Source organism: Amblyomma mixtum, chromosome 8 (assembly GCF_055824585.1).
Source record: "Amblyomma mixtum isolate Tamu chromosome 8, ASM5582458v1, whole genome shotgun sequence".
NCBI classification, from domain to species: Eukaryota; Metazoa; Arthropoda; class Arachnida; order Ixodida; family Ixodidae; genus Amblyomma; species Amblyomma mixtum.
In genome coordinates, this window is record NC_143019.1 from 131,396,015 (window position 1) to 131,468,103 (window position 72,089).

At 46.4% G+C, this 72,089-nt stretch overlaps 1 protein-coding gene and 1 pseudogene across 1 annotated transcript; one reads left to right on the forward strand and one right to left on the reverse strand.

Annotated features, from left to right (window-relative positions):
- Nucleotides 1–19,377: 19,377 nt before the first annotated feature.
- Nucleotides 19,378–47,997, reverse strand: LOC149334462 (neprilysin-1-like). The gene is made up of 6 exons (XM_089557934.1): nt 47,784–47,997; nt 45,587–45,672; nt 37,340–38,467; nt 34,827–35,075; nt 27,467–27,859; nt 19,378–19,710 (listed from the first exon to the last, which is right to left on the reverse strand). Exons 1-6 carry the CDS (start codon nt 47,995–47,997, stop codon nt 19,378–19,380), a joined length of 2,403 nt encoding a protein of 800 aa, XP_089414060.1.
- A 22,797-nt stretch (nt 47,998–70,794) lies between these two features.
- LOC149334463 (BEN domain-containing protein 5-like) overlaps nt 70,795–72,089 on the forward strand; it is a 4,685-nt pseudogene continuing 3,390 nt past the window's right edge.

The window sequence follows — 72,089 nt, forward strand, 5'->3', positions numbered from 1 at the left end:
AGAGGCAAAGTTGTACACTTGAGCATGACGCGCCAAGATTTCTTGCAGCGTATGACGTTCACCAGACGGGAGTGATTTGTTGACCATGCGCTCAAGCTCAGCAGAAAATTCATACTTCCCGGGCGCTGCTCCGCTGACATCAGAAATAGTTCCAATGGCTTGGGTCACATGGTTCTCAAAGCTTGCGAGTGCTAAACCAGAAGGAAGACGAACAGGCTCCTCTGACACTTTCACAGTCCAGATGAGTGCGCCGCCATCCACTGCCTCGACGACGGAGCGTGGCACCAAAATATTTTTTTTCGCCCCGTTCGAGACATTTGGCTCGGCGACTAATGAGTTCGCGCCCACGAAATGTTGGGATGATTTCACTGGCACAAATTTGGCTGTCATCGCCGGCAGCAGCACATCTTCCTGCAGAGAGAGAACTCCTTCATGAGGCTGGGACATGTCATCTACTAATACGGGGACAATGTTTGGCTTTAAAGAAATTTCGCCGGCACTGAAGTCTAGTGTTGCGCCACTCTCGCGCAAAGAGTCAACACCCAAGATCACGTCATGCGTGGCACGTCTCAACACAACGAATTCTGTTCGGTAGCACTCGTCACCAAGGACAACTGAAGCGTAGCACCGGCATGTATGTAGCACCGGCCAACCGGAACTTAAGTTTCACCCTTAACTCCAGCAAACCTACCGATTCTGTCCCACACAAACATAACTTTCTGTCGAAGGCGGTTCTTAAATGAAAGGCTCATAACAGACACAGCGGCACCAGTGTCAACTAAAGCATCCAGTTGAACATTGTCTACAGTCACTGACACTTTGTTCTTGAGCATGATGATAGGCAGAGGTATTCGCGATATTGACTGTCCGGCGACGTTACCTCCATCGGTCGCACCGCCTAGTTTCCCAGCGGTGGAGAAACGAAGCGGCGACGTGGGGATGGTGAACGGCCTTGCCGCTGCGGCGGCGGAGTGATGCTGCGGTCGCAGACAGGGGAGTCATTGCGTGCACCGCGTTGGGGAGGAGGAGGCCGATAGAAGGCAGCGGGTGGGTGCTCCCACTGGGCGTCATTCCTGAAGCGTGGTGCGCGTTGCACAGGGCCTCGCGGAAATTGGCGACGCGGGCAAAAGCGGGAGATGTGTCCACTGAACCCGCAGCCGTAGCATATCGGTGGCTGGCGACTTTGGTAGCTCACAGCAGGATCCCTTAAAGGCCGTGAAGAGGCGACGGACGCGCGACGAGACGCACCACGGGGTACTTCATCCGGACGGGATGGAAGCTGCTGGAAGTACGGGTGCGACGTCGGTTGTTGGCTCTGCTCAATACCGGAATTGTTAAACGGGTCGTTGTTATTTGATGCAGTCCATGGCGTACGCCGCTCCAATGTTGGCATGGGCCTCGAAGCCTGTTGGTAAAGTTCATCAAAACTTGTACGTCGCCGCTGAGCAGCCAACTCCTCACGTACAATCCTCCTGACTATAGAAGCGATGTCTTCTGGCTCGGGGATGTCGATGCTGGCGACGGTTGTCACATTGGAAAGGCGGCCGAATTTGGGTACTATCCGGCGTGCTTTAAGCGCCTCATATGCAAGGCGTTGCTTTATGACATCCGCAACCGTAGCAAGGGTGTTTCGGGTAATCAGGAAGTTGTACACGTCCTCAGCAATCCCTTTGAGAAGGTGTCCTACCTTGTCTTCTCCTAGGATTTGACGGTTGACCATGCGACACAGTTTCAATACTTCCTCGATGTATTTCATGCATGTTTCACCGTGTAGTTGAGCTCTTTGGGAAAGTTGATGCTCAGCGCGTTCCTTCCTCGCAAGAGTATCCCCGAAGGTCTTCGTGATTTCTTCGACAAACCGGCTCCGGGTCGTAAGATTTTCTTCGTGGTTGTCGAACCAAGTCAGAGCCGTGCCAGCAAGGAAGAAAAGAACGTTGTACAGGCGGGTGGTAGCGTTCCAACGGTTGTATTTGTTGCACCTTTCGTAATGTCGGAGCCATTCCTCAACGTCCTCTTCGGTCTCACTGTGGAATGTGCGCGGATCTCGCTGATGGGTCAAAGTCGCCTCCTCCTCAGCTCGCAGTTCCTGGGTCTGCGTCGCTTGCGTATTAGCCATTGCAATGAAATCCTCAGGCGATAAAGGTGGCAAACCTGCTACACGGCGGCTGCGACGGGGTACTGCTGAATCCAGGACGTGTGCATCGAGCACCTCCACCAAATGTAGCGGATAAAATGGCTTTTATACAGGTGAAGGCTGGACAGAACACAGCTGGTCGGAAACGGCTCAGGGCCCAGATCAGTCTGCGCGCGCCTCCCTCCTGTTCCTCCAAGTCCTCAGTCAGCCACTACGCGGCGTAACAATATTTACAACACGATTCATTCTATTCACAAAGTTAGTACTTTTGCTCACTACATGATGAATGTATGCCTAAAGAAAGGGAACGAGTAACCCGTGAGGAGTAACAAATTCACCGTATTCAAGCTAGCATTCGTGATCTCCCCCAAACACGATTTTTTATGTGTATTATTAGTTCAAGGATGGGTACAGAAATTAAACATCAGTTTGGAGCCCCTTGTGGTCGTTTTGCAGATCCAGACATAATCTCTTAGAATGTGTAGCAGTATTTTAGTGACCTCGTGCAAATTTTGCTTCATGGCTTTGAGTTTAGCGGCTGCAGACATGGGGTATAATAATGAATGCATACTTTTTGTTTCGTCGTAGTGGCACCATTGTCATGGAAGGCGTTGCGTCGGTCACACTGACATAGGTACTATTTTTTTCTACTGTCACAGTGAATGGTACTCCTGACATGCCGTTGGTGTGACTTTGATGCATTGTGTAAGTGCGCTATTATTTTGGTCTTTGTTTCAATGGTGTTTTGTACCATTTGTATTGAATTTACTTTCAAGCCAGACCAGTGCTTTGCACTGGCTTGTAGCAGTTAGTGTAGAATTAAATAATAGGCCTGAAACTTCCATTCCATTTCCTAACAGGAAGCTTTTTAGCTGAAAGATTTTTTATATTGTTATTTAGAGCTATATTCTTTGACACAACAATGGCCGCTTTGGATGCGTTCAGGGCATTAAAAAAAACCTGGCGCTGGCTTGCTATATGGCCAGATTTTATTGTTTCTGTTAGCGTAATTAGCATGCGCAATTTTACATATCGTTAATGAGCAGTATGTTGGCATTTTATAAGGATCATTGAGCTATGAAAACGTGTAATGTTTTACTGTTTTTGATTAAAATGCAGTCTCGCACCATGCATGCCGTTCTTCAAAAGAAAATCCTGTGCTAGCTGTGAACTAGTTCGTCCACGGATGATGACTACTCACCAAGCTCACCACTGTGGTTTACTCCACAACTGGCGTATGTTTTACGGGGCTTAAGCGTCCTAAAGCGACTCAGGCTCCACAGCTGCCATAATGCCAGGATTACCTACATGTTTCTTTACCTACAAGCTATTATGCATATTTTTGAACACTTATTCCTCCGAGTTCGTGTCACAGTCCAATCCTTCCTCAAGCAGGTTTGTAGTGTTGCGCACGCATAATTTTTTTTATGCTGTTTGTTCTGAAGATTAGTTATTTATTTTATTTATACAGAATATCCCTAAAGGCCCTCGAGAGGGTATTACATGGAGGGGGGGGGGGCACAGGCAATTGAACAGAATAAAACAAAACCACAAATATAAAACAAACAACAAAAGCCCAAATAAGACACTTTGCATGGCATAAGTAAGCAAAAGAATCGAAACAAAAGCACAAATAAGACACTTTGCATGACATAAGTAAGCAAAAGAATCAAAAGAATGGCAGCGCGGCAACGAACGAAGATTACTGCAGTATTAAAATTATACAAACAGAACACTAATGCAGTGAATCATTTTAGTAACATACCCTGCAAAAAAGCAAGCCATGAACAAATAAAATAACAATGTATGCGAAGAGTTAAGCAGTAGTTATTGAAGATATAAGTTTAAAATATTTATCAGGATCAGTGGTGGTTGTGATATGTGAAGGCAGAGTGTTCCAGTCAGATATTGTGCTTGGTAAGAATGAATGCGCATAGTTAAATGTTCTGCACGTGAAACGCCTAACTTTAAAGGGATGATCGCGGCGGTCAAAAATCGAACGAGGCAAATAAAAAAAGTCGTTATAAAGTGATGGGTGATAATAAAGTTTATGAAAAAGTGATAGTCGTGCAATTTTGCGGCGGAGACATAAATCCTGGAGACCTGCGTGTTTATTTAAGGCTGTGATGCTGGTGTTACGTGAATAATCGGAGTAAATAAAACGAACGGCGCGGTTCTGCAATGATGCAATGTTATTTATTAGGTAAGATTGGTAAGGGTCCCAAGTAGCCGAGGCATATTCAATTTTAGGTCGAATTAGAGTGGTATAGGCATGGGCACGGAGGTGAGGAGGAGCATGCTTTAGGTTATGTTTTAAGAGACCTAATGACCGATTAGCAGATGCAAGCATAAGGTTAATATGGTGGTTCCATGCTAAGTCTGAATAAAGGTGAAGTCCTAAGTACTTATACGTGGTGACTAGCTCGAGTGAGCTATTATTTAAGGAGTATGCTGTTTGAATTCGAGGCATTCGGTTAGTAAAAGACATCAATTTAGTTTTTGAATGATTAAGTTGCATAAGCCAGGTTGAGCACCATGCTGTTACTGAATCCAGGTCAGATTGAAGGGATTGGCAATCGGTGTTAGAATAAATTTTGCGATAAATTACACAATCATCAGCAAAAAGTCTGATATGGGAAGAAATGGAATCCGGTAAATCTTTGATAAATATTAGGAAAAGTAAGGGGCCAAGCACACTTCCTTGTGGGACGCCAGAGTGTACTCGGCTGAAAGACGAATTGTGGTTATTGACAGTTGTAAATTGAGACCTGGAAAAGAGAAAATCTTTAACCCATGCAATGACAAGAGGGTGAATATTAAGCAGTGCTAGTTTCATTAATAACCGGTTGTGAGGCACTCTGCCCAAAGCTTTAGAAAAGTCAAGAAATATGGAGTCTACTTGAATGCCAGCATCAATCGATGAAGGTATGTCTTGAATGAATCCGGCAAGTTGCTTTTTGCATGAGTAGCCTTTACGGAATCCTTGCTGATATTTAAAGATAATGTTATATTCTTCAAGATAGTTAATTACCTGCGAGTGAATTACGTGTTCAAGAAGTTTGCAAACAGTGCTAGTTAATGAAATGGGTCGGTAATTTAGTGGTGAGGAACGATCGCCAGACTTGAAAATTGGCACAACTTTAGCTAGGCGCCAGTCCAGCGGAATCACGCCTGATGATAGAGATTGTGAAAAACTAGCGGACAAGATGCGATGAATACCATCAGATGAATTTTTGAGTATTTTGTTATTAAAGCCAAGGTGATCTGATGCTGATGTTGTTTTAAGCTTCCCTAGTAAGGATAAGATACCGGTCTCACTGATATATATATATTGGACATTGACAATTAGAAGTGCTGACAGAAATAGGAGGTAGAGGGAGATCTTCACGGGTAAAAACGGATGTGAATGCGTTATTGAAAAGTTCGGCGCATTCGGCCACTGGAACACTGCTGCCTTCCGCGTTGGTAAGAGTAATGTCAGGATGATTAGCGGGGTTTATTATCTGCCAGAACTTCCGTGGACTGTTTGTTAGCATTGCCGGTAGATCGTGTGTGAAGAAGTGCCTACGTGCAGATATCAACTCAGACTGATATTCCTTATCACATAGTTTGTACCGCTGCCAAGATTCAGAGTGTCTGTTCTCGTCGGCTTGTCTGTAAAGGCGCTTTTTCTTGTTATTAAGGCGACGTAGATGCCTATTAAACCAAGGCGCTGTGTTAGTGCATGGGATACTTATGACGGGTATGTATATGTCAATGAGAGTAGCAAGTTTCACGCTGAACAGGTTCCAGTTCGTTTCCACGGAGCTTGACGAAAAATCTTGAAGAAAATGATCAGCAGACTGACAACTGAGCGTTTATTTCACCGAAGTTTGCTCGGTTGTAGCACCTTATTTGTTTTGTACGAGTTATCTTTTTATGGGGCACAAAATTCAGGTTACCCGTGATTATGGAATGGTCGGGAAGGCCTTCTAAGAGCGCAATGTTGGAGCAAAGGTAAGGATCACTTGTCTAGATAATATCGAGAATATTGGCTGTAGTGGCGGAACGACGCGTAGGTTCAGAAATAAGTTGTTGCAAAGAGAAATCGAGACAGGACTGGAGGAAAGCCTGAGCTTCAGGATCATTGGTAGGAGCTGTTAATGACGACCAGTTAATAGCCGAAAAGTTAAAGTCACCAAGTAAAAGTAAGCTTGAATTCGGGAAACCACAAGTAAGATCGCTTAGTAAATTAGAAAACTCACTTGCGAAGGAAGAATTCATGTCCGGAGGGCGGTAAATGACGCCAATGATGGCGACCGTGGGACCACAACTCAACCGAACTCATACCGGTAGATGTCAGTGGAGGTAGATGTCAGCGGAATGAATTATTATTCTGGCAGTACCATAACACCAATAAAAGAATAGATAGAAGGCCACACCGCAAACGTATTTAGAGAAAATTGGCACCAAATTTGCAAAGAGCTAAACGGCAACTTGGGTAGCAATAAAACGTGGGCGCTGCTCAGGCACCTCATAGACACGACAAAATCGAAGAGAGAAAACAGCAAAACGATAGAACGTATCACGCACAACTTTCAGGGAACGGACGCCCAGTTTTACAGATTTTCTTTGGTCCAGGTACGTCGGAAGCACGCAGGTGCCACCCTGCACCATGGTATATTCAGGGACAAGGAACTCGAAGCTAAATGAACCGATAAAAGAGTACGAGGTATACGCGGCTGCAAGGTCATTCACGAGGAACACAACACTGGGAAAAGATCAAGTAAAAAATTCAGTGATCAGAAACCTCAGTCATTACCACATAGACAGCCTGACTGGACTAATCAACGAGCACTGGGAAAGGGGCACGGTCCCGGCGGAGTGGAAACACGCTGAGATTATCGTGATTCCTAAACCAGGGAAAACACCCAATTTAGAGAACCTTAGGCCGATATCACTAACTTCATGCCCTGGTAAACTATACGAGAAAGCGGTCGAGAGTCGACTGAGCAACTACATGGAGGACAACGGTCTGTTTCTGGATACCATGTTCGGGTTCAGAACGGGGCTGTCGACGCAAGACGTGATGCTCCAGTTAAGAGACACGGTACTAAAACAAACATCGGGAGCTCGAGAAGGCGTAATCTTGACTGTAGACCTCAAGGGGGCCTTCGACAGCATCGGCCACAACGCCATTTTCACAGAACTCTCGGCAACAAACTGTGGAGAGAGGATCTTCGCTTCCGTAAACGCCTTCCTGTCTAACAGAACAGCAACGATCGGAATCAACAACATTAGGTCAGTAAAGAAGACGACGCCAAACAGAGAGGCACCACTAGGACCCATCATCTCCCCTTTGCTCGTGAACATAGCAATGACTGGATTAATTAGGCGACTGAAGAAGATAAAAGATGTAGAACATTCAATTTATGCGGACGACATTCCAGTGTGGACGACAAAAGGATCGACGGGAAACAAACAAGAAATAATGCAAAGAGCGGCGGATGCGATCGGTCAATTTGCTTTATTTAGCGGGATGCAGTGCTTCCCTGAACCATCAGAATTTATTAGACTTCACAAAAACAAAGAGGACAGGGGAACGATAGAATTAGAGATAGATGGACAAACCCGTAAGAAGGGCAAAATCTTGGGAATGTGGCTGCAGGAGAAAGGCAAAAGGGACCATACCATCCAGCTCTTGGAACACTCAAAGAAACGGATATGCAGGATGCTTAGCCGGATTACGAATAAGAGAAAAGGGGTGAAGGAGCGAGATGGGTTAAGGACCACTTCTGCGCTCATCATACCGAGGATTAGGTACGCTGTTCCGTACCTACAACCTAACAAAAGGGAAAAGAACAAAATGGAAACATGCATCAGAAAGGCGTATAAACAAGCCTTAGGCGTCATGTCCTGCACCTCGACAGAGAAGTTGATGAACATGGTGGTGTACGACACCTATGAGGAGCACAGTGAAACTATGCTCAGATTTCAAGCTAGGATACCCGGCAGAAGACGAGGGCGAAATCAAGGCAGACATTGAAGGCCAAAATAGGAGCACTTTCTTGGTTAAACCAGTGCCCAGAAACATGGACTCGAAGTACTACGAAGGACGATGGGCGGCGAGATCATCCGAGTTGAACAGGTTCCTAAAGAAGAAACAGATGGTTTTGTATGTTGACGCGTCCAAGTACACAACGGAGGACAACGCTAGGGCGGTAGCAGAAGTGAACGCCAAAGGAAAGATAATTACTGGTGCATCAGTGCGCATAAGGACAACACAAGAAGCGGAAGAAATCGCCATAGCTCTAGCCCTGACTCTAGCCAAACGGCAGGGACTGAGTTACTGGATAGCGACGGATTCTCAGGCTGCAGCGATGGCATACAGAGATAGAAGGATAGGTCGAAAAGCCGCCAGGATTCTGTTGGAACAAAAACAACGCAGACATGGATCAAACAACACAAACATTCAACACACCATCATTTGGGTCCCTGACACTGGGGTTGAGGGAAATTTCATGGCAGACACCGTTGTCCGAGGGTTCACGAACCGGAGGGCGGGTTTGCCGGTCGAACCGTTCAGCACGCCAGAATCTTACGGGTGAGGCAACGAAGGCGTTGTTGGGAGCGCGAAAGAAGTACTCGGCTCCGACGGATATCCTCAACAAAGAGCAGGCCACCACGCTCAGACGACTACAAACAGACACCTACCCAAGCAGAGCCATGTATCATAAAATGTGGCCGAACAGATACCCGAAAGAGTGCGTGTGGGATGGGGGCTACGCCACAACGTACCACGCCACCTGAGGCTGTGAAAAAAGCCCTGTATTACCAAAGATAAATAGCCCTGGTCTAGAGCAGTGGGAGGCCCTCCTGACTGACTCCGACCCGAGCGCACAGCTTATGCTGCTGACGAAGGCCAAGGCAGCGGCGGAGGACAACGGGATCCTGGAATAGGGAAGACCGACCACTAAAGCTCCACATCTGTCTATCCACCACCCCCTATCCCGTGCTCTTCCTTGTGCAACGATAAATGTTTTTACCACTACTACAAGGATAAAAGCAGGTATGGTGCATTGTTACTCAAAATTATTGCAGTACTCTTCTTTTGATGAGAGTAAAGAATTTTTTTCATAGTGATGGCTCAACAACGCAAACACGCACAGACAAAGAAAGTCTGTGTGTGTTTGCGTTGTTGAACCATCACTATTAATCTACACCAACTAGCCCAATCTGCAGTTCTTCTACAATTTTTTTCGTGGTGCTTATTGTGGTTTGTGTATGGATTTCTTTTGTATACTAAACATTTTCCACATTACTGCACTATTGTAGTCTGCACCCCAATATATATTTTCGAATGTGCAGAAAACCTGTGTGCTGCTATGAAGAGCTTCGGTAGTGCAGCTAAATTGCATTGCGTAGCATCATAATCGGTAAATACAAAAATACTAAAGATACTAAAAGCGGAACAAATTATTTCCCTTTGCATGCATTTTTCCTGAAGGGTGTAGGGGTGTAAGAAATGCTGAAAAGCGAATGCCGCAGCGGTAAAGGCATGTGACAGCCTAAGAACTCAAGATCACGTGTTTTCGTTTGTTTTCTCGAATCGTCCCACCTGAAAGATTTACGAAAGCACAAAATACTCTTCTGGGGTTGGCGCAAAGTTGCGAGTTATAGACACTGGAAAACTACAGCACAAGAGCTTTCTTTTCGTACAGTGTACAGAGCTGAACTCAAGCGACGGCGGGCACACTGCTGATAAAGAACTTGGCCACCATGCCATAAGCGAGCGTTATGGCGGACCATGGGCCATGTTTTTGGCACGGGTCTGGAAACAGCTTGGCGAAGGGGGGCCGTTGAACAGCCTCCGTGGCTAGAGACAAAGTAGTTCGACATGAACGTTGTATTACGAAATGTAATTGAGGAAAGCGCTGAAAAAACTTCCGCGTTAAGAATGCTGAGGAATTCTGTAGCGTTCTTGGTGTCTTTCGTGGTTACGGGATGATTGGAGGATAGGAGAATACTTACAAGCTTCTAGGCAGTCGCAGCATCACTTAAGGTGCGTTCTTTATGACGTGCTGCAGTATCTGCTATTAGTTGTGATGTATTGGTGTCTACTGTCGGCCTACTGCTATTGGAAGCTCCTGTTTGAAATGCTCCGTCCTCCCCGACGTCATCGTTGAAGGTCAATCAACGCACAGGTTTTCAGAGATTAGATCATTCGGGTATAATGTTAGCGTCGAGGCGTGACCGCACTGTGCGCTGCCGGGTGCTAAAGAAGCAGGCGCACCGCATGTGCCACAGGCTTCAATTCAGCGGCATCGAGACCAGTTTTCAAATTCGCCGAGAGCACGCAGTCGCATCGATGCACTCTTCTTTCTTAGCGGCATTGCAAACACGGCTAACCACCAACTAAGCCGAAATCTCTGCCAACATGCGCTCTGTGTGGTACGGCTAGGTCGCGCGCGCCCTAAGCCGAAGTGCCTGAATTGCGGGAAGCTCAAATAATAGGAGGAATTGCCGCCTTATAATGCTTCCTTACAATCTTTCGTCTTCTTATAAACAATAGTAGGCTTCGGTGTAGTCAGAGCATGGGAGACGTACAGCTTGGAAAATACAGGAAACAGTGAGAGACAGGGAGAAAACCCAAAAAGTGCTAGAAAAAACATGGGGCAGTGGGCTCGGCCTGAAGTGCCAAAGAGTGGAAGATCAATGCAGGTAACCCTATAATTGTTGTACCTTCATGGTAGAAAGCTTTTCTAATACACCGCTAGGCTTGGAAGCTTTGCCATGTATTTGGTTTCAAGCCAGTTAGTCCAACATGCCACTTGACAGAATGTTGCAGATTACTTGTGGCGCAAAGTGTGATAGTTGCAGTTTTTTAAAGAAACACTGACACCTAATTTTCCTTGCATGTCTTCTTCCGTGCAATGATTCATAAGACATTTCTAAAAACGGGTCAAAAAGTGGTGTTCCCTACAACTCCTAAATAATTTATAAGGGAATTTTCATATCACGCTGTTTGTGCTTGAAACCAGGAAAGAGGTACGCATCCATATAGCTTACGTCAATTGAGAAAAAAGTTAATGAGTGGTCTTTCTGCCTCTTGAAGAAGGCTGTTTTTATCATTTTACTGAAGAGAGAGACAAAACGGTAATTATATCAACGTTTTTTATGCCGCACGTGATCTATACGCACCTTCGACATTGCAGGCATTGAAACGGAAGGAGTCTAAGAGAGAAACTTGTTTAGAAATTACATATCGACCGTAGGCGAATGCAACGGGTTGATCCATATATAGCAATGCCTCAGCAATAATTAGGAAGGCAACACGGCGCCGAAAATTAGGAGTCTGTACTCCTTTAAAAATGCTGTCGTATCAACCGACTCGTTGCAGGTCCATGGGCTTTATGCTATAACTGCCTGGGATGAAAAGTATCGAGAAGCTAAACAGCATGAGCTCATATGCTGTAGTCCTGGCTCAATTGAGCGCTTTATTTACCCTCTGCTACATTTTTTTTTCTGACGCAGCGTCTGCGCCTTAATCACTTGATTATACAAGAGTATTGGGCTTTTTCAGTGAGCTTTACTTTCGGCAGCGCAATTTTGGTATAATTTTGCTTCAGAATTTATAGAAATGGCAAATCCAAGACCACCTTATATATTTGTTGCGTTGCTGATTGATGCATGGATTGCTGTTTGGATTGCAGATTGCTGTATAAATTTTCCTGTGCCCCTGTACAGTGCTTTAGCCCTGTGACCAACTGTTTTCAGCTATTTTATATGTAAACCCTACATTAGTACTGCCACGTGAGTGTTAAGCGGCCGAGGGTCAACAGCGGCGTAGCCCAAGACGTGCACTTCCAGAACACTTGCACAACACCCACTTCTTCTTTATTGGCGCTTTCGTCTTCACGAGCTCAGGTGTCATTAGCCCAATATTTAAAAAGCAAGCAACAAATAAATCGCCAGTCACTTGAGCATGACATGATAGGCCCCACCATAATAGACTCCTATGACAGGCGTATTATTCCGCATATTTTTTCACTACGCCAGCCCTGGTATAACAGAAGTCATTCTGTGGTGCGACAATATAATGAACCCCTAATAACTCGCTAAACTGCCGCCCTTTTTGCAAAGTGAAACCAATTTCCTCGTCCATTTTTAGGTATTCGAATTTGAATCTTAGAATTTCCGGTTATTTCGTGTGCATGCGTTTTGCTACACGTTGCTTTTCAATCTCTTAATTGAAGTGCAACAAGAAGGTTGCTCGAAACGCCTGGAATAGGAGAATTGCTATCGCCAGAAACTGGAACATGTTGGTGAAAACAGGCTTCGTACTTTAGTCCCGACTGATTTGATATTTCTGGCGTCACTTTCCTTTTCGCTGGATGGAGTGAATATTTTCTTGCAAGAGTAATTTTTTTCTGTTCACACTAATTGTGCCATTGCTGCCACCGGAGCAGAAATTGGCACACGGTCTATAATATTATTTGTAAGCTAACGTACGCCAGGAACTGCCTAAACTGCCAGCTGAAAAAAGTGCTAGAAGAAACCTTAGACTCTACATTTGCTGCAGATGGTTAGTACAAACCTTGGACATATTTTTTGCACGTTTAAAAAGTGCTAGAAGGAACCTTGGACTCTGCATTTGCTGCAGATGGTTAGTACAAACCTTGGACGTATTGTTTGCACGTTGAAAAAGTGCTAGAAGAAACCTTGGACTCTGCATTTGCTGCAGATGGTTAGTACAAACCTTGGACATATTGTTTGCACGTTGGAAAAGTGCTAGAAGAAACCTTGGACTCTGCATTTGCTGCAGATGGTTAGTACAAACCTTGGACATATTGTTTGCACGTTGAAAAAGTGCTAGAAGAAACCTTGGACTCTGCATTTGCTGCAGATGGTTAGTACAAACCTTGGACATATTGTTTGCACGTTGAAAAAGTGCTAGAAGAAACCTTGGACTCTGCATTTGCTGCAGATGGTTGGTACAAACCTTGGACATATTGTTTGCACGTTGAAAAAGTGCTACAAGGAACCCTGGACAAACTACCTTGCATGCTGCGGAAGTGCTAAAACATACTTTGGACAAAATGCTTCTCCAAACACAAAAAGTGCTAATTGAGTGAAAGTCATTGCCACCTTCATTGTCCAAGGTGTGTCTATTGTTGGCAGTATGTTTCGACAATTGTAGGCTAATCACAATTTTCAAGCGAAAACTCAAATTGGTCACCAATAATGTGTAAATGGACAACTTGGCCACTGACCAGTTGCCAAGCTCTGTTCTAGCGATCTCTTCTGCTTGCGTTTGTACTCGTATTGTGTACAGAAAATCCCAACTATGGTTAGTAAATCGGGGCGATATGAAAGGTCCTATGACGCTCACAGCAAGCCCAGCACCGCTACTTCAGACAATCCTGTACATGTTCGGCTGTATATAATCTATACTGGTGGACCTCTATGCAGCGTCAGTTTTCCCGACATTCCTATCAAAATTGTGACGCAACCGTTTGTCGTGCATCGTTCAGGTTGGTGTTATGCACATTAAATTTGATGCGTTCCCAGGCATTCGCATCGCAGTTGTGATGCGACCACAGTTTGTCCCACAGCGTTCCGGGTGGTGTCTCACAAGGGTGTGTTTGTGAGTGTCTGTGGCCATCTCAAAGAAACGTCTACGACAGCATGAAATCTCGACCAATTTCAACGCCTTGCACTGAGATGGGTCGAAAATTTTCGGTCTGGAGCGCAACCACTGCGCAAACGCATGTGCTCGTAGAAAAGAACTGTAATGCATGTATAAACATTACGCGTAAAAAATGCACCCAAGGAGAGTGATGCTTTCGCACTCCCTCAGTTGAGCAGTGTTAAATGTCCCTGCCGAATTTTTTTTTTGGCATACGTATCTATGCTTCGTTAATTTTCATGAATTAACAGTCTGACACTTTCGGTTGGTGTCGGACTCTAGCGGCCTGAGATGACCTGTTCTATTTTGTATGCTATTTTTCGTGATTAAAAGATTTGGCCATCACTGCTGGCAAGCCATTACAGTAAAGCATTCAGTTACTAACGGCCGTACACAGGAAACAAGTTCACATGCAATTCAACTATACGTTATTAAAGACAACTGTGTGCAATTTCGAAACAGCGTCAAAAGAGGAAAAAAATTGACAGACAATCACGATAGTCGGTAATAATAAATCTGAATCTAAATCTGACTTGGCAGCAGTGGCAGCAAGCCGTGAACACCATTTGAAAAACTGCTCTTTTGCAGTGCCGTCTACGTCGAGGCCCCACCGAACGTGCATACGAAGCGCTGCGTCGACTTCTGGCTCTACATTTCACGGATCCGCCCCAGTGACGAGGGATTTCCTCGCAAGAAGTCATCTGCACATGCGCACCCAGCCAGCTCGACCCAACAAAAAGCGGAGCATCTTCGGCCACCCGTCACTTCGCAGCAGCGGCAGCAAGCCGTGAACACCATTTGAAAAACTGCTCTTTTGCAGGTGTGTAGCCCTATGTTTCCACAATATCCATTTTAATAGTATTTCTGCTGCTGCTGCTGCTGCTGCTGCTGCTGCCATTTGCTGACATTTGTTGACATTTGCTCTCATCATCATCATCATCATCTCTGAGGATGAGCCATTTGTGGAATGTTCCAAATGCGAGAGCAACTATCACTTTGGAAAATGTGCTGGTCTTACTGAAAATACCTTCAAATCAAAGTATGAGGCCACCAAGAAAGCGTGGCATGCCCATCATGCAGAAGTGCAGGAAGTAGCAACACATGTAGTAAAGAGAGTAGTGGCTCTGAAACAGATATCAAATTTGCGCTCTTCTCAATTAACCAAAAGTTAGAGCGGCTGATGCCCCTGGCGAAAGCATGGAGGAGTCTCTTAGCTTCATATCTTCGAAGTTTGATGAATTTGAGCAAAAGGTCGGCCATCAAGAGGCTGATATCATGGACCTAAAAAAGAGAATATCGGAGCTTGAGAAAAAGGATGACTTAAATGAGGCAGCACAAGCTCAGTTTGAAAAGGAGATACACGATCTTGAATTCCGAAGCAGGCAGCTGAACTTGGAACTGCATGGCATACAAGAAGTGCAGGATGAGGATCTAACAGTCATATTAAATAACGTGGCTGATAAACTTCGAGTGCATCGCTTGATGGAATCGGGGATAGCAACTGTTCATCGACTTCCCGCTAAACGTGACAAGATGCCAGGCATCATTTTGCGTTTTGCGAAGCAAGCTACAAGAGAAAACTGGTTGAAGAAGAAGAAGAACCTAAAAGATAGCGACCCGCCCATTTTCATGCAAGAAAATTTAACACGCCGAAATAGAGAACTGCTTCAGGCAACTAAAGTCTGTGCCAAAGAAAAAGGCTATAAGTTCACTTGGTATGTCAATGGAAAGGTTTTCGTTAGGCGAAGTGAGGGAATGAGTGCCATTCATGTGAAGGGAAAGAGCGATTTGGATCGGTTATAGCACTCAGCATGGTATCTTTCGAGTTTCTTCTTGAAACATAATCAACATGCAGCAGATGTATTATCTGCCGAGTGACTTGAACCGCACTGCTTCGTGTGTTGCGCTGACAACGCTTAACACTATTCACCTGAACGCACGCTCTGTAAAAAACAAGATATTGTGTTTAGAGGAGTTCTTTGGCGAATTTTCATTTGCTTTTTCTTTGATCATGCTCAGTGAGACTTGGAGCACAGATGATTCCGAGGTTTTCAGGATGACCAATTACAAAACTTATTACTTGAACCGCTCCGGCCTCCGGGGGGGGGGGGGGGGGGTGGAGTGGCTTTACTGGTGTAAAATGACATTGAACGCGACAAGTTGGACTCGAACAGTCTTATTACAGAAGATTTTGAAGTGCTATCAGCCTGTACTGGATGGTTCCTGTTTTCGGTTTGCTATCGTCCACCGAAGGGAAATATGGTTAGGTTTTTGGAATTTTACGACTGTTTTCTTTCATTTATAACAGATAACAAATACACTCTAATAGCTGGAGGTGATTTTAATATCGATATGTTGAAGGATAACTCCTCTACTAGAGACTTTAACGCAGTCTTGACCTGGAACGGATTTATTAATCTTATTAACGATCCAACAAGGGTAACACAAGAAAGTGAGTCACTTCTTGATCTGCTGATTACGAACACTTCCCAACCGATAGTTGAGTCGGGCGTAATATCATGTGCGATCAGTGACCACCTTCCAGTGTTTGCATGCATAAATAAGACTAGACTGGTAAAGTACCGACAGGAGAAAGCAAAGTACCAAAGTATAACCAATGCTACCCTCAATTCATTTCACAGCTCACTGGAACAAGTTGAGTGGGATAGTATTGACGTTACCAGTGACGCAAATGAGGCTTACGATGAGTTCCTCCGAGTATTTAAACAGCTCTACCATTCCTCTTTCCCGCTAAAAGTGCGTGCAATAAAGCGTAAAACTCGCAAACCTTGGATATCTTCTGAGTTGCGCCAAGAAATTAAAACGAAAGACAAACTGTACAAAATCTTTTTAAACACACGTTCAACAGATGACCTAAGCATTTTTAAGAAATACAGAAATAGATTAACAAAAAAGCTACGTCTCGCTCGTGCGGAATACTTCGCGACATTTCTTGAAATTAAAAATGGTCGCCACGATCTGTTGTGGTCAAGGTTGAATTTCTTACAGAGGCGTGAGCAACCACAGGCTGCCCCGCGGGCTTTAAAGCTTGATAATAAAGATGTATCCGGCAGAGAGTTGGCAGATGCATTCAACAACTTTTTTACCACCCTTGCCCATAACACCCCGTCAAGTGATTTCAACACCTATTTTAGCTGTTACAATAGGGACACAATATTTCTGAACCCAGTTACGACACAGGAGGTTATATCAGTCGTACAAAGCCTAAATAATAGCCATAGCTGTGACATTGACGGCATTCAAGTGAGGCCTGTCAAGCATGTTATTAGAGTTATTGCCCCTGTTCTTGCAGATATATTTAACTTATGCTTTACTACGGGCACATTTCCTAAAAAAAATTGCAAATAGCCAAAGTAACGGTTTTGTATAAGAAAGGAGACCGCAGTGATTTAGGAAATTATAGACCAGTATCAATACTCCCAATCTTCTCGAAAGCTTTTGAAAAGTTCTGTATACACGGTTGTCTGATTTTATTGATAAACATGACCTTTTGTCAGCTAATCAATTTGGGTTTTGTAAAAATAAATCTGCCGAGTTAGCACTACCCGAACAAAAGCAATATATACTAACACAGTTTGAAAATAAGGCCTTTGTTATTGGTGTCTTCGTGGACTTCTCGAAGGCATTCGATTTAGTAAACCACAGTGTACTCCTGACAAACTTGGAGCGTTGTGGTATTCGTGGACTGGCTCAAATGATCCTGAAATCATATCTTTCGCATAGAAAACAGGCTGTAAGCATAGACAATGTGACATCTGAACTAAAACTTGTTACTTCTGGCGTTCCCCAGGGTAGTATATTGGGACCATTACTTTTTAATATGTACCAAAATGATATCTCCAACATTAACTCCGCCGCTAAATTTATTATCTACGCTGACGACACTAGCATCTTTTTTACTGGAAATGATCTTGATCTCCTTGTTCGGGAATGCAATGACACCTTGAGTGAATTATAAAAGTGGTCCGAATCCAGATACATGCGTATAAATGAGAAGAAAACAAAAGCTTTCATATTTCGTCCTAAAAACAAAGTACTTCCTTCCCCCATCGAGATTAAACTAAACTCGCGACGTATGGACATAGTTGAACAATTTAAATGCCTTGGAGTAGTTTTTTCTTCCAGCATGTCTTGGGAACACCACACGGACCATATTGTCACGAAACTGGCTCAAATAACCGGAGTCATAAGTCGGCTCAGATAGGTCATTCCAAGAACAGTAAAGTTACTCCTCTATAATTCACTTTTCTACTCCTATTTAAACTACTGCCATCTAGTGTGGGGCACAGCTACGGTTAGCTGTCTTCAGCGTATCTACATTTTTCAGAAAAAGTTTCTTCGTCATGTTTACAATGTCCCCTGGGACTCGCCAAGCAAAGATCTGTTTCTGCAAAGTGGTGTGCTAAAAATACACAACTTGTATAATATCGCTTGAGTGCCCGGTTTAAATTCGAAACACGTAGAAATGTAAACCACATACGTAAACTTGCTGACCTACATACCCGAGATGCAAGCTACACAACAAGGTATGCAGAGACATGGATAGTCCTGACCCCACGGTTAAACTCGGGTAGAGAACGCCTGCAGTTCACTCTTCCGTCCCTGCTAAACGCGTATATATATAATAATTTTGACCTTTTCAGTTCGTCAAACAGGTCTTTGCGTGCTTTGTATTCTAGCATGTAGGATTTTTGTTTTGTGCTTTTTTTTCTTCTTTCTCTTTTTTTTCTTTGCTGCCATTACCTGTGTCTACCCAATGTGAATATTGTGTCAATATTGTATAATGTTCTTTCGTTTTCTCTTGTACCTGCTCATTATTGTATACTTGTTATCACGCTTTGCAACTGCATTTTGTATTAAAACCTTGCTGTCAAGCTGCTGCCCAGCGAAAGGGGGCTGCGGCTTAGTCAAGCTGTCTCTCAGCTTTTTCTGCGCCTCCGCTGTCTGTATCTTTACAAGGCAGAAATAAAGAATTTGATTTGATTTGAACGCAGCACTTCACACGCCCCCTACAACAGCTAGCAGGTGGCGTGCTAGGCTTCTAACCAGCCTCGGTTATCTTCCGACGCAGTCACGTTCCAGGTGGCGTTTCTCTCTGACATCTGCACAACCAGTTACACTGACAACGCTGAGAACCACGTCGATACCTACCACGGCGCGGAAAGCAGGAACGGGGCCTGAGAGCTGCGTTCTAAAAAAATGCAAACCATGACATCGATGAATACCTAATCGAAGGATAGCTTTACCCGAAATTCTGTCTACGAATCACAGCGAAAAGTGAAAGATATCCTTATGATGCTTCAAGTAGTAGAAGCTTCGTATAGAGGAAACCTGGATGCCGAATAGCTTCAATAGTATTTTCAAATTCGTGCGCCATCGGTTTATATAAAGTGGTCATAAAAGTCGCTGCTTGTCTGATGAAGAAAAGCCAGTGCTAAAGTACTACAGATATCACTGCGGCTGTTGTATTGCAACGCTTTCGAATTAAACAGGCGAAAGGACACACGCCTCAGGACAGCGCATGCCCACGGAGCCGCCACGGCAGCTGAGGCCTCTACCAGTCCTGATACTCGTCGTCTTCGGTCTCAAGGCCGCGGTGCCAAACATCCTCTTGTACGACGCTGCAGGTGGCGGCCAGTGGCAGCCGCGAAATTGCGGACCCTTGCGGGCACTCGAAGGCTTCCCAGAACTCGAGCACGTGCCGAAGGGCCACGTTGACGCGGTAGGGCGCCGGCAGCCGGTGGCCGAGCTGCTCCGCGTACACCACGTCGCCGGACTCGCAGTTGTCCAGCGCGTAGTAGATGAAGAAGAGCTGCGCCGAAGAAAGCTCCGGCAGGTCCTCGTAGCGGAAGTCCCCCCGCTGCTGGGAGTCGATGGGGAGGAGCTTCTGCGAGTGGTCCACCAGTGCGAGGTAAGCTTGTTGGAAGTTTGTTCTGTCGCCGACCATGTAGCCACTGGTTGAAATAACAGGCAAAACGCACCGGGGTAGACCATAGAAGATGAAAGCGAGGTTTGTTTATCTTTAAGTACTGTTTCTCTACAAGCAATAGCCTTTGCACATATTTTATTTTACCCTCCTCATTTTGAAGCATGCTCTTCTATAGGCCAGTTAGCAGTGGCATTCACCTGCTAGAGTTCTAGAGAAAAGTGACGAAAAAGGGGAGATGAATTTGTGGTTTTGCGGGCAGGCCGTGTCCTATTTCCGTCGTTCCTTTGCTTTTCGGAATTAAAACCCCATGGATTATTCTCAAGTCTTGTGGGAAACCACTCAATTGTTCGGCGTCATGTTGCAGTCATAACTATGCCTGAGGTATTGTTGTACATGGACCACCACGTTGAATTCTTCCACGATCGATAGGTAATTTTTAATCAATTTTCTCTTAGACTCCTTCCATTTCAACTGCCGAGCAATGCCTGCGTCGTGAAAGATGCGTATAGATCATGTGAGACAACAAAAACTTTGATATAATTACCGCTTCGTCTCTCTCTTCAGTAAAACCATAAATACAGCCTTCCTCAAAAGGCAGAATGGCCACTAATAAAACAGCAATTACATATAACTTTTTGTCATAATTAATGTTAGCTATATGGACTCATACCTCATTCTCGGTTTCAAACAGAAACAGCATGAGACGAAAATTCGGTTATAAATTATTCAGGCGTTTTAGGCGAACACCACTTCCTGATCCATTTATAGAAATATCTGATTAATCATTGCACAGAAGAAGACATGTAGGGAAAGTTGGGCGTCAGTGCTCGTTTAAACAGACTGCAACTCTCACAATTCCGCCAGGACAGCAGCTTGGGCATGTTGGTTATTCATTTGTGACGGAACAGCGCAAAACACCGGGGCAAGAGACAAGCGCTGACTTACAACTGGTTTTTATTTCCAAGAAACACTGCTTCTTATACCTTCCTCCCCCCCTAAAAAAACGCATGCGTCACAACCATATCGTATCGTTCAAGCGTCCAATAAAAATATAAGACAAATAATCACAGATATTTATAATCACATTTTTAACATGTCAATTTCTTTCTTTCTCAAAGCCACAGACAGCGTGCTGACACAATCGTCGCGCAGACTCGCTATCGAAGCTGCCTCGATTATTTCCCGGACTAACTGGTCTTTGTGATTAGCCAAAGCTTTACATATTTGGAACAACACCGGAGCTTCTTGCCATGGTGCGGCGCGTTGCCAAGGCGAGCCGTGAATCGGAAAGTGCAAGGTGTATTTCAGACGGAGTCGACGTCGTTGGTCGCTACCAGCTCTGCGAGTAGAATCTGCCAGTGGGACGTACTGTAAGGTACTTGAGCGACAATTCTCTGGCGTTGCTGACCTCTGACAAATAGGGGGGCTTTGCTGTGATTTCCAAGGACCTGTACAAAACTAAGGCGTTAGAAACCATCAGCTCTGTTTTTGACGAGCACAAGGCATCAGCTGTTAGGAAAGCAAAGTTAACTGCTATTAAGCTCTGCATGTAACTTAAACTTGACTGCCTCCTTCGAGGCATACAAAATTGCAAAAAGTCTAACTTGGACGTGTTTTTCACTGTAAAAACTCACAAACCAGAGTGGCCTTTGAGGGTAAAAATTTCTTAGGGAGGGACTTGGCAAAAGATTCTTGGTGTCTTCTTGCAAGCAAAATTAAAACTACTAACAATTGACGACCCATTTCAGGCAAAATCTTCGGACGATATAGCTAGATTTTTAAATGACAATTCTAGCAGTGACTTTGCCGCATGCTCAATTGATGTAAAAGATTTGTACTATTCCATATCGCATAACGAGCTAATGGTGTCTGTAGAAGAATGCATAGACACGCATGGTAATGTTGCATTTCAAAACGCCTGCGGAATGTCTATTAGAGGGTTCCTGGAACTATTATCAGTGTACCTCAGGTCGACTTACGTCTTCTGGGAAGAAAAAGTGTATCTCCAGAAACGCGGTGTTTGCATTGGCTCATGTATCGCGCCTCTACTCAGTGATTTGTACTTGGCGCGAAAAGACCGGTTCCTGAACGCAACTCTTGCTGGTACAAGTGTTAAAAAGGTATTTAAGTACGTTGATGACTACCTTGTTCTTTGTGATGGCCAGTGTGCGAATACGCTAGAAACAGTAATAGAGGAGGTGGGTCGCTTTGCGCAGGCTTTGCAGCCACTTATTGTCACGCACGAGCTTCCTGCTCAAGGGTCACTCAGGTTTTTAGACCTGAGACTTGAGTTGACTAGAGGGCATGCCTGCTGGGCCTATGAGCCCAGAGGGGAGAAAGCGCCAATGCCCTTCCAATCAGCTCACTCTAAGCTGACCAAGAGGGCTGTTGTGAACTTGTGCCTCACAAATGCCTTGAGGAAGTCCTGTGTTCACAAAATGGAAGTGAGCTTTCTTCGCCAGGCGGAACGGCTTGGCAACTCGGGAAACCCCTCGCACCTTTTGGTATCTGTTGCCAAGCAGATGAAAAAGCACCTGATGCAGGCTAGGCCCGAGCAGCAAGATGAGGCAAAGAAACAGAAAGAAAGGAGGCCGAGTAGCAATACGGTATATTCACAACGTTTCCCATCGCCTGAAAATCATAGGTCGAAAAGCGGGCGTGAAGTAGTGATGACTGCTCCTGACGAGTCAATTCCGACCAGACAAAAACGAAGCAGGGATGCACGATAAAGCATCGAACCCCCTTTGTGGAGTGCACCGAAGGCCTTGTTTATTCGTTGCCAGTGACATGCGGTAAACAATACATAGGGCAGACTGGCAGGTGCATGTACGAAAGGCTACTAGAACACAAAAATAATTTCGAGCAAGCTCGCAGGAACCTAGGAATTCATTGCAGAGATTGCCCTTCAAGAAATTGTGCACCTGTTTTCCAAAAATGTAAAGCTTTGGCTAATCACAAAGACCAGTTAGTCCGGGAAATAATCGAGGCAGCTTCGATAGCGAGTCTGCGCGACGATTGTGTCAGCACGCCGTCTGTGGCTTAGACAAAGAAAGAAATTGACATGTTAAAAATGTGATTTTAATTCACTGTGATTATTTGTCATGTTTTTTTTTGACGTTTGAACGATACGATATGGTTCTGACGCATGTGTTTTTTTGAGGGGGTGAGGAAGGTATAAGAAGCAGTGTTTCTTCGAAATAAAAACCAGTTGTAAGTCAGCGCTTGTCTCTTGTCCCGGTATTTTACGCTCTTCCGTCACAAATATCACAATTCGCGTCACAAGTAATCTTTAACATTCTCTAACGTGGCTTGTTGAGCTAATTGGCTTGAAACCAAAGACGTGGCAAAGCCACGAAGCATAGCGGAGTATTAGAAAAGCTTTCTACCATGAACGTAAAATAATGATAATTGCCTGCATTGAGCTGCCACTCTTTGGCACTTTAGACCGAGTACACTGCCTCATGTTTTTTGTATGACTTTTTGGGTTTTCTTCCGAATATCTCTCACTGTTCCCTGTGTTTTTCAAGCTGTATGTATCCCATGTTTTCGACTATTGTTTATAAGAAGACTAAGTATCGCAAGGAAGCATTATAAGGCGGCAATTCCTCCAGTTATTTGAGCTTCCCGCTGTTCAGGCACTTCGGCTTAGGGCGAGCGCGACCTAGCCGTACCACACAGAGCGCATGTTGGCAGAGATTTCGGCTTAGTTGGCGGTTAGCCGTGTTTGCAATGCCGCTAAGAAAGAGGAGTGCATCGATTCAGCTGCGTGCTCTCGGCGAACTTGAAAACTGGTCTCGATGCCGCCGAATTCTAGCCTGTGGCACATGCGGTGCGCCTGCTTCTTTAGCACCCGACAGCGCACAGTGCGGTCACGCCGCGACGCTAACATTATACCCGAATGATCTAATCTCTCAAAAACTGTGGTTTGATTGACCTTCAACGATGACGCCGGGGATAACGGAGCACCTCAAACACAAGAACTTCCGATAAATGTAGACCAACAGAAGACACCAATACATCACAACTAACAGCAGATACTGCAGCACGTTATAAAGAACGCACCTGAAGTGATGCTGCGACTGCCTAGAAGCCTGTAAGCATTCTCCTATCCTCCAATCATCGACTAACCACAAATGACACCAAGAACGCTACAGACTTCGCAAGCATTCTTAACGCTGAAGTTTTTTTTAGAGGTTTCCTGAATTATATTTCGTAATACAGCATTCATGTCCAACTGCTTTGTCTCTAGCCACGGAGGCATCCGACATCATCGACATCATCTACGGCAGTCATCGTCCCAAGAAATATCACTTGACCAATTTGTACGGGCTCACTATCCTGCAATATAGCGGTAAAGTTTACCTACTACCCTATGCACGCGTTACCTACAACTCTGGTTTGTACCTACAGGAGCGCGACACTGCTTCAATTTGCGTTCTCGACAAGGCTCGCGCCGCTGTAGTTTAAGATTGCTCGGGCAAGTTTCGCAGCAAACACAGCTTTCCTTGTCGATCCAGGGAATTTCGCGAGACAGAACTCAAGCGGCTCTTTTTGATGAAGAATTTCCTTACGCCAACTGAGCTACCCAGGAGAAGGGCTTTAGCCTCTACACTATGGGTGAGGAGGCAGGGTGCTACTCTTATCCACTTGTTTAAGGATTTCCAGGTTGAAATTGGGCCAAGCAGGCATGCATGCCGATCTGCTTAAAAAGTCTGGGTGATTGAACGAACAGCGGAAGTCCTCTTCTGTCGGTCTCACTGGCGGCATTTTGCAGTCTTAAAAGTCCCGAAAAGTATACACGCTGTGTGAGATGCCAGCGGTCAGAAGGAGCCGATACAATTTATGAACGTTCCAAATTTTAGCGCAGCTGGACATATCACGAGAGATGTGTGCAAGGAAGAACAAATGGGCGAGGACGTAATCTTGACACTATTCTTATACTTAGGAAAGGCATTGACACCATTTCTTATACTTAGAAAAGGCAAACTAAAGAATGCGTTTTTACATTACTGCTCATCTTCCGTTATATTTTGCTTATGGCTCATCCGTGTTTAACGTCCCAAAGCGACTGAGGCTATATGGGTCGCCGTAGAGAAATGCTGCGGAAATTTCGACCTACCTGGGGTTCTTTAACGGGCATTGACATCGCACAGTACACGGGTCGTAGTGGGAATTTAAAAATGATGTTTTTTGATCGCTCGCACTTCATATCATGAATTAGTATTACACTTTCTTATGTCCTGGCGCTTTAGCTCTCATAAAATTCTCTGTCCCGCACAAATTGGTGATGAAGCAAGTTCGTAATGCTTTGGTGGTTCTCTGAGGCGTTAGAAGTACCACTACTGTGCGTTCCTAGAGCGGTCGTTTTCAGCAGACAAGTGTTGCCGCAGGAACGGGGCGCGTAATCCACGCTTTATGTGGCCCTGAGTGCGGTACACTGCATTAAAATTATCTGCACTAAAATAAGCAGGTCGTTAAGACAACTCTGTTATTTATGCAAAGAGGCAAGCAAAACTGGTGCATCGTCGAGAGAAAGAAGAGATTCATGGTACTTGAGCTTCAATTAGAATGCTTTTGCGTTAAACGTTCCGGCAGCTCTGTTGACCACCATAGCGCGCCAGTTTGTATCACACGGATGCCAGTTTTCTCATTCAAACGCTGCCTCTGTTATCCCTGACATTCACAGTTTTCACTTCCGAGATATACGCGATCTGTCGAGCTCCACGGGGAACCCACATTTCGTCATTCAGAATACGGTGATGGATGACGCTTCCTGTAGCCTCCGCGACTCGGTCCATTGCAGCTGCTGCCTGTAAGGTCATCCAATGTAAGGCTTTACAATGGGGGCACCACTGACGTCACGTTCACTCGATTTTGCATGATGTGGCATGGTGCAGATACAGACTCGTGTCACATCACTAGGGCTACGGTACAGACAGCGCTTGTTATAGCCTTCGTTGCACATCTAAGTCCAGCGGAATAATGCGTGATCACCCCGAGCATGGATAATGGGCAGGAGAGAGAAAGGAAGGAAAGGGCTTGGCTCACACATTTCGCGTGATATGGCGGGCATTGACAATGCCCGAGATGCAGATTCGTTTCTATTCGTGGCAGTGCTGCTTGGGCTAAACTCCGGAAGCTGCCGCACGAGCAGCGAGCGGCGAAACAGTGTACCATCCGAGCGTACCAGAAATAAAAATGCCAGTACACTCGGGTAATTAGGCCAAATGCGGATATGGGCGCCAACATGAGATCGTGTCCTACATGCCTGTGCCCTACATGCACAACTTGTCCCATCGCCTCAAAAAGGCCGCGGAAAAGTGCGGAATCCCTGTCGTTTTGACAGCCCACAAAAGCTGTCTAGGATGTGCCGAATGGTCAACAATGCTTACCAGGCAAAAACCTGCGCAACAAAACACGCCACGCGGTTTGTGAACTGCACCATCGGTGTGGTGTATCTTATCCCACTGACCTGTGGTAAATGTTATATTGGCCAAACAGGCCAGTGCCTGAACGAAAGGCTACGAAAACACCGGACTACAGTCGCAGCTCTGGTGGCGGGGGGCCAATTGGCCGCGCATTGCCGCAAATGCATAGTAAAAACAACAGGCGGTAATGAATAAAAATGCGTTCCACTCTTTAGCCACACGAGAGTGCTGAGGCGGCTTCATAGGCAGGGTGATAGGGAGATATTTGAAGAATTTTGCATTGATAAGGCAGGGGACAAGTGCGTGAGCACACTCTCAGTAGCCCTCACGAAAAAAGAGATAATCTATTTGTCAAAAAATCTTGCGCGTCAATTTGGTTTAAATGTTTACTCTTTGTTATGACAACCTGCTTCGTGATAAAGAGAACGGGGCGGGGGTACAGTCTCCTGAGCATGCGCCGAATAGAAGTGTAAAAATCTGTTATGTGTGCATTAAAACGTAAGTTGAAGTCTAGCGTGCTGTCCCGTCGGTTCCTTTTGTCGCTGTCCTTGTGCTTTCCACGCTAGTTGCAATGTCGCAGTCACTAACGAATTCACACCAACTAGCCCAACTGTCTTTCATGATCATGAGATCAATTCTCGGTTGGAGCTACGCCCTACTAGGTAGCACCAGGCTACCACATAATTACCGCCCCCCCCCCAACTTTTTCTTCTGTTTAGCTGCTGTGCTCATTCAAATCACAATCTCCTAACCGCTGCTGCTCATTCTGCTTAGTTCGGTGCGCTTAGGTTCGGTGCCGTATTAGTGCAAAGCCGAAAGTTGGGCAAGGTGGATAATGTTCATGATGTAACAATAGCGCAAAAGGAACACGAGGGAAGGAATTAGTGCCCCAGGTTTCGGCTTGGTTACCACCGGCTACACCTTGGCAGGTAAGCCACTCGATGGGCAGTACTATGGCAACTGTTGCCATTGGTAAAACTTGAGCTGCGACCCAGGTTGCTTTCCCCGACCACCTTCACACAATTAAATGGGCCGCCTCACCTGCCTCAATCTGCCTCATACGGTACGCAGATTGGCCACCACTGAGTGCGCAGGTTAGCAACCAGTCACAAAACCGGCCTCAGGCAAACGCACAACTCCCCAATGCGGCGAATGGCCACTATAAGTGCTAGCGCACTAAAAAGCTTTTCTACCTCATGCTTTGTGTTGCGGTCGCAGCGCAACCAACCTACGCTCTATTATGGGACACAAGAGAGCCACGTATGCGGTTCATGAGCGAGTCGCACCTGGAAGGCGCGGAAGGCCATCTGGAGGGCGACGGTCTGCTGCAGCGCGGCGCCCCGGGAAGCCTCCGAGTCCGGCGCGGCGGCGGGGGCCCTGAGAGCCATGGGCAGCTGGCGCATGTCCCACTCGAAGCAGCCGAGCAGGACCTCGAGGGCGCGGCCGCGGCTCCGGCGCCACTCGCCCGCGTCCCGCTCGTCCGGGTCGGCGCGGAACAGCAGCAGCTGCGACAGGGCGCGGTAGAGGCGCACCGAGTAGCGGGACGCGTGAAACGCCCACGCGGGCCCCTCGAGCTGCGAATCGTTGAACAGCGCGGCCGGCACGTACACCGCGCTCTGGGACCAGTCGAACGAGGGCCACGTGGACAGCTCGGAGCCCCGCCGCAAGTCATCGGCACCCTGCGCGGATGAACGTCGCCGCAACAGCAGAGAAGGCTGTCGCGCGCCTAGCAGACATTCTAAAACTGGGCTTTGTCGTTTGCGAGCTCTGTGCACAGCCTTCGCTAGTGCGGAGTAGCTTGCACAAAAGAAAACCGGATGATCCTGCATATCGCTAAGTAAAGGTACTGCGGAATAACGGACTGAGGAGCGAATTGGTGCATGATGGAATGGACGCTGGCGCAACAAGGACACCAACATGAAAGGGACACTGCACATGTTCACAGTAGCGTGTCGCTGAAGGCACATTAGCGGTTCACACTACAGACGGTTTACCGCAGAAGCCACAATGGGCTCAGTTAGACTGGCTCATGAAACCATATTAAGGATTATAAAATCTATAGAATGTCCAATTGATTTTTAAACCAAGTCGGTGATGAAGTGGCTGATGCCATTTTAGCTATATTTTAAAGCCGCTCTTGATTTCTGAAATTTACAAAGAACTAGAGCAGAATGGGTTCATTCACTTATATATTTAACGTATGCTTCAAATAAGTTGACCATGCATGCTCGGCCATTGAGCTGAGGCCAAATAAATTTACAGGCCATGCTCTGAGGCCATGCTCTGCAAGAGCTATGTTTGAATGCGCTAGCAAGCAGTTGACTACACAGACGACTGCTTGGCTATTTGCAATTTTTTTGGCCATTGGACACAATTTCTTTTATTCTCTCTGAACTACAGCTGAACCACCGGTACCACAGCCGTCACCGTCTTGTTCACACCACAGCACTTTTTTTGCATTTATTGATTTTTTATTAGGGTTTGTGTGTGTGTGTGTGTGTGTGTGTGTGTGTGTGTGTGTGTGTGTGTGTTGTATTTTTTATCATTTTTTCTGTTTGCTAATGCCTGGACGCACGGACTGTTAACCTCTACCTATCACGTAACACCTCACTCGTCGTGGCTGTGAGGTTTCGTAAATTTTTTCTTAATTTATTGTTTGCGTGACGCAGAAGGACCACACAGACATCACTGGAATCGTACGCCGCGGCCACTAATGTTGATAGCATTAAAATGCGCTATTTGCTAGTCTATATAGATTTCCTTGGAAAAGTGGACGGAAGGCTTGTGTACTAACCACCGTAGCGTACAGCTACGGGGGTTTTTAAAGCACGGGAAGAATGCAGCGGGAACGGAGCGCCTAAGTCGGAATGGTCAGGGATTGGAATGATACCCTTAATGGTAAATAAAACGAAAGAATGAGATAGAAAAAAAATTGCCGACGATTACTTTACTTATTAACGCGAAATTTCAGCGCAGCTCGTCAGCTGTTGCAGCTTTTCGATAGATTGGGGAAAGAATTGGAACAAGACATGTATGTACAATTACAGGAAACTTCTTATTTTTCTCACATCTTCCTTCTTCGAGAAACACTCCCCTAACAATTTGATTGTCAAGGTAGACACATGCTCGACTTGCTGCACCAATGCCTGGTTCTTAAAGACCAGGTCTGTGCAAGTATTTCGCGAGATTGTCACAGTAGTTGGAGGCGTTACGAGCGAGAAGAACGGGATGTTCTCCCGCATAAGTGTTAAGAAATTCCTTTTTGTCTTTATATCTATATTGTCTTCTTGTCTTTATATCTTTGTCTTTATATCTTTGTCTTTATATCTATATTTTCTATAGTGCCCCGCCGCTGTGGCTCAGTGGTTACGGCGCTCGGCTGCTGACCCGAAAGACGCGGGTTCGATCCCGGCCGCGGCGGCTGAATTTCGATGAAGGCGAAATTGTAGAGGCCCGTGTGCTGTGCGATGTCAGTGCACGTTAAAGAGCCCCAGGTGGTCGAAATTTCCGGAGCCCTTCACTACGGCGTCCCTCATAGCCTGAGTTGCTTCGGGACGTTAAACTCCAATAAACCAAACCTATATTAAAGTCCCCACCCACCCTGCCACCCTGACAGGTGGCAGTTAATGGTTGATCGCGAGAGTTCGCGCACTGTTGTCAGCGCTAACACATAGAGCTCACATCTCTCTCTCATCACCCCACGTAGCTATAAGCGTGATTCAGGCGTCCACTGACCCAGCGAGCCAGTTACGCGCACGTACTTTCCTTAAAATGATCGGAGGGCAAAAGGGGGTCAACACCGACGCCAATGAAAGCAATGAACGCCGGTGGTGGTGGTGGTAAAAAACTTTAATATTCAATTTCTGGCTCAACGTTCTCAGTGCCAATGCATGCAGCGCACATCTGTCACTGCAGCCACGTAGCTTTAAGCACGATTGAGGTGTCCACTGTTCCAAGAGGGCAGTTATGCGCCTTCCCCCTGGTTCAGGTCTCCAGCGAGATGTGTGACAGATAATGCGCATTTCCTTTACTCAAAAAAGCAATTTACGAATTTTACCCCTGGTTTTCAAACTGCCGCTACATTGGCTTCGCGTTTTTAAAAGGGTGGACACTGCTGGTTACAAAGGACAACAGCGACGGTGACGGCAATGGAAACAGCGACTCCGCGAAACGCAGAAACGGGAGCCGGAGAGCTAAGCCCCAAAATTTGCTGTGGCTTTGCTCAGCTAGGCCAGAATATACATAGTGGAAAGTACGATAGGCGCCGAGCATAAATGCTAGGCCCCTGACAACCATGGCAACCGGTTTCCATGGTTACGGCGCATGCGCAGTACCGGCCTGCGAGGACCGCGTGAAATGCGCCGCTGACTAGGCTAGTGTAGCTTTCGCTGCAAAACAACAACAGAAACTGAGTTGAAAATGTTAGAATAATCTACCTATCGACAGCCGGCGACTGAGCAAGACGACCAAGTAGCCAGAGCGATAGTAAAAAACCGGAGGGGACACTTAGGCTCCGCCTTAAGGGTGTGATGCGAGAGCCTCAATGGGTTAATGAGCCCATATATGCGGAATTGGTAGTTCTCCAATTTACATTCATAGATCGCTCGGACTACTTGTGCTACTCCTGGCGCAGTGGTGCTGTGGTTAAGCGATGCGCCAGTGCCCTGTGATGACAGGTGCTATAATCGGCGAGCTTGGGAAACGGAGGCTGCTCTTCCAGACCAACTTCTGCGACCAATCATTGATGTAACTGCCACAGTGCTCAGTTTGCTCACAATCATGTGGGCAGGTTGTGGTGATGCCACAAAGTCGCGTGATCTACGTGACCCATCTAGGTTGCTGGAGTGGTCGGTTGCTCCGGCCCCTCTCCGGCTGCGAGGCTGCAAACGGAAGGTGCCGCTGTCCGCGCCGGACATTTTTTTCCGACAAGAAGGCAGTAGAACTCTCGCGTTGAAGGCTAACAACCTTGACATCCAGAGCGCATCGCAACGGAAGAGAGCGCGTAAAACGAGGACGAACATGAAAGGCGAACAGGATTGTTCTGTCCACTTGTTACGTTCTGTCCTCGTGTGTCCGCGTTGCCTTTCCTAACTATAGAAAATGTATCAACAAGCTCAAACCAGAACTCGTCTAAAGCCCACCAAATGTGTCCAATATGTGCGACACTGTACGCTTTGTTATGTGATCTGGCAATAAAAAAATGCGTAGACGTTTCTGAACAAAAGGCGCAGCGAATGCGACAACGATTGTATAAAATGTGTAAGTAGCATGAGTTAAATGTATAGTTATCGTCTTGAAGACTTTGAAGGTTTTCCTAATTTTTCTGTGCTAGCAGTTTTACTGTGGCAACAGCACCAGTAACACGTTGCGAAAATGCCGGCGTCGGCTGTGTGAAGCGTAGGCGACTGAGGCATGCACCCTCCTTAAGCGCCTACCCCATGAAATCCGCTCTGCAACGGAACAAAAAATCGACTGTGGGACCTCATTGAAAAATTTAACTGGAAAGCCAGCTGCCTTCCAGAAGCACGGGCCATCTCCCACTACATCATTTTAGCTCGGGCGCTGCTCATCCTCATAACGCCATCGTCAGGCGAGCTCAGCCCAACGTAATCCTCCAGGGAAATCGTGTAGCGTGTACGACAGATCGGCTTGCAGTAAAAGCATTCATTATAGTAAAAACATCAAATCAATCATCGCGAGAAACGTGTAGCGCCACCACACACACCAGAAATATGCAGCGCCACCAAGATTACCAGGCCTCGCGAATTTCTCACATTCAAGAAGAACTTACAAATGGCACCTATCATTCGCAGCCACGCACAAGTTGGGCACGTATGCACAGGGTCAATCACACATATAGAGAACAAGGCTCGGCGTGGCCACGTACCTGCGGAGTGCCATTGCATATATCCCGTTCATGAATCAGTTCAGAGTGGAAAACAAGCAGAGGGACCTCGACGTGGTGCTTCGTGTCATCTGCCCCTTTGCACGTGTTTGCTTACAGGCTTGCTTGCAATAGTGCTCCGCGTGCGCGTAGCCTCGCGGAGCCGTGTTCCCTCTAAGTGTGATTGACCCTGTATATCAAGGACCTCCGACATTGTGGCGTTTCATCTAAAGTGGTGTAGCTACCAGGCACACAGAGTTCATGCTGCCAGGAAGCAAAGCCTAGGCCACGGTTTTACCAGCCTCTGTCCACCAGACTCACCAAGGACGGAAGACCCGTGCATTCAGAGTTCCCAGAAAGAATGCAGCCCATGTCAGTGACTGCCACCTCAACTGCATCTTACATCTTCCGACATTTGTGTTGCCGGCTGCGCGCCCACCCCCACAGTGACTTCCGCCTTACAACTTCTCAGCACAGCAATACCCACAGGCCGACCTCTGCGTTCACTCAAGCCCGACCTCCTTAACTGCGCTTTCGATTTTCCGGGATTGCCAATAGGATTGCGACCTGGACTCCGAGTTACTGTACCTATGTGCAAATACCATGTAGTTTCCTCATCGTTCTTAAGTTTCCTCACTTTTGTTTCATCTGTGTAGTTGAATTTTTGTTTACCAAAGGTCTAAGAGGGGGCCCTGTAGCGCCAGCTCACGAACCAGGCATCGTGGGGCTCCTTCAGTTATTGTTCACAAAACTGCAGAAATCCATCTGCCATAGCAGCTTTCTTGCACCATGCTTCATGATAGCCTTCTCCCCATGATAACATTAGAAGGGCCATGAAGGCGAAATCTCTCCGGCGGCGTCGTTGCCGGCGTCTGTGTGAATCCTCAACTGTGGATGGTGATGTTTAGACGAGTTTCCCTCCCTCCACATGGCACCTGCCAATCATCTCCTCTCCATCTCGACTTGTAGCGAGAGGATGGAGACGCTGCATGAAGAATGACTCAGCAATTGTGAAAATAACTAATAAGATGACGATAAACTGCAGGCCTACGTGCATAATAGAGAGCGCTACGAAAATCAACCTGTGCAAAATTGAGTCTTACGGGAGCCCGGGAAGAGCAACCTGGGCCTCACAAGCCCCGTCGGTGTCTGTGATTGCAATAGCAACTGCCTGTGCAGTGGCACAGCTGGTAAGCGATGCGCCACTCTACCGGTAGTGGTATGAGGACTAGCAGCTGTCTTACATTGCGACATATTTTGCGTTGCTGCGTGTTCGGACACGGAACAGAATCAGAATTGGAATAGATTGGAGAGAGAAAGGCAATAGACAAAATCGGAATACAATCGAAACTGGAAGGAATTGGCGAGAGCAAAAAGAATGCTATCGGATTTCCTCTACATCAATGCCATTGATCACTCCTAAGCGTGAATGATCTTTTCTCTGTTGTTGTGATTTCTGCCTTTGATGTCACTTTAGCGTAAGTTTTATATGATTACAAAAACCTAAGCCACGGCCAGTGGCTTCAAAGTTTTCGATGTAGTGAGGCTGAAAAATAATTTTGGAACTGCCAAAAAAGGATCTTATTCGGCGCTAACTTCGATTTCATGGCGACAGGCAACTGCAGTGTCCGTTGTATGTACAGTCGCCGTCAAAAGTAAATGGAAGGCGACTTTGTCAAAAAAATTTAATTTCTTCAAATCTAAAGCATAATGGTCATATTTGTTGGTTCACAGTGCAATTTTCACAACCACAATTAGGCTGCACGTATGTATTCAAGGATGCATGAATTGAGGGGGCATTGATTAAATTCCTTCTTTAATATTGCCTTCCATTTACTTTTGATGGCGCCTGTAAATCATATTCAGGCTTAACGCTTCTCTTGAACAAAATTGAAGAAAAACAGCAAAGAAATTTTCTGCAAAACACGTTTCAGCGTGCATGGTATACGGAAAACTTTCACAGCCTTCGTGATTAGATCTGGTTTAGATTCTGTTCGAGAGTGCCAACAAGTAATTTTTGGTTCCCTTCCGGTTTTCCGCCAAAAATGGGGCTTTAGTTGAACAAGCTGATCAAGAGGTCCAGATGCGCGGACGTCACAACGCTGCACGAGAGTTTTCAGCACATATATTGTACTGAAAAGTGTTAATGCGTTCTAGCCGTGCATACAGCTGAATAAGTTTCAAGCTACTAGCCGCCGCGGTGGCTCAGTGGTTATCTGCCGACTTGAAAGACGTGGGTTTGATACTGGCCGCGGTGGCCGAATTTCGTTGGAGGCGGAGTTCTAAAGACCTGCATACAGTGCGATTACAGTGCACGTTACAGAACCCCAGGTGGTCGAGATTTCCGGAGCCCTTCACTACGGCGTCCCTCATAGGCTGAGTCACTTCGGGACGGTAACCCGTATAAACCAAAACCTTTCTAAGCTACTAAATTCTAAAGATCGATCTTCTGATAGCGGCTAGTTTTTTGGGAGCCTGCATTTCACAATTTCCTTGCATGCCTGGTTTGCTCCTGGGTCGTCTGTAAGAGGCTTAGTTGCCCGCATCTGAGTGCTCGGTGAGGAAAAGTCTCAGCAAGCTTAAGCGATGTGATGCGAAATATTCTGCAAGGTCGGTCGGCAAAGCACGGTAACTCTTCCCGAGAACATAACTGCGGCACAGCATCGTCTGTGGGTGCGACCATCGAATCAAACACATTTTTTGTTGGGCAGCTTTCACAAAGAAAAAGCGCTCACAGCGAATGAAGAGTTTGCGAAACTCACGGGCGTCAGCTGCCTGGCTTGCTGCCTGCTGGCCACATCGCGGTAAAGGGCAACGGACGTGGCACTCGTTTTCACGCCAGCGGGCGCGCAGTCGTCGCCCGAGAACCCATATTTGAGCACGGGCCGCCGCTTGAGCTGGTATCGCGCCAGCACGGCCCGCACGTCATCCACCCAGCTGACGTAGCCTAGGTTGTGGTGATAGATGTCCTCAAGCTGGTGCAGGCGTTCCAAGATGCGATCCGCCCTGTGCTGGGAGCAGAAACCAGCACGAACGCCGAGGTTCAAAAAGCAGACTCGACGCATTTTCATATCGCACAATCTTCCCACTCTTTGTAACGACACATAGTGATGCATAGGGAGCTACTGCTCCCACTCATAATGTGTGAAGATGTTTTTGTTTTGTAAAACACTTTTTTCATTGGTAGCCCCAGATATGCTAGAAGCACTTGCAACTTATGAGAAGTTTTGAAAGCTTCCCTACACCCCGTATAGCAGCAGGACAGGCCTCCCATTCAAGAATGGCGTTTTCAGGGAGTTATGCCTGGCAGTTTTTGTTATCTAGCAGCGTTGATGGCGGAGCTACATGAAAAGACAAAACTGATGCTGGGCTTTGTGCCCGGCATGTATATTAAAATGGGCCCCGCAATGACCGCGGAGCTTATTCCATTCTTTTTGTTTGCTTCTTTTTTCTGCTTTCACCTTTGTCACGTTTACGCACTCGTGTGGCTCATATCCTTCTTATATCTGTGTTCCGTTTTTGTCAGGAGGAAAGTCCGCCTTTCGAAGTAACCAAATTATTTTGTCGAGAGAGGTCATGTGAAGGAGACCTGCCCACTGAGGCAGGCGTTGGTTAAATAAGAGATTGGTCGAGAGAGTGAACGGCACATTGTGACGTCATTACAACCTGCCTGCCGGGTTATGAGGCACCTAGTTAATAAATAGCAGCTTAGTTAGCACTACGAGTTCACGTCTTCAGCGATCCGCAGCCGTCCGCTGTGACGAAAGTCGCTGATTGGTCATGAGGAGTACCCGTCACATGTCACATCACCCCAATGCAACCAATCAGAGGCTGCACGAGAGCTCACGTCTGGAGCAACCCGCAGCCGTCCGCTGTCACGGAACTGGCTGATTGGTCATGAGGAGTACTCGTGACATGTCACGTCACCCCAACGCAAACAGCCACACGCTGCTACTCAGAGGAGGCGAAATAAAAAATGGGCCACTATAGGTGGCTTTTTTACTACTCGCTTTTTTATAGCAGAAAAGTATGCAATTCTTTATTTCGCAACCACAATAGATATCTATCGATATTAAATAACCGTTATTGCACGTTTCTTCGTTTTCCCCTGTTACTGACGGCACGTTTGTTCGTAATCAGCAACGCATAGGCGTCTGGGTTAAATGCTTCCTGACATAATCTCTCAGGGCTCGGTTGCACGATTTCGCAAAATTTAAGGGTGGCATGATTTCATGTTCGGGTAGGGGCTCGGATGTATAAATGTTTGAAATTTTTACCGCATATTTTAGGATTTTTTACCGGTGCATGCGCTCGTACGGCTTCTTTTTTCTTTTTTTCTATGCCGTATTCCTTCCGCTGCTTTTCTGGATACTCGTTATCAAGCAGCAACTTGCCCAGCAACGGGCTTTTAATAAAGAATTTCTTTATACTTGCTTCTTGTTCCAACAACGGGATGAATATTTTGTTCAATAACAGAGAGCCGAAACCGTTTCAACGGTGCAGAATGCCGGGATAAGTTCCTCACAAAGTTCGCGGCCTTTTGTAAGGTGGACGCCTGAATATAGCTATTTGAAGCAAATTTCCTGGTCTTTTTCGGCACATTATTGATAGGCACTCTTCGAAACCGCCACTTTTGCGTGCGTACACTGAAGCGTGCTTCGTATTAATTTCAGGTAATAAATGGAATTCAGCACAAGAAGAATTTGTGCCGCGGCAGACACAGGATGCGGGAACCAAAACACAATACGCGCGCTTGCTTTCTTCTAATGTCTTGTTTTGGTAACGCAATTAGCTCCATTGAAACCATATACTAACGAGCCAAAGCAGCCACTCTTCTTAAACATCGCAATTATCTTCTGAATTTGTGTCTGCAAGACAACAAAGTTCAATTTTAAAGCGTCTTTGATGGGCTAGTCATTTCGCTATAAAAACGCGTGAATGCGTATTCAAGGAGAATACTGTGTCGGGCTGGTTTAATCATGGTGAATGGTACGACGAAAGAGCGCTGACGGACGGGACGAAAGAAGAAGAGACAGACATATGCGCTTAGCTAACAACCAAATGCTTATTCAGCATATGATTTGAAAAAAAAAAGAACACCTCACATGAGGTGCAGTGGCAAGCTTGAATTGCATTATCATTCGGGCTGGCCACACTGGTACGGTGACTGATGATTAAAACATGACACTTCAAAGGTATAGTGCGCGGTGCGCTTTCGATAAGTACTGAGATAAACAAAAACACGCAAAGAAGGTACTTAAAAAGGGCAGCTTACCGAATCGCTCCTAGATGCCAAAAGTGTAAAGCAGGCTGGAAGCACTCTGTCCACGGCTACCAGGCAGAGCGAGGGAGATCCAGGAGCATCGTCGATGGTCCTGCCGAGTGTGTTCTTCGCGAAAAGCTGGCGCAGTGATCGAAACTTCTCGGGAAGGAAAGGCGCTAACTTCACCAACACCAGGAATCCGAGGTAGTTCAGGGTAGCTCTGGGCGAGAGCTCCCGCACAGCTGTAGCCACGTAGTGCCGGACGTAGTCAGAAGACCTAACCACCACTGTGGCGCCTATGTCATCGAAATAGCTGGCGTTGACGCTAAGCACCGCGCCGAGGAAGCCGCGATATTCTTGATCAAGATTCGCGAGCCTGGCAACGTATACGGTGGTCAAGTCAACGTCCGGGACGGCGGGGAGCAGAGGCGCAGAGCCGAGGCGAGTGAACACGGCCATTACCTCATCGAGTAGGTCGGTCCGCTGGGACATTTCCGAAGCAACATCTCTGAGAGCCATGCGGAATAATCTGGTGACGCTCTCGCGAGAAGCGTCGTTGCAGGAAAAGATGAATCTGGGCTTGTCAAGTTCAGCTATGGTGTCTGGAGGGCCGCTGGGATTAGGTACCACAGAAACCTTCACGAGTGCATCCAAGCCCATATCGCGGACAAGTTGTCCAGCAAATATCCACACATCGTTCACGTTCGCTTTCTCTTCCCTCGGCCATTGACCAATCCTCCATTTCTTGTAGAAGCCTTGCACTTCCGCCAGCGCCCTATTGGCCTCATCACGGTCGAGGCAGGCACTGTAGAGAGCTCTAGCTACGTCTACCTCGGTGTCATTGGTCATCGAGAGCAGCGACTCCAAATCCTCTAAAACCCGATCCTGTATAAGCGTATCGATGGAGACCACGTCCCCGATGCCTGAACCTTTCACGGGGCGATTAGTCACCCACGTCTCGCAGACGTAGTCGTAGAAATTATCGCAAGGGCCTTTCTTCGTGCTCAGCAGAGATTTCAGATAACTGGCCTCAAGGGTGCAGAATTCACTCTTACAGTAAGTTATGTTCTCGCCTGGTGTAGTAACGTTAGCTTCAGTAGAGGAAGGTTCTGTAGCTCCAGGATTGGAGGTCACCAGAATCTCAAGGTCCAGAAGAACATACAGGAGATAAAGGAAAACGGCAAGCACGATAAACGAGAAGCCGGTAATAATCATGCCTTTAGTTTGCTTCTTGGATTTCTTTCGCGGTTCGCTGTTTTCACCTGCGTCCGCATCGTTGTTCACGGCGCCTGCATCGTCGGCTCCCTCTGGCGAAGATTTTTCTTTTTTTCGGCGAGACGTACCGGATCCGTGCAACTCTGATTTCTTAGTGTTCATTGCGACTGGCGTCGATTGTTGCACTACGGCCACTTGATAGCTGAAAACATCATGCCTCATAGCGAAGAGTACTGGTGCTGCCGGTGGAAACATCAACCTCTCCGCCATGCCTCTCCCCAAAAAAGTTTCCAGCGGCGGCTGTGCTGTCTCCAATAGGTGGGCAGCTTGCTTGCTGTAATCTTCATTATAAGTGCTTGCGAGGGCAGAGGTATGGGCACGCAGAGAATGGTGCCGGTCAGGAATCCCCAAATTCCGGAAATCGTCAGCAGCGGCGGTTGGACTTCTTGCGCTATTCAATTGGGCTCCGCGTGTCAGGCTTTGGGTTCCTCTTTCATACGATGCCTGGCGAATTGTACTAAAATCCGCTGCGTGCGGGATTTCGGCGCTTTCGGCAATTTTAGCCTCCGCTGTTGTTTGCGCTACCTGCATGCCGTCGGAAAAAAGTTCAGATTTGGGTGCAGGATGAGTGTGCGTGACTGAATCTGTTAATACTTCAGTGTATAATTTGGCTTGGCTGCCCACATGCACATGGCGCCCTCGAGACGGAGGAGGAGACTTCCTAGATATAGCAGCCGCCGGCTGTGTGTTTATGCGTGGCGAATGGGCTGGTACTACATCCGAAGAAGCATGCCTAAAGGAGAAAGACCTCGGTGAAATCATCAGCTTGTCAGCGCCGGTTTTGCGTCCGGATACCTTCGAAAACCACGTAATCACTTTTCCAATGCGGCGTTTCAAAGGATGGAAGTGTTGTGGCACAAGGCGCGCCGGTGGCACTCGACTGTCGAGGGAATAGCGACCGCTCTTACAATTCGTAACATGGGGCTCCCTCTCCACGTCCACACGAAGCGATTTACTTCGGCCACGACTCCTGCTTTTACTACTTGCTGTTTCCGGGTGAAATGACCTCTTCGCATCGCACGACGAAAGTTCCTTTCTTGCCGCGGAGTCCGAACTTGTTCTTAATGTGCTGTCTGTCTGCGCAGAGCACGATAGAGTTCTTACGGCATTCTCTACATTATGGGCGCTTTCTCGGCCATTACCTTCCGATAGGGAGCCATCTGGGCCAATGAGAGAGGTGCCAGATGGCTCAATTAGAGCGCAATCAGGTTTTCGCGACTTTGCTTCACTTGGTAGTGCAATTGATTTCAGGCTCTCTGACCGCGTGTGCAACTCCAAAGGATTAGAAAATGACCTCGAAGGCGCGCACTCCAGCTGAGGCCAAGAACAGAAATTTGTGGCCTCTTCGTTGTCCCATTGTGACACAGGAACAGAAAACAAAACTGGCTGCTGGTCATGGAAGCTCCCGACGGCGCTTGCACGGCGGGTCTGGTATGAAGCTTCGGTCGACGAACTTTGAGAGGGAAATATCGTTCGTGTCACGTTCAGTGAAGAGGACCTCGCCTCAACGGTTTCGAAGTGTTCATCAGACACCGAATAAGTGACTGCCGGAGGAAATGCAACGCAGCTGGAAGAGTTTAGAGTGTGAGATGCGAGAGTCTGTGGAACCGAAGTGGTCTTGAAGGGGTCGACTGCATCCGCTTCGAGGGAAAATGAGGATGACCTTTCCTCGAACGGGGTTTGGGTAATATTCTCTGCCGTAGGGTTTTTGTTCTGAATAGGAGTCGCTGAACCTAAGGGAGAGCCCAATCCAAACGCATTGGAATTACAGGGGTTCGATAACAGATTTGGCGATAGCTGAATTAGGGAACGAGCTTCGCTGGTAGTGAGGATATCGCTTGCCAGACCATCATCGTAGAGAGGCCTCGAAGACACCTTATTGCTACCTCTGGATTGACAGTCAGTTTTTAGTCCTTCAATCTCGGCAGTTTCCTTTGCGGGAACAAAGCCCGAATTCGCCTTTGGCCATTCACTTCGAGGTAGTTGATTAATGGTTCGTTGTGGCTTCCTAATCGCTTTCTCCACACTGCCCTCAGTCAAGCCGTGGCCGCTCAAGTGTCGACGGCGGAGAGACAATTCTCGCACCGTTTGCACACCAGCGTTTTTTGTCTCCGTGCTGTGGTCGCACCTTGGGCATTTCCGAGACGACGTGTCGTCGCTGGCCACAGCGAGTGCAGACAACAGAGAACGGGGAATCGACGTCACGGTCTCAGTGCGTTGGCAAACAGAAATGCCGTAGGTCTTGCTTCCCCGTGATGCACCTCGACTGCAATTGTTGTTAAAGGTTGCCTGAACTCTCTCGTCGATATCCGCCGAAGCGACGGTCCCGCGCGAGAAGGACGTGGCGCCCGCGTGTGAGACTGGCGCCCCACCCGTGCTGAGCAGAATTTCATTTGGGGCCTTGCGGTTCGAACTCCGCTGCGGCATTCTGTTCACTGTCAGACCTCCAGACAAGCTGTGGCTTGCAGCAGGCATCGCATTTACCTGTCGACAAAAAAAAAAACAAGGCAGACATTTGAAACGGCGGCCGTTGGACGGAATGTGGGTTTCTCAGTTTTATGTGGTTTATGGTTTATGGGGTTTAACGTCCCAAAGCGACTCGGGCTATGATAGACGCCGTAGTCCGGTTTCTCAGTTTTAAGAGATTAACACAGTGTTCAGAAACATAGGGGACGCTCACGAGTTCCGGAGCCAAATGGAGGTGTAAACTTAGGTTAGCTTCCTTAGGAATACACATGAACAAAAGTTTTCTAAGCATATTTTTGATTGTACAATTAGCCTAAGGTTTCTTCCATTCCATGAAAAACCAACAACATCACAGCACAGAAGGTGAAAGTATGAGTTGTCACTTCAAAGGTGATGTATTTTTACAACATTGGGAAAAGTACGCGTGGGAGTTCAACCCGGCTAGTGGTACTGGGTGGGAGCGTGGCCCGTAGAAACGCGTCTCAGTAAAGCTTCTAAAAATATTATTCTCGTCTCCAGCAGTACACTTGCACACTTTAAAACGATAGCTCGAAAATAACGACGTATCCTAGTCACCCTCTTCTTGAAGGCACTTGCCCACTGTTAACGAATGGTCGCGTCCATGGGTACTCTGCGAGACCAGAAAATATTTCAGAAGGTTTTCCTTGCAAGTGTAATGGCACGCGCTCCCGCCATACTCTCCGACGGGGGAGGGCACTCTCACGCTCAGGTATCGCGTTGTTTGCAATATGTAACCAATGTTCTTAATTATTCTTGGTTCATAAATTCCGTGCAGCGCCCAAAGGAAGCAGGCGGCCCGCTGCGATTCCTGCCACCAGGCGCTGCGGTCGAAGGCTGAACGGTGCAGCGGGCGGCGACTGCTAGCGCGCCGCTCAACGAGGGTCGGTGTGTATACCGCGTTTGCCTTTCTTTTTATGCAGGTCTGTTTTCCAGTCAAGTCGCGTCCGGCTTCGCAGCGGCAGCTTGGACACTAAGTATGTTTAACAACGTGAGCCAAAACCACTGGGCCAGCCAGCAGTCTGTAAAACTCGATGAGGTAAGGAAGGACAATGAAGTCACCTAACATTGTGTCATTGGCCAAAACCATGGCATAGATGAGCATTACGATTATGTATAAGAATTCCTTATAGACGAACACCAATATATGACGCATGCTATCTAAGATGCGCTGGAGCTGCTGTCACCGGCTGAGTCGCTTGGTTGTGTAAAGTACGGTTAGCGTCCTAAGTAATACATGTATACTAAATATTTCAAAGCAGTTTTCTATTTTCACACTGAACCTACAATGCCATCCTTTCATCAAGAATAACCAAGTACATCAGAGAACAGCTGTCATTTCGAAGACGTTATGTTATACAGACTGCCGCTGCGGAGCCCAGTGTGACTTGTTCATAGGCGGTGAGGGGGCGCTAGGGTCGAGGTTTGCGCCACTTTCGCGGCGCGAATGGCTCAGGTTCTTCTCGTCCTGCGCGGGAGTGCTTACTCGAGGCAAGTGTGTTTTGTGCGGTGTGTGCTGCTCTTTGTAAGTGTCAGTGCGTCGTGGAATTTACCAGACAGCTGATCGAGACACTGAGAAAGGAAACAAGCTCGACCGCCGCTTGTTCATCGCTTTCGCTACCCTGTGGCGCGGGAATTCCCTGATTCATCGTGCGGTACGATGCGCTGACGTCCACCCAGCATGCTGACGTGCTTTGTTCCCTGTTGTGCCAGCGGGTACATGGCGAAGAAAGAAAAGCGGCAATCCCGCTCCCCCCTTCCCCCCAAGAGACTCCCAGCTTCTTCAAAAATAGGCTCCAGCCGTTCCCCGCGCAGGTAAGCTGCTTGGGAAGAAGTGTACAGTGTGTGATGTCCATTTTCCGCCTTCGGGTATCGTGAAAACAATCAGTCACACTACCAACAGCAACGTCGTAGAGATATAGAGCGGGGAGATTTGGCAAGCTACCTGTCTGCTGTGCGCAAAAAGCGGAAATCGCCGAAGAAGAGGTAGACAGTGGTCAGTCATTCGGTGCCAGTGTCCTGCGAACCCACGAAATTAACAACTGAACGCGGAGGAGGTTACATTCACAGCAGAGACCATTCACCTTGACATAGTCATTTAGAATAGCGCGTCACTTCGGCTGCCGAAAAACTGGACCCTGGCGATCATGGAAGAGGAACAGATTCGCATTCAAGTCGTGTTTTATAACGCGGGAATGCAGGCACGTGTTCAGACAGTGTAGAGTAATGAAAGAGGACTTGACGTACATTGTTTCTGGCAAAACAAAGCTATTGTAGGAATCGCAGTTGATGTGGCAGTCTGCTCACTAAGAAATGTAGAAGCAGTTTTGGAAATTGTCCACAACATGCTGTCTGCTGCCCGCAACACTGCGATCAATTCATTGCTCGCGTTATCTATTTCTATTTAGTTACGCGCATGCACTTTTTGCTAGACAAAAAGCCGACGAGAGTGACTGTGTGGTGTGGGCACAGCGGGAAAGAAAGAAGGCGAAACTTATTTAAGAGAGTGCGTTCGTGATTGCTTGTAGATATGTTAATAAATCGCATGGTTTGCTTTGAAATGGCATTAAAGAATGCAGCTTCGTTAAATGTTTAATATCAATGTGTGTCCCAAAAGCTAACCCATCCTCCACTTTCCATGTTTAATATCGGCGTGTATCCTTAATATTAACGCATCCTCCATGTTCCATGTTTAATATCGGCGTGTGTCCCTAATGTGAACACATCCTCCACGTTCCCTGTTTAATATCGGCGTGCGTCCCTACTGTTAACGCGTCCTCCACGCTGCCTTCAGAGGGATAATGGCGAGATTTTGTGGCAGTACAGCCTAAAGCACAACTAAATGGATACAAGAAAATATTTCCGCCCGGTACACACGTACGCAGATGAGACAGTTGCAACAAGAAACGCAGTTACAGGACGCCATTACCTCGGCGAAAGCTGCGACGTACGAATGCGCACATGCACTGACTGCAGCAAAAGCAGCGTTGAAACAGCTTAATTTATTATTAACAGTCAAACAGATATGCAGAAAAAGGAAGGCAAACGCGCTATGCACACCGACCCTTGTAGAGGAAGTGCAACTTCCTGCGCGCTGGCAGACGCCGCCCGCTTCATCGCTCAAACTTCGACCGCAGCGCCGCGGTGGCAGGAATCGCAGCGGGCCGCCTGCCCCCTATGGGCGCCGCGCGGAGTCTATAAACTAAGTATATTTATATACGTTGGCTCTGGCCTTAGGCTGCTGAGGCCAATGTCGTGGGTTGAAATCCCGACCGCTGCATTTGCAAGTGCGGCGACCACATTTGGATGAAGACGAAGTTGCGCATCACCGGTGTGGAGCGTAGCGTTAGCACACGTAAGATAAGTGCTGTTCCATTCTGTGCATTTTTTTCGTTTTAAAGGATTTGTCGTTATGAGCTTCGGCCCGAAGGCAAAACGAATCTTCGCAGTTTATAGTGAATTTCAAGCACTCTCAAGGTAATGATAATTTTTGGGGTTAAATTTCATTTTGCCTACAAATGAAGCGGATGTCTTGGGTTGGGCGCAAGCCCGGCTGCAATTGCAGAAACAAAACTGAGAGAATGATGAAGCCTAAGCGAATTCAGGAAGGTTTTCTTCATCATCGCCTTCAAGTGTCCTCGACGAACAACAGCTAAAACGAAGAAACAGCGCGGCGAAACACGGACACATGAAGAAACGACACTCGCACGAGCGGTCGTGTGTGTGTCGTTTCTTCTTGTGTCCGTGTTTCGTCGCACTGTTTCTTCCTTTAAATGCATTACCAACTAGCCCGGAACCTTGCTCGTCTGAACAACAGCTGCAATACTCTTCCTAAAGTTTACTGTCTCTCCCTCCCCATTTTTTTAGGAGACTTGCCGGAAAAATTCGGACAGAGATTCGAATTCATGGCAGAGATTCCACCCTAGGGGAGGTGGCCTGCTGCCATCACTGCAGGCAGAGATTACGAAGGTAAAAAAGGCACAGCAGCGCAAGAAAGTATGTTAAAAAGTTTTATGGCACGATCTATTTCTGGACCCGATGGAGTTAATTGTGAACTATATATGCGGTTCAAATATATCCTCATATTTGCACCCGAAAGATGTTTTTCCCACGCGAACTCTCACTGAATGCCGAAATGACTTACGTCTCAGACCAGATACGCGCCTTGCATAGGTGCCTATGAGAACTGTTACGCATTAAGCGCTTCGTGGAAAGCGCCACGGAGCGAAATCTTCTTGAAAGGCGATAATGGGCCTCAATAGGGCACTGCTCACGAGGCTGCACGGGGACTACACTTGCGCAGTGAGCCGTTGTGAAATGAGTGCACTAGGCAGATTCTATGTTGAAGGAGGCGACACGTGGTCAACTTTCTTTTTGAGGCCCCATTTGGGTGCGGGCATTCCTAAGTTATTGCAACATGTTAGTGCCCCTGAAATGCTGCTCCTTCTAAGCCTCGTTGAGGAAGTGATGTTGTCATAGCCATGATGGAGAGGCGCTCACCTGGCCGGGGTCATCCTTCGGTCGTGAGCTGACAAGGGCCGCAGGCTGCTGCGTGCCGGGCTGTGGAGACCGGCGCACCGTCTCATCTGCAAAGTTAATGCAGGCGTGGCAAATTCGAGCAGCAAAGCGGTCCTGTTGATAAAAGAAATGTATCACTTCATTTCCCACATAGGATATAACTGTGCTGCCCATCCTGGTAGAAAGGTGTTAGCGCAGTTCACGTGGGCCATGGACCGATTATGACCGCGGCGACTTTACGGATGCAATACAATGCGCTGTAAGCAGAATGATATTATTCCACCAAAACTTTTACACTAAGTTTCAAAAAAAGCTCATTATCATGCATTTATATCGAATTCTGAATAATATAATATAGGGCAGCAGCAAAAAATGTAAATAAATTTCAGAAAGATGCTCTAGCAAACAAAGATGCAACGTGCGGTACGTGTTATTCCAAAGGAATAAAAAAAAAACTGATGTGCGTTTTGTAGTACAAGTTTCGCGTTTCACATCAGTATCTAAAAAATATAATTCACCCTCGCCCATCGCACAGAACATGTTTGTCGTTAGTCGTGCCTGGGTTCGTCTCCACGGCTCTGGAACGCCAGTGCAGACGAATGCTTCAGAACCTCTAGACAGTGTGCGTTTCCTAAAGGTGTGGACTCGATGGCCGTATGGGAGAGGTAAAGGAGCGCATGGAGAAAAGAGAGCTGAGAACAGAAACATGTGCACTACCTAGGCACAACAAACCTTTGAAGACACATCGTTTAGGAGGGCAGGTACTGTAGTTCCTATATCGCAATGAGAGAATTCAGGAACACATTCGTAAAGAACAAAATGCCCACTTTGTCGCCACGATATATCATATTGCAGATATCTCTTTCAGGTAGAAATAATCAGAAGATAAAGCACAATATTAACATGAAGCCGCAGAAATCACTTTCCCCATTATAGCGAAATCCTGACTGCGTGTGTGTTTGTGCCTTTGTGCGTTAACACTTGACGGTAGCCATAAAAGATGGAGTCCTTGTGCAACCAGGAAGGTGGCGGTTAATTTAGTGATTGGATGCACGAGTTTGCTCGGCAAGAGGTACCTGGATGGCACAAAAACCACCGGTGGCAGCATCTGCCATCGCGGGGTAGTGGCGCATCGCTTATCCGCTGCACCACTGCGCCAGGAGGGGTATAAGGACTTCCAGGGATCTATTAATGTAAAGTTCAGAATGACCTCAAGCCGACGGTCGACCAATCCGAATGCAATCTGACGCTGCAGCTGGTGGAAAAAGGGGCGCTGGCTGCGGCAGGGTGCGGACTGCCTTCGCGAATTTAGTGCACAGATCCGAAGGGGTGTGCAGGTGTTGCGGCGGTGGCTACGTAGAGCCGTGTCGAGGTAGAACTGCCAGCTGTGTGGCATCGGGATTCACCCCGCCGCAGAGCGAGGCGACTGCGTTCACGAAGCGAGTGGGTGGGCTTACGTTTTCTCATACGTAAGCAGACTTAAGTGTCTGCCGCCAACGTGGAGTTCATGCAAGCGCTACGGGTAAATATGGAGAAGCTATCTTGAATCATACCGGCTGCGAAGAAGCACACACGAAGCACACACAAGTGTGTGCTTCTTCGCTGCCGGTATGATTGAAAAATGCTACCAGCTTGCCCAGAAACGTGTTATAATAGAAAAGCTACATCGTTTTTTTTTGTTTTGCTGATACTGACGACTTCGTGAAGATTGCGCGAACAGTTCTCTTGCTCCGAGATGCTTATTTAAGCCCTGTCCGCCAAAACTTCTGATCTCTACATCCGACTCATCATCGGTTTCAATAATTGAATTGTACAGCTTTCGACTGTTGTGGCATAGGAAGCGTTCCGGTAAACAATTCAAAACATTTGAAAGTATTTAAAGTCCTTATGTTTTATAAAAATTATTGTCTGCATCGAAGCCGCAGCAGCGCTAGCTTAAAACGGGCAGGCGTGTCTCGAAAGCCATTTTTTCCTGCGATTCCAGAAGACTGCTTTGAAATGGTACGGTTAATTACCTTGCTTGCCATTCGTCGGTTCAAACTACCCGACTCAAATGCAAGGTAAAACTAAACCTTGCGCTAAAGTTGTTAGCAGAACGCGAATGCTCTGAAGCGGTAAGAAAAGGCTCGGCTGAGCTGAGTAGTAGGCGGCTGTCCGTAATACGCAGCTCGTGTCTTGCCTTCGAGAAAGGAGTCGCTTCGTGTTCGGCTGAGCGACTCCTCCTTGGCCTCGGCTGCATTCGTGGGCGTCTCGTGACTCCTGCTGGTCCTCGCGTCATCGGCTGGCGCGTAGGCCATGGAACTCGGGTCACGAGGGTCCGTGGCTCCGCCGAGGCCGGGCTGCAGGGGATGGTCACTGCTGGAGCTCTGCACAACGTCGTTGCAGTCCGCCATCCTTCTTCTTCTTCTTCTTCTTCTTCACGTTCGTGTCTCGTTCCAGAAGGGCACGCGCGCGCAGACCGTGATTTTTATTTATTTATTTATTTACATACCTACAGCGCCCTTGCGGGCATTAGTGTAGGGGGGAAACAAAAAAACAATATGAGTGCACAGATGATATAATAGAAATTCAGAAGCAAATTGAAAAGCATGAAACATCACTATTTGCATCACTTAATTGCACTGTATCGTGGTAATGGAAACACAGGTATGAGAAGTTAAAAGAGATGCTAAAACCCATTAAAAAAGAATATTTTTCAGATCCTAGATAAAAGACGAAGGGGTCCCGGAAACAATTTCGGCAGGCAAACCATTCCACTCATGTACTGTTTTAGGGAAGAAGCTGTTCTTAAATAAGTTTATTCGACAAGCATATTCCCGCACTTTTCGGGAATGGTCCGTTCGCGCAGATACATATGTTGTTTTCACCGGAACAGCGCGCACTAAGACACGGACAAGAAGGGAGACACGACACACACGAGCGCTGTGTGTGTCGTGTCTCCCTTCTTGTCCGTGTCTTAGTGCGCGCTGTTCCGGTGAAAATGAGTTACCAACTTGCCCACGCATCTGTTTTAACGAATTACATATGTTGGTTTTTTTAGATATTTATCTTTATCGATGCTGTTCTAGTGTTAAGAATATTGTAAAATAGTGACAAGCGCAGGTATTTTCTTCTCGTTGCAAGCAGCGGCCACCCTAGGTTTTTGGAAATATCCCGAGATCTTTTTGAAAAGTCGTAATTACCTGATACAAAGTGAGCAGCACGTGCCGGTACGCGTTCTAGTTTTGCAATGTTACATTGGGTTGACGGATCCCAAGTACTGCAAGCGTACTCAAGAATAGGACGCACATTTGACATAAATAATATTTCCTTTAGCTTTGTTGGTGCCTGATTAAAGTTTAGTTTGAGGAAATTTAACATTCGACTAGCCTTCATAGTTACGTTATCTTATATGAGCATTCCATGACAAATTGGCAGAGAATACAACCCCGAAATATTTGTATTCTCTTGCGACCAACATGCAGGTTCCGTCCATAATATAATTGGTAAGAATTGGCTCTTTTTTAGTTGTAAACCTTATCAGATTGCATTTGCATCAATTAAGAGACATCTTTCAGGACTGACACCACAAAAAAACGGAGTCCAGGTCGTTCTGTAAATGTTGACAGTCCGCCGCACTAGTGATTTCGCGGTAGATACAGCAATCATCTGCCTACAATCGTACACGGCTGGTGGTACGGTCGGTAAGGTCATTGATATAAATAAGGAAAAGTAGAGGGCCCAAAACTGACCCCTTTGGGATGGAGCTAGTCATTGAACGCGCGGGGTTAGCTTAAGTTGGTTTATTGGTTGGTTTATTGGGGTTTAACGTCCCAAAGCAACTCAGGCTATGAGAGACGCTGTAGTGAAGGGCTCCGAAAATTTCGACCACCTGAGGTTGCTTAACGTGCACCTAGACCAGCCAGTTTCGGCACAGAATAGCATTTCTAAATCACCGACCCCAATGAAGGATTAGTTAGAAATCGATGCTTGCATGCCTGTAACCCAAAGCTAATATGATGTCTGCTGCTTGGTGTGTTATCCCAAATACATTAGTCTTTCATGGTGTACCACACAAAAAGAATCTCTTCAGAATGTTGAGAACAATGATACATGAAGAATGAGCGGCGAGACTAGATATTACGATTGTATTTCGTGAAAAAAATAACCTTTGGAAGACCACTCTATTCTGTTTAAATTACGCATACTACGAGTATATTCATAGCGATTCTCACTACGTGGTGCCCTGCAAGAATAATATAATTATTCCGTCTGGAGTTAGGAACACGCATGCTGAACGCGCGAAAAGTTTGTATGCCTGATTAGCACGGTAAACTTTGATTACGCAGTAGTAACAAAAACCTTTTGCCTTCAGTGGCAAACGATTAATATATCACAATGGTAATTCAAATACATTTTTCAAGCGATATGCCCAATGGGTATCTATGTACCTCTGTATCATATTTAAGGTCACCCTAGAGCAGCACAGATTTGCATCTGATTGTCTGACTGCCACAGTTATTCGAATCCATAAATCTGGTGAAAGACGGAGCATTGAAAATCACAAGCCTATTTCAAGTACTTTCTTGTGCTAGAAGATTATCGAACCTGTAATATCAAAAAGCTTGTTTAGTCATTCTGAAAATGCTAATATTTTTTCCTTACGAGCACAGTTCAAGACAAAAGTTTTCAATAGTTACAGAACTCACCAGAACTACACATGATTATTCTTGCGTATTTAATCAGAAAGGTCAATTAGATGCTGTTTGCCTAGATTTCTGAAAGTGTTCGACCGCGTTCGAATCTCATAACTTCTTGCTAAACTACTTAGTCTTGGCGTTAACATTAATATTACCGGGTAGATTTAATCATGCTTAGAAAGAGCCCAGTTTGTGAAGGTAAATGCAGCGAAATCCGGAATTTTACCTGTAACTTCAGGAGTCCTTCAGGGATCTGCACCAGGCGCCGTCTTTTTTCGCAGTTGTTGAAATGCCATTGCAGACAAGATAGACTCCAATATTAAGGTTTGACTTTTCCCAAACGATTGCTTAATTTATACCAAGCAGCCAACCAGAAGGGACAGAGTGCCAAGAATGCAAACCACAGTACATGTCTCTAAAGCAACCTTTTAAGACAGCACTGTTTTCACTAAACGCGCAGCTCCTCTTCCGCCTCCAGTGTGTGGACGGCCGAACGCCTCCACCGCCATATACGCAGATGATATTATGCGAAGCATACTACTTTAGCTACCACTTCAGTCCTTCACCGTGGCTATGCGCCTCCAAATCACGTGATACATGACGTCACACCACGTGACACGATGACGTCACGACAGTGGAGAAACGGGGGCCCACCGCGCGTCGTCGCTGTGGTTGTGCGTCTCCAAATCACGTGATACATGACGTCACGACAGTGGAGAAAATGACGTCACACCACGTGACACGATGACGTCACGGCAGTGGAGAAAAGGGGGCCCACCTCGCGCCGTCGCTGTGGTTGTGCGCCTCCAAATCACGTGACACGATGATGCCACACCACGTGACACGATGACGTCACGGCAGTGGGAGAAACGGGGGCCCACCTCGCGCCGTCGCTGTGGTTGTGCGCCTCCAAATTACGCGACACGATGATGCTTCGCATTCTCCAGGCTTAACCAAGTTAAGCCTCAGCCATTTTTTTTATTATTATTTATTTGGAGATACTGTCAATCCTTTTAGGGATTTTTACAGGAGTGGATTAAGTGCCCGTATAGATTTGCTCATAGACCCATACACACGTTTGTACACAAGAGTATGCGAAGACACTACAACAAAAAAGAGGCAAGCACATAAAAAAAACACTTAGGATACCGTCATTCATGCACTGTCGTTATCACAGATTTACATTTATTCATAAAAAGCAAAAGGAAGACACATAAGTGATGGCATCACATCCTCGTTGTTGACAGTACAGAAATGCTAGCAAGTTCAACAAACATAACCCTCTGGACAACGGGAGGATCCCTTGGAACAGCACAGGGTATCCTGCAATCTGCCATGGATATCACCACCACGCTTTTAGCAAACACAGGCCTCCGTTGCTCTCCAAATAAATCGTAACTACTGCAGCTGAAGCCCCTCCCGAGTGACCCCCAGATTGAACTGAACATGTACGGGAACATGTACGGGAATCCAGTACCCATTGTGCCTCAGGTAAATATTCTCGGCTTCTCATTAACAACACACTCGATGCAAACGCCACCCTTCAGCTCTTGCAAAGACAGACGAAACAGGTCGCTGCACTTATCAGGCGGGTGGCAGCACGCAATCATGGGCTGTCTGAACGCGAGACCCTCAATATGACAAATGCACTTATCATTAGCCGCATTACATACCACCTCCCATACCACATACTCACTCATCGGCAAATACAGCAGTCAGACATCCTAATACGCACGGCTGTCACCTCCGCCCTACGTCTTCCATGGACGGTTAGCACGAAACATCTCCTGGCCACTGGTACCCATAACACAGTGATCGAATTAATAGAACGTCAACGCACCAACCAATTAGTCCGCCTCAGTCACACAGAAACAGGTGAACACCTACTGCAACAGCTACGTCTTAATCCACCCATTCCCACCCCAACAAGTCCTACACATTACATGATTTCTCTACGCACTCAGGATCACATGTATCAGAAGCCCCTACCGCGCAATATGAGCGCTAGTCTCCATCACGGTAGGCGACAGGCACGAGCGAGCTATTACACGAAAACATACAGCAACCGCTCCGACATCCTTTATGCCGACGCGGCAGAAAATTCGAAACCAGGATATTTCACGGCAGTCGCAGCCTATGAAGACGGCACAGTCGTGGCCGCCGCCATTATCCGGACTAATTCGCCTGCAGAAGCGGAGGGAGCCGCCATCGCACTTGCTCTGGCCCACTCCACCATTGACAAAAACGTAACCGAAATTTGCACAGACTCTCAGGCCGCGTACCGCCACTACCTAAAGGGCAGGGCGACGCCGGCAACACATTGTATTTTTGCCAAAGTCACCTCTCTTGACCGAATGGTTACTCTGTCGTGGTTCCCTGGGCACGCCTCGATCCCTGGTAATGAGCGCGTTCATGCGCTGGCCCGAGAACTCTCCTTCCGGACCCCTGATGATCAGGCACCCAACCCTGCGCAAGAAGCCCCATCGTTCCTCTCTACATATTGTCACGTAGCGGTGACTGCAGTACGGCGAACAGGAAAACAGCGCAAACGTGTTCGAAACGAAACTCTTCATTCGGGCTGACTTGCGCCCGCAAAGAACTGAATCACTCGGCGGCGGCGTAGCAACAAGCGTGCTGGGCGGTCGTCGAACAGAATGCCCGCAGCTGTCGGCCGTGCTCTTCTTAAAGCTGATAGCGAACCTTCAAGATAAAGCTTGGGAAGTTACTAGAACATTCTGGCACAAAGTAGAATCGGCTCCGCCTGAATGCGATCAATCGAGATAATTCTAGGCGCGTCTTGCGCCACAAACGGAGTGATAAAGTGGCGTGCCGGCAGCCTTGAAGCATGAACAAATAAACACAACAAAGAAACGCTACAAATATTCGCAGCATTACTCCCCTCTCAAAGAAGCATCGACTCGATGCTTTAGAACATAATGCGGCTATAAACAATCAAAAACGGATTGTGCAAAAATAAACACCGAATGTGGAAACACGGCGTCCTTTAGCGGGCATGATAGGTCTTTAGGCGTACGTCATGGACTACTTCTGGTCATACGCAGTGTCGCTGGGATGCAGTCATTTGGTCAGGGACGACTTCATAGTCCAATTCACCTAGCCGACGAAGAACCTTGTACGGGCCGAAATAGCAGCGTAAACGCTTTTCACTCAATCTTCGGCGGCGAATGGGCGCCCAAACCCAGACTCGGTCTCCTGGCTAGTATTCTGCGTTGCGTCTTCGTAGGTTGTAGCGCTTGGCGTCGGTCCGCTGCTGGCCTTTGATACTTAATCGGGCAAGTCTTCGGGCTTCTGCGCGTTGTAGGTAGGCGGCTACGTCGACGTTATCTTCCACGGTAACGTTCGGCAGCATGGCGTCCAGCGTGGTCGCGGCCTCTCTGCCATGGACGAGCCTAAAAGGCGTCATCTGGGTGGTCTCCTGCACTCCGGCGTTGTAGGCGATGACTACGTAAGGCAAGATGACGTCCCAGGTTTTGTGTTCGGCATCGACATACATTGCGAGCATATCGGTGATGTTTTTGTTGAGGCGCTCGGTCAGTCCGTTGGTCTGCGGGTGGTATGCAGTTGTTCTCCGGTGCTTGGTTTGGCTGTAATGGAGGATGGCTTGCGTCAGTTCCGCCGTGAATGCTGTTCCTCTGTCAGTGATGAGCACATCGGGGGCGCCGTGTTGCAGAAGAATGTTCTCCACGAAAAATTTGGCGACTTCTGCTGCTGTTCCGTTCGGTAGGGCTTTTTCCTCGGCGTAGCGGGTCAGGTAGTCGGTCGCAATAATGATCCACTTATTTCCAGATGTTGATTTCGGGAAAGGGCCAAGCAAATCCATGCCGATCTGCTGAAAGGGCCTTGAGGGGGTTCAATGGGGTTCAGAAATCCTGCTGGTCGAGTTGGAGGGGTCTTTCGTCGCTGACATTCTCGGCAGGTTTTCACATAATGTGCAACATCGGCAGACAGTCGGGGCCAGTAATACTTGTCTTGAATGCGGCGGAGGGTGCGAGAAAACCCGAGATGTCCAGCTGTCGGCTCGTCGTGTGAAGCCTGAAGAACTTCTCAGCGCAGACTTACAGGTACAACAAGGAGGTAGGCTGTCTTGTTCGCTGCAAAGTTCTTCACGAGGGCATCGTTCTGTAAACAGAACGAAGAGAATCCTCGCTTGAAACAGGTGGAGGTGAAGAAACCTTGCCTTCCAAGTATTAGATGAGGTATTTTAAGTCGGGGTCCGAGCGTTGCGGTTGTGTAAAAGAGCTGGAGGTGATGGGACCCAGGAACGCGTCGTCATCGTCGTCCGGCGGCGGTGCATCTACAGGGGCTCGTGACAGGCAGTCGGCGTCAGAGTGCTTGCGTCCGGACTTGTAAACGACGGTTACATCAAACTCCTGGAGCCGCAGGCTCCATCGAGCGAGGCGGCCGGAGGGGTGCTTCAAACTGGCGAGCCAGCACAGTGCGTGGTGATCGCTAACTACCTTGAACGGTCGTCCGTAGAGGTAGGGGCGGAATTTCTACGTAGCCCAGATGATGTCAAGGCACTCCTTCTCAGTTGTCGAATAATTAGCTTCGACTTTGGACAGGGAACGGCTAGCATATGCGATGACCTTCTCCAGTCCGTCAGTTTTCTGAACGAGGACAGCGCCTAGGCCCCCGCTACTTGCGTCGCTATGAATTTCAGTCTCGGCATTCTCGTCAAAGTGCGCGAGGATAGGTGGGGACTGTAAACTACGCTGAAATTCCTTGAAGGCTTCTATTTGCGGCGCTTCCCATTTAAATGGCACGTCTGCCTTTGTCAGGTGGTTCAGTGGCTCGGCGATGCGCGAAAAGTTCTTCACAAGTCGTCGGTAGTACGCGCAAAGTCCGAGGAATCTGCGCACAGCTTTCTTATCGGCCGGTGGTGGAAACATTGCGATAGCAGCGGTTTTCTGCGGGTCTGGCCGTACTCCCTCCTTGCTAACAATGTGGACTAGAAACAGCAGCTCTTCATAGGCAAAGTGGCACATCTCTGCTTTCAAAGTTAGGCCGGACAATTTGATTGCGTCTAGTACTGTTCGAAGTCTTTTTAGGTGCTCCTTTTTTATTTATTTATTTATTTATTTATCATCATACCCACTGCGCCATTGGCTGGCATTACAGTGGGGGGGTAGAAATAAAAGGAAACAAATGCCACCGCGTGCAGGTGGTTACAAAAAAAAAGATAACAATGAGATAGAAAGAACACGGAATTATTATACACAAAAAAATGTCACAGCATGGAAGAAAATGAATCATTTGATAATATGGACACTACTTCCTCAGGCAGCTTGTTCCATTCCGAAACCGTTTTGGGGAAAAAAGACATTTTAAAAAGGTCAGTCCGGCACCTGTATTCTTTAACTTTAAGTGAATGATCTCTACGTAAAGACACGTAGTCAGGGTTGGCTATATATTTGGTTCTGTCTATTCCAGTTCTAGAATGAAATATATTATGAAATAATTTTAAACGCAGTACTTTCCTTCGTTTTCGAAGTGAGTCCCAACCCAAAGATTTTTTCGCGCTCGGTACACTAAAATATCGCCCATAGTTATTGAAAACAAAACGAACGGCCAAATTCTGAACTCTTTCTAGCTTTTGAACGTCAAGCAAGGTTTTCGGATCCCAGACTGTGCAAGCATACTCAAGTATGCTTCTAACGTTTGTATTATACAGCAGTTCTTTAGTCTTTAAAGGGAAAAGTTTAGCGTTACGTCGCAGGAAACCTAAAACAACACAGGCTTTGGCAGTAACGAAATGCACGTGACGATGCCAAGACATGGAACTTGTTAAATATACACCAAGATATTTAAATTCCAACACTGAAAGCAGTCTGCTATTATTTATATTATAAGTGAAAATATGGGGAACCTTCTTTTTAGTGAAACACATATGTACAGATTTTTGTAAGTTAATATGCATTCCCCAGTTCTCACACCACTGGGCCACTTTACACAAATCCTGTTGTAATGCATCGCAGTCACTTTGATCGTTAATAATTCTATACAATACACAATCGTCCGCAAAAAGACGCATGTATGAAGAAATACCTGAAAAGATGTCATTCATGTAAATTATGAACAGTAATGGGCCCAAGACGGATCCCTGAGGCACCCCTGATGTTACAGCCACCCCATGCGATTGTTTCCCGTTGACAACAACACATTGACGCCTAACGCTCAAATATTCCTTTATCCACCTAATAACGTTGTCATTTATGTTGTACCAGTACAATTTTTGTATTAATAAGGAATGTGATACAACGTTAAAGGCCTTCTTAAAGTCTAGAAAAATACAGTCAACAGAATATCCCTTATCTAAAGCACTTGACAGGTAATGTACAAATTCGGTAAGCTGGGTGACACACGAGTAACCACTGCGAAAGCCATGTTGATTAGTATTTAATAATGAATGTATACTAAGATGATTCATAATACTAGTATAAAACACATGCTCTAAAACTTTGCATAATACACTGGTCAAGGACACTGGTGGATAATTTGAAACAACATTCCTAGGTCCCGATTTATGTTCGAGGCGAAGACAATGACGTCTTCTCAATATACCAGACAAATCTGCCACTTCAGGCCTGCCAGCAATGTGTCCAGTACTCGCTGAAACGTGGCTGGTGCGGAACAGAGACCAAATGGCATCACCTTGAACTCGAAGAGGGCATCTGGAGTGATGAATGCGGTCTTCTCGTGATCTCTTTCATCGACCTCAATTTCCCAGTAGCCGCTCTTGAGGTCCATCGATGAGAAATACCTGGCGTTGCAGAGCCGGTCCACTGTGTCGTCGATGCGAGGGAGGGGGTAGACGTCCTTCTTTGTGATGTTGTTGAACCGCCGGTAATCAACGCATAATCGAAGTGCACCGTCTTTCATTCTTATTAGAACAACAGGTGCCGCTCAGGGGCTCTTTGAAGGCTGAATAACGTCGTCGCGCAGCATTTATTCCACTTGGTCCCTGATGGCTTGTCGTTCTCGCGGCGACACTCGGTAGGGGCTCTGGCGGAGAGGTCGGGCGTGCTGGTCGGGTATAATGCGATGCTTGGCAATCGGCGTTTGTCGGACCTTCGGCGATGACGAGAAGCACTCGCTATACCTTCGAAGGAGATTGCGGATCTGGTCTTGTCTGTTCCGGGGCAGGGCTGGGTTTATGTCGAAAGTGGGCGAATTCTCTTGGTCAGGCCAATCTTCTACGGATGGGTCGGAGAGCGCGAAGAAGTCTCGTACGTCGGATATTTCGTCGAGGAATGCAATCGTCGTTCCGCTGGTAACGTGCCGGTATTCTTCGCTGAAGTTCGTCAGCAGTACTTCGGCTTGTCCTTTGCGGAAAGGTGCGATGCCCCTTGCGATGCCGATTCCTCGGTCGAGAAGCAATTGCATGTTCCCCTCGATAATGGCTTCAGTGTTATTCGCTTCCGTGGCGCCTACGGTGGAAGACGATTGATCGGGGTGGGACACTCACTTGTTCCTCCAGCACACTAAGCGCAACATGATGTTCCGTAGTTCTCAATGACGCGATGGCCTCGTCCGTGGAAAGTGTGATCATCTTGGATCGCAGGTCGATGATCGCTTGATGCTCATTAAGGAAATCCATGCCCAAGGTCACTTCGCGGGAACATTGCCGTAACACTACGAAGGTCGCGGGATAGGTGCTTCCCTTGAGAGTCACTCGCGCTGTGCATAGTCCTGATTGCGTAATGAGGTGGCCCCCTGCGGTGCTAATTTGTGGGCCGGCCTAAGCGGTCGTTACTTTCCTCAGCTGCGCAGCGAATGGTCCGCTCATCACCGAATAATCGGCGCCTGTGTCGACTAGAGCGGTGACTTTCCGGCCGTCGATAACGATTTCTAAGTCGGATGTCCTGGCTCTGGAGTTGAACGTCGTCCTCGGCGTCGGGTCACGGCTTCGTCGGGTAGGTGAATCGTGGGTGGGCGTGTGGTCGAAGCTTTGCATGACGTCGGCGTCGTTTTGAAGGCGGTTCGCGTCGTGGTCGAGGTTGTCTTTGTATGCGGCGTCGGCTTAGTGGGTGCGGCGTATTCATACGGCGTGGTCGCTGGAGGATCTTCGTCGTTTCCTCGACAAGCAAGCTGACCTCTACAGGTTACTTTGTTCAGTTTCGCCTACGGGAGCTAGGGGACCTTCCTCGGACAGCCGCGGCGTAGCTGCGGCCCGGCGGTGAAAAACGTGCGGTGGACGGTGACGGGAAGCGGGAAAACCGGCTTGACGACACGTACTCCCCTATGCACAGGTAGTCGTCGGTTTCCCGTGGTCGATGGCCAGGGAATGGTCGTTGGGCGTCGATGGCAAAACCTCGCAGGCCGATGCGTCGGTATGGGCAGTGGCGAAGTATATGACCGGCTTCGCCGCAATGGAAGCAGAGTGGGCTGTTGTTGGAAGTCCTCCAGGTGTCGCACTTCCTGGGGCTTTGGCGTCGTTCGTAGGCTGGGCGGACGAGGGCAGGGGGACGGCGTTCGGGTACAGCTTGTTCACGCCGAAGAGGAGGACTTCGGCTTTCGCGTTGGGGCTGAGGATTGCGTAGTGCAGCGGGTAGGTTAAGGCTGGAGCTTCAGCAGGAGGCGGAGTTGACGGGGTGCCCAGCGCATTCTGCACTTCTTCACGACCGATTTCCTCAAGGGTCGTGACTTGAGGCTGGTTGGAAGAGGCTGGTAGGCGACGCAGCTCTTCCCGTGCAATTTCGCGGATAACATCCCGCAGGTTGCCTCCGAATACTGCGCCATCCGAGAGGGCAGTCGAGGTCACTTGGGGCTGTCGAGGAAAATGACGGCCTCGTGCTTCCAAGGTTCTCTCAATGGCGGCTGCTTCAGTGGTGAATTCCGCGACCGTCGTCGGTGGGTTGCGGGTCAGACCACCGAAAAGTGCCTCTTTAGCACCACGCATCAAAAGCTGCACCTTCTTCTCGTCCGTCATGTCAGGATCGACACGTTGAAAAAGGCGCTTCATGTCTTCTACGTACGCGGTCACAGTCTCATTCGGGCGTTGGATGCGAGATTCTAGAAGCAGCTGAGCTCTTTCTTTGCGTACGACGCAAGTAAATGTACCCAGGAGCTGCTTTTTGAAGGCCGCCCAGTTCGTGAGAGAAGATTTGTGGTTTTCAAACCACGTTCTGGCAGGTCCATCCAATGCAAAGTAAACGTTTTGGAACGTACAGCTGTCGTCCCAGGCGTTCAGTGCTGCCACACGGTCGTACATGTCCAGCTAGTCTTCTACATCTTCATGTGGTTCTCCACGAAACGTCGGGGAGGTTCGACGATTGTATGCTAATGAGTAGGTATCGCATTAGAAATGACGAAAAAAATAAAAGTTTCTAAGAAAATTCGGCAGTGACTCTTACGGCTGCTTATGTGTGGTAATGCGAAACCATTTCATGGACCCATGATTTAAACGTTTGGTTGTGGTTTGCGAGAAGTGACTTGGTTTCAGGCGATCAGTGTTTTTTTATTCCAAGTGTGACACCACCCACACACACACACGTGCGCGCGTATGACATCACCCGGAACGCTGTACGAAGAATGGTTGCGTCAGTCGCATCAGAATTTTTACTCGAAAGTGTTACTCGAAAGCATACGATCTGGAATGGCTAGAGGGAGCAGCGCAACAGACGAGCAGAAACACAGAAGCTAGCAGGACAGGTGCCGAATTGTGTGTTTTCAGCCTTTCGGTTTATTTATTTATTTATTTGAACATACTGCAGGCCCTTTTCGGGCCCGTGCAGGAGTGTTTACAATGCATCATTGATCAAACAGAGTAAAAACAAAAATTCAAAAATACAGAGATGTTCTCTGACCCAAACACAAAAAGATTAGGAGAGAATTAAACAGAAAAGTCAATTTTTTCGATATAATTAAGAAATGGTTCCACGGACGTACACTTCACCGCATCTTCAGGCAATTTATTCCAATATGATATAGCATCTGGAAACAGGGAGTACCTGTGGATATTTACACGGCGGACTGGTTGACGAAGTGTTTTACTATGGTTTGTTCTAGACGAGTGTTTGAATGGCGGGTGTAAGTATTGTGAATTGGCTATTTTGAAGTGACCGTGAAGAAGTTGGAACAAAAACTTTAATCTTGAAATGATTCTTCTCTGTGACAGGCTTTGTAAATTTGACTGAACTATTAGACTGGTAGCGCTAGTTTGACGTGAATACTTTGAATAGACAAACCTCACTGCTAGTTTTTGGATGCGCTCTAATTTGTTGATTAAACTTTTTTGATGGGGGCTCCAGACTATATCCGCATATTCTAGGGTAGGTCTTATAAGAGTTTTATAGGCACTGAGTTTAATATGGGCCGGCGTGTTACGGAGCTTTCTCCTTAAATAATGTAATTTACCTTCTGCTTTAGAGCAAATGGATTTGATGTAGGGCTCCCAACGCAGGTTAGATGTTAAGATGAGCCCCAGATACTTCACCTGATCATATTTTTTAACCTGTATGTCACCAAGTGTGTATGTAAAACTTAGAGGATGCTTCTTATTAGTGAATGTGATAGTTTTGGTTTTATCTGCGTTAAGTTTCATTCCCCAGGTCATACACCAAGCGTGGATTGATTCTAGGGAATTGTTAAGAAGAATTTGATCGTCAGATTTTTTTACAGCTAGATATACGACACAATCGTCTGCAAAAAGGCGAAGCTGGATCGATGAACTAACACAGGAATGAATATCATTTATATAAATGAGGAACAAAAGAGGCGCAAGTACTGATCCCTGGGGTACACCCGAATACACATCCAGGTTTTGCGAAACGTATTCACCTATTTTAACGCATTGTTTTCTGTTCTGCAAATAGCAGGAAATTCATGACACAATGTTGCGATCAATGCCAAAAGATAGTAATTTTGTTACAAGGTCATCGTGAGGAACAACATCAAATGCTTTAGAGAAGTCTAAGAATATAGCATCTATCTGGTAGCCTTCATTAATTATGTTAGCGATGTCGTGAGTCATTTCAGCAAGCTGCGTTACTGTTGAAAGCCCTGTTCTGAAACCATGTTGTTTTTCATAAATGAGATTAATATTTTCTAGATATGAGATTATGGCTTTAAAAATAATGTGTTCCATCATTTTACAACTAGTGCTTGTTAACGATATCGGACGATAATTATTCAGTTCAGTTTTAGGACCCGATTTGTGTATAGGAATTATTTTGGCACAGCGCCAGTCATCTGGAATTACGAGTGTTTGTAAAGATGTTGTGTAAATTTTATGCAGGTATTTAGACACCCAGTCAGCGTATCGCACTAAAAATGTGTTCGAGATGGAAACAGGACCCGGAGATTTTTTTGTGTCAAGTGTTTGTAAAAGAGAAAGGATTCCATCTTCACTAATGATTAGTTCTGTCATGGGTTCCTTGATTGTGTATGCGGGTACAGAAGCGTGAGAGGCTGTTCTGGTGAAAACGGACTGGAAAAACTTATTGAATTCATTTGCAATGTCATCAGGTTTACTTATGATGTCGCTGAAATCTGTAATGATGGAACCAGTTGACTGTTCTTCAGATAAGTAGCGCCAAAACTTATGAGGGTTGTGAGCCATGAAGGAAGGCAGCGTCAAATCAAAGAAGCGAGTTTTTGCGTCTCGGATTTTGCTCTGTAAGCAGTTAACAAGACTTGCAATGTCATTCTTGTTTCCTTTCTTACGCCGTCGTTTTATTTTTCTTTTAAGTTGAATTATCTCGCGCGTTATCCACGGGTACTCCCTGTTTATGCGTTTTTTTCGAAGCGGAACGTATCTCTTTTCGCAAGTATTTACAATGTTTTTGAAACAGGACCATAATTCACGAACATCGGTCAGTGCGCTGAATTCGGCAAAGCTGTTCTCAAGTGCATTTAGAATTGCAGGGTCATCTGCACGCTCATAGTCCTTGACAAAGGTTGGCAGTGTTTTCTTCTTTTTGCAAGTGACTACTATGGGGCATGACAATACTAGCAGTTTGTGGTCAGATATGCCGTCTTCGATGCGTACTGAACACCCTGGAAGTGTACTGCTAACAAAAATTAAATCAAGAAGTGAAGAGGAAGACGACAGAACTCGGGTGTTATCGGTAACCAGCTGATCTAAGGAAAAACTAAATGCTGTAAATAAAAGCGTTTCCGCGCTTTGGGCATCTTTTCCGTAGTGTGAAAAGTCCGCCCAATTTTTCCCTGGCAAGTTAAAGTCCCCCGATAAAATCAACTTAGATCTTGAGTTAGTGTGCTGGGACAGATAATCGTTCATTTTTTCAAGATAATCTGGCGGGGCGTTTGGGGGTCGATACACGCCTCCCAGTAATATACATTTACCGGAATATGTTATTTTGCACCACACACTTTCGTGGTCATCAGTACCCTTCAGGACTGAGTATTTTATGTTGTTTTTATTAGCTATAGCTACACCACCCCCTCGCGAACCCCTATCTTTACGTAGCAATTTATATGTGGATGGGACAACTTCCGAATCGTGTACCCCTGCTTGTAACCATGTTTCTGTTATAATTATGATGTGAGGATGGTGTCCCAGAATTAGCTGCTCGAGGTGACCTAACTTGTTTACTATACTTCTAGCATTGAATGACAGGATTCTTAGTGTTTTGGTTTTGGCCGGTCAGATATTATTACTGTTCGAGCTTGCTGCTCCTGGAGTTGAGTTAAGCTGGGTGTGCCTTGCAACATCGGCCCTTCTTGTTATTTCGACCCTGGTTTGTTGTGTTTCATCCCAAATGAAAACCTTGCCATTGACCTTTAGCTTATCAAAGGAAAGCGACACCTTTGCCCCAGCCGCCCTCTCTCGCTCCGATGAGCGCCATAGCTTAGTGCGTAAGTGTCGTACCCTTTTTGAAAAATCTTCAGATATGGAAATGTTAGAGCCCTTTAGTTTGAAACAGCTTGACATAATATCTGTTTTCTCTGCGGAATTGAAGAACCGAACTATGACTGGACGTGGTGTTTTGCCTTTAGGATTACCTATCCTGTGAATTCTTTCGGCCGATTTCACTTCCATGCCCAGCTTGTCTCTGAAGATTTCTTGCTTAACGTGTTCCTCAAGTGATTTAGCGTCTTCCTCCGGTTTCTCGGTCACGCCATAAATCAATAAGTTGTTGCGTCGACTTCGGTTTTCCAAGTCATCTATTTTTGCTGCTATACCGTGAATGTGTTTGTTCGTACTTCTGTATAGTCTTTCACTTTCATCAAGTCTTTCTTCGCATTTCTTCAACCTACCTAAGTCGTTTTCAATTGTTTCAATTCTCAACCTCATATTATCAACCTAGTTTTATCAACCTAGTCCTAGTATTTTCGCCCTGCTCTCTATAGCCATGGAACAAGACCTGCAAGCCCAAAGCACAGCTCTAAAACGTTTAGGGAAACCCCGATATCACATGACATCATTGACTATTGTGTGTGGACGTTTCCGTTCAGCAGCAAATTTCAGCGTCCTGTGTGTGCCTACTTTCTATTTTTCGACCCACTGCAGCGCTGCCCTCCGAAAAAAAAAGAAGACGACGGCTACAAGCTTCTAGTAGTGAAGGTGAGTGCTTTTAAGAAGTTCAACTTATGGCTTGTCCTCTAGAATAACTTGCCTCGTATGCTAAATCCTTAACACTGGCAGCAATTGCTAATAACGCTTCAGCGTACAGCGTCACTCACTTGCCATGCTTCAAAGGACAGCACTACGTGGGACCCACCAGTACACACGTCGGATGAAGGCGAGGATATCAAGCAAGGTGCCGCGAAAGTGATCCATTTGAAACGCAAAAGCCGGGGCACACATGGGAAAGGTGGCTTACGAGTAGAACGCGTTAGTTTCTGAGAAGTGGTGGTGTTCACGTCGACAGCGCTTCTTTACATTAAAGCAGGAGGAACAAAAGGGTGAAAAATAGAGTAAGGGAAAAGACCAAAGAAGAAAACTGATACACAAGAAAACCAAACACAAATTTATTTACTCCGCTGGTTGCTTAGCGGCAGAAAGCCGAACTTTAGAGACAATTTTTTCTTAGTTTGTGGACAATTTTTTTACCACAGTTAATAATATTTATTGCGCAGTCATCACGAGAAGTAGGAAACCAGATGCGCAGAACAAAAGCGGTTTTGTTAGTGGGCGAATCTAAAGCAAGCATGGCATTCTACATTTGTCACTGCATTGCAAGCGAAAGAGGATCTTGGCAACGCCTTGTGAGACAGTACCTTCTGAAGCGCCTCAACAAACTTGTGGTGAGGGATATATTGGAAGCAAAATCTCTATAGATATAACTGAATTTCTTCTAGCCAATAAACCGGTTGGGTATTTTTTCTCTGTTGATGCTAAATACCTTTTTTATTTGATTGCTCATAAAGAATTGTTCGTAGCAGTTCTGGCATGTATTCAGGAAAACAGGGTCACGCCCTTCAAAATGCCGCCGGTGTTTCGCTCCAGAATTTTTTGTCCTTCTTAAAATTTTACCTTAATTTCACAGTTGTACAATTTGGAAGTGCATTATGCATACAGAAAGAAGAGAGGAATTTGTATTGGCTTTTGCGTTGCGGCCGTTTTGAGCAACATTTTTCTTGCTGTCATAGAGTGTAGTGTGAACGTGAAATTGTTTACAGATAGTGTCTTGCAGGTGTTCCGTTGTATAGATGATTTTTTTTATTCTTCTAAAGAAGTCCGACACACGGTCCTGTCTAAGCACGTTGAATCAGAATCTAAGAGTTTTTAGTGAGCACTGAAGTGGTCCGGTATTTGAGCATGAGCAGCCAGAATGTAATAAATAGCCGTTTTTAAACTTTGAACTCTCTATTCCAGTGAAAATATTTGCTGGATGTACCACTCTTCGCGAACAAAAGAGTTATGTTATGCATCAGCGCACTGAAAGGCAGTGAAGCAAGCCATTGCCACATCCGGTCTGCAGGCGACCGTGGTCAAGCCCTGTAGCCATATCATGGCTACGAGGCTGTAGCTAGGGTGAAGCGGAGTTCCTTGTTTGAAATAAAAAAGGCAAGAAAAGTAAATAGCCGAGACTAGACGATCAAAGAATTAGCCATGAAGTTCCCTACCCGAACCGAATAGCCCATAACATGAAAAAGTAGCCTAGAAGTACAAGGTTCCGGTAGCTTTTCCGGCTCCTTATAAGCTGGGCACGTTGTGCCTCGTATAAATACGATGAAAAGAGACCAAACATGCGGGACTGAACACACACCTAGGTACATGAATTGGAAACAAGGGGTAGTTTATCATATACCCCTCACATGTTGTATGACACACATTGCGTAAACGGGGCGCTGTTTAAATGAAAGATTAAGGGAGCATGAACGGTCAATGGGGACTAGAACAGGGTCTAACATGACGCTTTTAATTTCACGCTTCATGGGGGCTCGCGCAGGCCCATTCTTGAGGAGACCGTGGTTGTAGGTATAGGACATGAACGTCTTGCCCGTGAGCTCTAATAAGCCCTTTTGATTAGGAAAAATGGCCTGAATTAAGTCAGTAATGAATTGGTCTTTCTGTATAGGGCTGAAGAAGGCTTTTTAGAAAGACTTACACGAGTAAGCACTTACACGGGTACGGGTGCTGGTTCTTTACTCCTGTGGTCGGTTTTCTTCATTGAATGAAAGCAAATCGGAGAGTTGAATGTTGTGTGATGTATTTTTTTGTTTTAATTTTTTGGGCATTTTTATTTTCGTCCTTTCTGGCTCGAACAGGTTGTTTTGCCCGTTTACACCAGGTCACATCTTAGTCAAAATCAAGAGAAAGTGGGCTTGGGCAGGGCATATAATGCGAAGGCAAGATAACCGCTGGTCCTTAAGGGTAACGGAGTGGATTCCAAGAGAAGGCAAGCGTAGCAGGGGTCGGCAGAAAGTTAGGTGGGTGGATGAGATTAAGAAGTTTGCGGAGATACGGCGGCAGCAGCTGGAAAAGGGCAGGGTTAATTGGAGAGACATCAGCGAGGCGTTTTCAGTGGGCGAAGCCTGGCTGATGATGATGGTGACATCTTTCCTCTTAAAAAAAAAAAAACATCGATTGCGCTTATCACTTTTAACTCGTCTCGCGTTAAAAGTTTTTTTTTCTTTTACAGCTTTATGATCTTTTACCAACTTCTGACGTCTACTACAGCTGACAGGTAGTGTGCCGGCGACCCTATATATTCTGTGGGCCTTTCAATGAAAGGTTCAGTTGTCAGTGGCGCGTCGTCCTGTCTTCCTTTCACATGAATGTTTTATGTTGCGCTAACGTTTACCGGAGAACTACCTATCCACATTCTTGAAGTGAGCAAACATATACCACAGGGTAAATCATATAAGTTCTTAGGTGTCTTTCAGCAAGAAACTAAGATTGCATTAGCACGCCAGTAAGCTCGCCACAGACACGCCAAGAACACTGGGCTTCATTAGAAACTCGCTTTTCATGTCTCCGCAACACATTCGTAAACGTGTGCGAAAGTTTGATCTCCACCAAACTACAGTATACGCATCATCAGTTTGGTCCCCTGTGGGAACAAGAGGAAACATTTCTCGGCTAATTGAGTGCTATAAAATCATATCCGAATGACCAAAATGAACGGAAGCAATTACCGCCTAAAACTACAAATAAGTGCCCCTTTGTGTGCCTGAACGTAACTGTACCAGATTTTCGTGAAGCCGTATAGGTCCTGAATAATGCGAGATAAATAGCAAGATTGCTTAACTCCAGTGTTAGCCGGAACTTACACTTTCGAGTGCATTTTTTTTTTACATTAGTAGCCAATTGTAATTTTCGCACGAACATTATTGATTCTGGTAATTTTTAATATAAGCCGCAATGCACTTTCGTGTGACTTTAGCCTTTTCGAAGGTGTTGTCGCTGCTGGATTTTCTGGTGTTTGATTTTTCACGCGTTTTGCCTGTTGCTAGCCGGAAATTTTGTTCCTCGCCACTGCTGCTTCGACCAGAGCTTTGTTCAGAGTTTCCAGAAATAAAACAAATAAATATCAATGGCCCGGCTGCCACGAGTTGATAAAGATAACCAAAAGAACATATTCTCGGGGAAAGGTTATAACGCGTTCTTGCGACGACACCTCCATTCGCTTGCGGCCTTGAATGCTCCTGCTGACTGTAAAACATTGCGCAGTAACACAAGGACTAAGCTGAGGAAAAAAAAAACAAGAACGAACGCTCACTTAGAACTAAACTTTTACACTAAAAATTATGCGCATATAATTAAAAAGAAAACTGCGCGACAGTGGGGGGTGACGCGTGATGTTCATTATGATAGCCTTGCTCTGTTCTTGTTTTGCTTTTCCTATGTATATATGCATGCTTTTTTAATAAAAGTTCAGCTGGGAGTTGGCGTTCTTCCTTGTTTTTTTCGTCTTAGTCCACGTGTATCTAGTATGCATATAAACCAACTGGCCCAACTTTCTGTTGTGCTGACACCTGCCGACGCCACTTGATGTCCGATTGAAGTCCTTCCGGTCTCCGACGCCGGCGTCTACTGCTGCACGTTCGGCTTTCGCCACGTGGATCGGCAGGGGTTGCACTCGTATCTACGTTGTGGCTTCAACTTGGACACCAGGCCGCCCTGCACGCAGTAGCCTCCCTGAGTGCACTGACAGCGCTGCCTCTTCGTCAAGGGGTTCATGTCTTTGGCTGCCTTTTCTTCTTGCTTTGCTCCTGTCTGTTGCAAGTACAGCTGTGGACACTCGCGTCCCTTTTACTTTAGAGCTGTTTCGCTGCGCACCACTCTTCAGATAAGAAGCCAACCGCTTCGATATGCATATGAGTCGGAATACTGCTTCTTATCTTGTTGCCTTTCTGGATTCTTCAGCAGAGGACATCTCGGCGGCGTGTGCTTCTGAGGCAGTAATTAAAATGCGCTGCTGTTTTCACGCAGCTGCCTTCAAACTCGTGCGAGCTGATTTTTCACCCTGGGTGAGTACTGCTCATGCGCTTTAAACGTCTCCTGTTTCCGTTAGGCGTGCAGGGCTTGTCCATTTACTGTTTTGGGCCACTATGCATTGTTTGCTTCACACTGGAGGCAGTAGCGGATCCTACAATTATATCAGATCACGCTCCTTTCTTTCTAAAATACGTTTTCTTCGCCTAAATTTGACGAGGTGGTAGCACCAACTGATTAGGTAGACAAAAGAAGAGAACAGTTATTCCGTGAAGGAAAAGAGGTCTTGCAGCACTAGAGCGTGGAAATTATGTTGTTATTCTGAAGAAACCTTCAAATACCTGGTAAGGTTAACAGCACTATTTTATTCGTTTGCACTAACCGCAAGCTACGTGTTAACCATAAAAGAAATTTGGGGAAAAGATCACCCTTCTCCATTTTAAGCCCTTCGAGTTGCTCGACCAAGATGCCTCCGCTGTGCCGCATCAGCATGCAGTAAGAGGTTAAGTTCGACTTTGTGCTCTACGTTTACTCGACCGCCATACAAATTTACTAGATAGCATTGCGACAGGATTAAGGCTTCCGTTCAGTGCAAAACCCAGTGTCTTCTCGGTGGCGGCGGCGGCTTTTTGTTTCGTATGTCTAAAACGACATAATATTCTAAACTAATTGTATTTTAGCACAGAAACGTTGTCTTTACTTTTAGTGGAGATTCGAGCCCACGACCTTTTGGTAAGCAGCCAGGAACGCTGACGACTGGGCCATCATGTCGAACATTTCTCAAAAAGAATTTTGAAAATCGAAAAAATATAGGGTACTTGTATAGCAGTATTCAAAGAAATGGTCCTTGCTTGTGATACGTAGCAAAATCTTTATTTTCTAGTGTTTCCATAGCTCGCATAGAGCAGCTTAGACTGCATTAGTAACCAATAGGGAACACTTTTCACGAGAGGAAAAACGTTAATGGTCCCAGTCAAAAATAACCAATGGGTCCAATTGGAAGCACCAGTCAGTTTCAATTGGTTCTCCCCATCCTAAATGGTCTGCCCAATTGGTTTTGGCCAGCCTAATTGGTTTCTTCATTCCCAATTGAGAAGCTCAGTTGGTTTATCCACTCCCAATTGGGAAGACCAATTGGTTTCTCCACTCCCAATTGAGAGTAGAGGAACCAATGGTCTTTCCAATTGGGAACGGTGAAACCAATGGGTCTTCCCAATTGTAAGTGCAATCAATATCCAAATGGTTTGTCTACTTTCTACATGCCAACTGAATCTGACTTGAATGATAGTTTCTTATTGACGACATGGTACAGTTTAAATTCCATTTCGAACTGATGCTTTTAATGAGTCTGAAAATTCGCATGACCCATGGAAAACTTCAAAACGAGCTTATGCACAATGCATGCACTGCTCAAGGGTGCAAGCTGTTAAAGTTAGTGTGTATATCGCTTCAAATAAACTTCAAAATCTGGTATTTTGAGAGGAAAAAACCATAACATAGAATACAGATTGAGCAGTGGGCTGCATGAAGGTCCCCAAGTGCTGCATTTGTGAAATAGGAGTTTCAACAAAGAGAGCTCGCCTGATATCCATTTTATTGTGCTTCTTACTTGTATATCTGTCACACTAGTTTGTTTAGGCAGCAGTAAAAGCCAACTACCTTTCTAAGAAAGGTTGTCACAAAATCGCGGGAATTTCACTGCATTTTTTTACATTCCACACAATGCTGATAAAAAAAATAAAATAGGTACATATAATTACAACTCTGGCACCAAAAATGGCAGAAGCAATACACAAAAGTGAACAATAAGAAGTAAAACATGACAAAAGAGTTCCTAAATTAATGCGTGTGATGGCATGGAAATGGAACAAAATTTCTTAACAGGAGAATTGCACCACCCAACATATTGATCCACTCAACGCCTAAAAATAATTTGACCACACTGTTGGCAATGCATGAGACTGGCCAGCACTCAGTTCCTTTAACCAAAGGCAAATTGGTCCTCTCTTTTTTTAGTTTGCGCGGAGAAGACATCACTGATCTCAAAGGCGATCGCAACCCGAACCGCGAGCCGTACGTAGTATGTACCAAAATCAGCACAGAAGAATGTCCACCAAGATGTGAGATAGATGTGGCGCTATTTTCTTTCTCAAAAAACAATTTACACTACGTCAGCGTCGCAATCATTACACTCGCATCGAAAGCATGCTCGGAAGCATGGATGGTCGGAAGAATCAGAGATGGAAATTATGCTAATTCAGCCTATGTTGACTGTGCGTTTCGTATCAAATAATTCTTAAAGTTCTAATGTTGCTCAAGCGAAAGTATATATAAACGTTTATAAAACCTTGTTTTCAGTTTTAAAAATGTGATACAAATTTTGCGCAAAAGTTAAATGCTGTTTTTATTCGTTATGAAGTGGGAAACTGCGGTGTAAACATGCATCCGTCATGATACCTGCCCGCATGCCTGCCCATCTCACGTCATGTCGCCGTGCTTTTGTTGTCGTTGTCACCACTGCAGTCGACGGTTCATTTTGGCTGCTTCTCGGCGTTGAGCGTGGTGTTGGTGGTATTTCGAGCGACCACGTGCTTGGCACCACGACTCAAGGCAACTCTTCCCCTGTGGCAACCGTGCACATCATGGTATCGCACGCGTATGTACGGTACGAGGACGACAGAAAATTTGCAATTGTCGACATTTGCGACATTGAAGATTTCTGTCCTCTGCACCGGAAAGACTTTTCATCACGTGCCTACTATTCTGTTAAATGGACTGCGGCAGACGGGAGCTCTGACTACTACCGCGCGAGGATTTTAATCTTGGGCGGTAAGTTTGCACTAACTTCATTTTTTCCGGCTTATTGCAGGTGTTTTCTCGCCGGTTATTTTTTTTTTATTATTATTCCTTTAGTGAGAAGAAAAGCTGAACATACCAACAGAGTTTAGGCATTGTTCACGACCGACTGCCATGAATGAGGACTGAGCCCATAGTCCTTTGTATCTGTTTGTATACATTGCTGTCATTGCTGTTGCACAGCCTCTATACAACATTACTTTATTGAGCTCAAAAACTAAAATTATCGCGCAGCTATTACCACGAACAGGATTTAAAAAAAAGCCTGTTGCGTGCTGTAAGGGCTTACATCTTTGCATCACGTGTCAGTGAATATAAGTTCGCTGATTTTTGGTATCATGACACGATTACAGTTGTTAGCATTTTGCACTACAGGTGATAGTACCGCGCACATGCTGCTACTTCATTCGAATGTTTTTCCTTGATTATCTCAAACAAAGCTGCATAAAAAAAGTCTTATTTTGCTTTGTTTCCCATGCCATCATGGCTCAGCTGAGCATACTGGTGCAGTGATTAATAGCGAGGAAATCATGCTCTGCTGATTTATGTTGTTATGATTATATCCTGCTACATAAACAGCAGCGCAAGTTTTCTCTGTCATACCATTTTTGTTCTTGCCTGAACTATTTTTCAAAGTCAGAGGAAGAAGTGGCCAAAGAGGTTGCCTGCAGAAGGGTCCGTGTGAATAGAATCCTCGACACCAGTGAAAGTGATGAGGATGTGCCACACGAGGTAAGTGCTTGCTCCCATGGATTATGTAACAGCCCGAGATGCGCATTTTTGCTGGAGGAGTTAAGCGATTGTTTAAAATATTTACTCCCTGCTTGGCAGAAACCAAAGACCAAAAAAAAGGAAGTGTTCTCGGAAAATCTTTTACAGATTCTTGAAGCGAAAAAAAAGAAGCTGCACCAGCAAGATCGTGAACGTCATCAGCCTAGCAAAAAGAGGAGGCTTGAGCAGGACCCTGCTGAAGCCCGCATCGCAAGCTTACAAGAAGAATTGAAGGAGAAAGACGAGTCGATAAAAAATCTGAAAACAAAGATTGAGAAGCAAGATGCCGAAATCACGGAGCTCCGTAAGC

Excerpts from the sequence above, each read along its gene's own strand:
- LOC149334462 (XM_089557934.1), bottom strand. The coding sequence starts at position 47,997 with ATGGCGGACTGCAACGACGTTGTGCAGAGCTCCAGCAGTGACCATCCC. Across the intron at positions 45,673-47,783 it reads AAGCGACTCCTTTCTCGAAG|ATGAGACGGTGCGCCGGTCT; the intron begins GCAAGACACGAG and ends TTAACTTTGCAG. Across the intron at positions 19,711-27,466 it reads TGGCCTTCCGCGCCTTCCAG|AAGCTCCTCCCCATCGACTC; the intron begins GTGCGACTCGCT and ends GACCACTCGCAG.